Source organism: Macrotis lagotis, chromosome 3 (assembly GCF_037893015.1).
Source record: "Macrotis lagotis isolate mMagLag1 chromosome 3, bilby.v1.9.chrom.fasta, whole genome shotgun sequence".
Classification (NCBI taxonomy): Eukaryota; Metazoa; Chordata; class Mammalia; order Peramelemorphia; family Peramelidae; genus Macrotis; species Macrotis lagotis.
The window spans coordinates 66,177,801-66,249,889 of NC_133660.1; positions in this window are offsets into that span (position 1 = coordinate 66,177,801).

Sequence of the window (72,089 nt, forward strand, 5' to 3'; positions counted from 1 at the left end):
ACTAATTATGAATGCCTAGAATTGTTTGTGATGTGCATTTTTTTGTATATGTGTATAAACATGAATGTATTGGGGCAGCTAGTGGTGCAGTGGATAGAGCACCAGCCCTAGAGTCAGGAGTACCTGAGTTCAAATCTGACCTCAGACACTTAATCATAACCTAGCTGTGTGGCCTTGGGCAAGTCACTGAACCCCATAGACTTGCAAAAGTCTAAATAAAAAACAAAACAAAACAAGAATGTGTTATTGAGGAAGATGTATACATGAGGAAGATAGCTAAGATCTATTTGATGTAACATCACTAACCAGTACATCAAGACAAGAAAAATAAATTGAGAAATAGAGGATAGAAAGTGCAAAGATATAATTTACTTAGTGACCCCAAAAACATCAAAAGCAATTTAATCAAGATAATGTAATAGATTCACTAATATCGCAATACACAATTTAAATCTAATACTTCTGCCACCACTCCCTGTCCTTCCACAAAAGAAAAAAGTAAGTCATACTGCATGTTACCAAGAAAACTCAGAAGGTTGACATAGGAGAGAAATTCCATGCAAGATAACAAAAATATTAATTATATCTGTTTATTATCTTATTACCTTAATTTGCTTATCTAATTACACAAAGTTATTTTACTTGCAGTATTTCATAATAATCATTAGAGAAATAAGGAACCTAATACATTGAGAGCTATTCAAAGTTCACTGATCTGAACCAGTGTCCCAGAGAATACCACAGAAAAACTAATTATCAAAACTTTTGTATCAAATGAAATTGGGGGAAAAAAATGAAAGATCATTGAATAAACTACACATTCCAAATATAGAAATAAATTCAAATGGTAGTCTTATTTTTCAATAAACCCAATTCCCAAATTATTGGGAAATAGATGCTTATGCATAAAAAAACTATATGAAAACAAAAAAAATCATGTGAAAATAGAATGAGTTCACTATGACTAAAGTTGGAGTAACAGAACTTTAGTTCAAATCTCCCACCTTCCACTTTGCCTATATGACTCAGGACAAGTCATTTTTCCCTTCTGGTCCTCAGTTCCATCACTCAGAAAAGAAAAATGTGAAATGAGGATGATGTGTGAACTAGGTATATACTTGTATCACTTTCTGCTCTGTCTCACTGTATATACTCTGTTATCTTATACAATAACACATTCCAAATGTAAAAATATTCTGCATTTTAATATATACCATAATTTGGCAGAGAATGTTTATTTGAAAAATAATGAGCTGTGTTATTCCTTGTCTAAATGTTTAAAATAATTTCTTTCAATTGATCATTTAAAATAAAAGATTAATATTCCCCATCAAAGTTTTTATTAAGTTTTTGATATAGAATGCTATCAATGAATAGAATGATTTAGTAGAATGGTGTTTCAATTTGTGATTAATTTCATGTGATCACAATTTTCTCCAAAATGCTTGTTCCAGTCTGCAATTCCATCTTCAATGTAAAGGAAGGAATTATTTATCTTCAGTCTGACCATTCATAGATTTTATGGGTTTGGTGGGAGTTTCTTAAAAAAATGTTTCACTTTATTTACAACTCTCTAGTAAACAGGCAATTTGTTGTTATTTCCATAATTATTAAAGGTTTATATTTCACTGTTTTGAAAACTGTTTATTTCTGTTGCTTCACAGTTATTTTATAAGGGTCTTTTTTCAGTCTTGTCAATTGAGAAATGACTTGTATAAATTTGACTCAGTTTTTGATAAATTTGAGAACGGTGATTTAACCAGAGAAATTAGCTAAAATTAAAAAAAATCCCTAAATTATAATAATTATTATTGTTGTTATTTGTTTTACACAAGACAATGGGGTTAAGTGACTTGTCCAAGATCATATAGGTAATTTTAATTGTCTGAGGTCAGTGCTGTATTCACTATGCCAACTTTGTTTCCCATTTTTCAATATTCTTTCTAATTTTGAGGGTATTGATTATTAGGCCAAAATCTTTTAAATTTCATGTAATCAAAATGATCAGTTTTAGCTCCATGATTTACTTTATCTCATTTCATCATAAACTCCTTTCTTATTCACAGATAAGGCAGATACATTTTCCCATTTTCCCCTGATTTACTTATCATCTCACTCTTTATGTGTATATCAATTGCCATTTTTACCTCATCTCAGGAAATATTTGATTCTATGCCAAGTTTTTTACCAGACTATTTTTTAGTTTTCCAATCATTGTTTTCAAGTGGTGATTACTAACTTTGAAAGTTTGGATCTTTGGTTATATCACACATTTAGTCATTTACTGCAGTGAACCTAATCCATTCTACTAATACATCACTCCATTTCTTGACCAGTAACAAATATTTTCATGACTACTGGTTTTTAATATAGTTTGAAATTTGTTATTCTTAGGTAAACTTATTTTACATTTTTCCATTGATTGCATTTTTCTAGAAGAACTTAGTATTCTTCTGGTTCTATAAAAAAAATTCTTTGGTACTTTGAATAGAATGGTATTGAATATATGAATAATACCTAAAATTGCCTTATTTATAATGACTCAGCAAGCTTCTAAGCAATGGTCATAGCAGGTAGAAGCCCAAATATTTTACTCTGTTTGCAGTTACTTTAAATCTACATTCTCTATCTCTTGCTTCTGAGTTTTATTGGTAGTATGTAAAAAAAGACTGATGATCTGGATTTATTTTATGACTTGCAATTTTGCTAAAGTTGTTTGTTTTAATCAACTTTTTAAAAATTTTTAGCTGATTGTCTAGGGTTCACTAAATATAGTATATCATCTGAAAAGAGTGAAAGTTTTGTTTTCTCCTTGTCTGTGTCTATTTCTCCAATTTATTTTTCTTCTCTTGTTGCAAAAGTTAGTATTTCTAATACAATTTTTAATAATAGTTTTCATAACAGATGTTCTTGCATCAATTCAGATCTTCTTCACAAAGGTTCATATTTATCCCCATTACAGAAAATGTTTGCTATTGGTTTTTTGGAGATATCATTCATCACTTTAAGAAAGTCTCCTTTTCCTATGCTTTCAAGTATTGTTTTTAAATAAGAAAAGAGATTATATTTTATGAAAAGTAGGTTTTTTTTGCTTTTAAATCATAAGATTTTTGCTGTATTGCAACTGATATGTTGAAGTACACTTACAGTTTTCTTAAAATTAAAAGTCTGCATTTCTAATAAAATTCTACCTAAGTATGATCCTTATATGATATACTGCACTCTCCTACCTATTATATCATTTAAAAATATTTGCACTGATATTAAGGATATCGATTCATAGTTTTCTTTATTTGTTTTTTCTTTACTTAGTTTAGAATTCAAAAGCATTATTGTGTCATAAAAGAAATTTGGTAGAATTTAGCTTTCAAATAATTTTTACCCATTCAAATATTGGGATTATTTATTCATTAAATGTTTGGTTAATTACACTTGTAAATACATCATATATCTTAGGGATTTTTCTTAGGGTGTTCATTGTTATAGTGTTTGATTTCTAATTTTTCTATGATAGGTTTATTTTTATATTCAATTAAGCATTCCAGTATTCATTCATTTTACTTGAATTCTGAGTTGATTGCTTTATAATTATCCAAATAACTACCAACAATCACTTTACTTTTATCTTTAAATTTTTTCCATTTTTCTATTAGCATTTTTGTTTACATTTTTCTTTTTAATCAAATTAACCAGTTTATCTATTTTTTCTTATAAAACCAGAGACCAGTTTTATATATATATATATATATTATATATATATATATATATATATATAATATATATATATATATATAATTTCAATTTTATTGATCTCTCCTTTGAGATTTTGGATTTTCATTTTAGTATTTAAATAGGGATTTTTAATTTTTAATGGGCATTTTAAATTTGCTTCTTTCCTAAGTATTTTAAATTGTTCTCTTTCCTTTTTTCTTCAGTTGTAGATTGTTCAATTTCGTTCTCTATATATGTGCCTATGCATTTTTTGATGTGTGACTATGAATTTCCTCCTCAGTACTATTTTGGATATATCCCGCAGAATTTTGGAATGTTGTCTCATTGTTGTCTTTCTCTTTTATGAAATGAGAGATTTTATTATGATTTGTTATTTAATCAATCATTTCTTAGGATTAGATTATTTATTTTTGAATTAATTTTTAATTTATGCTTTGTTAGCCCCTTATTGACAAAATTATTTTGTTGTATTATGGTCTGAAAATTATGCATTTCGTATCTGCTTCTTTGCATTATATTGTGAAGATTTAATATCATAATAGGTGCACAATATTTTGTGAAGATACTATCTGCTGTTGATTGTGCATCAGAATCTCCATAATTCTTAATTTTTTCTCAATCTACTTTCCAAGGCAGTTGTTTTTCTCAAGATTTTGTATACGTCTAGTTTTTCATTTTTATGACATTTATAATTTTTTGAAATTTGAGGGGAATCATTAGCTTCCCCTTGCACAATTCTATCTTTAAGGAATTATTTTTTTCAGTGTACCTCTTTACATTTGACTAATTCTACTTTTTAATAAGAGTCTCATAAGCAAGTTCATTTGTTCATGATTTTTTGCCTCTCTTAGTTCATTTGTTAATTCTCCACAATTCTCTTGCTCAATTCATTTCTTTTCCCATTTTTTTTCTGCTACCACTCTTATTTGACCTTTTTGAGGGGGGGGGGGTTGTGGGACAATAGTTTTAAGTGATTTGTCCAATGTCACACAGCTATTAAGTATCAAATGTCTAAGGTCAAATTTGAACTCAGGTCCTCCTGAATTCAGGGCCAGTGCTCTGTTCACCATGCCACCTACTTACCTCTATTATTTGATTTTTTAAAAAAATCAGTATTTAATAAAGTTGTATTAAAAGGGGACCTCAACCTCATTCTTTCAGAATAAGTAAACAAGAAAGAAGTAAAGGTAGAGAATAGAATATTAGAAAAGTCAGCTATGACAGATCTCTTGAAATAATTAAATTGAGATATAAAGGAATAAACTTTAATTTCAGTGGTACATGGCACATAGAGAAAAACTGACCATGTGTTAGGATAGGAAAACCTCTTAATCAAATGGAAAAAAGGGAGAAATATTAAATGCAATTTCATGATTCAATAAAAATTACATGGAATAAAGAAAAGATTAATTGGAAGCAATCTAATTCTAAAGAATGAGTAGGTCAAATAAAACCTCATGACAAAAATGATACAACATATCAAAATTTATGGGAGGAAATCAAAGCAGTTCATAGGGGAAATTTTATCTCTCTAATGGCATACGTGAATAAAATAGAGAAAAAGAACAATGAAGAATAAGATATACAACTAAAAAAATCTAAAAATAATACAAACCAAATTAAATACCAAATTTGATAACTGAAATTCAAAGGAGAGACCATAAAAATGAAAGAAAAGTATAAAAATTATAAATAAAAATAGAAGCTGGTGTTATATAAAAAATGGATTATATTTTGATTAATTTGATTTTACAAAAGAAAGAAGACCAAATTACCAGTATCAAAAATGAAAAGGATGAATTCAGCATCAATAAATAGGACATGAAAGAAAAATATAGAGCTATTTTCCTTCACTTTATGCTATCAATTCTGACAATCCAAGGGAAATGGATGAATATTTACAAAGTTACAAACTACCCAGATTAACACAAGAGAAAATAAAATATTTAAATGACCCCATTTCAGATAAGGAAATTGAAAAGCCATAACTGAATTCACTAAGAAAAAATAACTTTAAGGGAGGATGGGTCTACAAGAAAATTCTACCAAACATTTAAAGATCAATTAATTATAATACTATAGCATTATTAATTTAAAAAATAGGCAAAAAAGGAGCCCTACCCAGTTCCTTTTATGACACAAACATTGTGCTGCTATCTAAACCAGAGTTAAAATCAAGAAAGAAAATTATAGATCAAATCACCTAATGAAAAAAAATAAAAATTTTAAATAAAATATTAGAAAAGAGATCACAACAATTTATCACCAGGATAATAAACTAAGAAGAGTGGGATTTATTCCTGGAATGCAGTGTTGGTTCAATATTAGGGAAATTAACAACACGATCAACATATCAATGACAAAACTATTAGATATCATATAATTATCTCAATATCTGGTGAAAAACCTTTTGATGAACTACTGTACTGTATTCCTATTAAAATAAATAGAAAAACATAGGAATAAATTAATTTTTCCTTTTAAATAATAAGTAGTATATCTAAACCTACCAACAAGCATTCTATGTAAAGGAATAAGGTAAAAACATTTCTAAAACTATCAGGAAAGATTGCCCATTATCACCTCTATTATGCAATGTTATACTAGAAAGGTTAGCTTTATGAATAAGAGAAGAAAAAAGAAATTAAAGAAATTAGAATAGGCAATGAGGAAACAAAATTATAACTCTTTGCAGATAATATTATTATAGACTTGCACACCGTGATATCACATCCCTGATGTCATGGTTTTCTTCAAGAATGAAGGAAAAACAGTCTCGATGAGTAATTAATTCAAATAGCAATTGATCCTTTTTTTCCCAGAATGCCTGAGTGCCTTCCCCACCTAGATAGATTATTTTTACTATACAAAAGAAGACCCATGATTCTTTTCTTTCTCACTTGCCTTAATCACTGGGAAACCTTAAGCATATTATCCTCCCAAGGATTTTTTTACCCTCTTTTTTGAAAGCAGTCGTTCTTGATCTCTTTGCTTCATCTCATAAGCATTGCCAGTCGAACGGTGGCCTGGAAACAGAAACCAGAGGAAAAAGTGAGATTTGTGACTGTGCACTGCGCCTCATCATTAAACCCAACTCACTTGCGTGTCTTGGCATTACCTCCAGGATGTCAGGTTGTTCTTTGAGAATGGAAGAACAAAAAGAGCAGTAAGATTGATTGTATACTTAGAGAATCCTAGAGAATCCACAAAACAAGACTACTTGAAACAGTGAACAATTTAATAAAAGTTACAGGATATAAAATAAACCCACAACAATCATCACCATTTCTATATATTTCTAACCAAGTTCAGCAATGAGAAATGGAAAAGAGATTCCATTTAAAGTAACTGCAGATAACTTCAAATATTTGGGAGACTACCTAACAAGATAAACTCAAGCACTAAATTAATATAGTTAAAAACTAATGTTCACACAAAGTCAGATGTGAACAACCAGAAAAATATCAGTTACTCATGGGAAATCTGAAGTAATATAATAAAGACCAAAACTTTTCCTAAATTTATCTACTTAATTCAGTCCCATACCAATCAAACTACCCAAAAATTATTTTATAGAGTTAGAAAAAATAATGACAAAATTGATCTGGAAGCATAAAAAACAAGAATATCTAGAAAATTAAGGAGAAAATAGAAAAGATTGCCTTGTCCTATGCAATGTGAATTTATATTAAAAACAATAATGATGGTGTGGTGGGATGGAGTCAAGAGACAGCATAAGAACAGCCTTTCCTAGAATCTCTCTCCAAAATATTCTAAAAACCTTAAAATTATGGCTCTAACTAAATTTCCAAGAGACAGAATTCACAGAAAGATCCAGTGAGGCGATTCTCCAGCCCAGATAACCTGGAAGATCGTGTGAAAGCTGTGTTCTACAGGGGTGGTGCTGAAGCAAGGCTCCAGTCTTCCAAGAACAAGCCAGTGGACACCTGATCCCCTGGGTTCTGGGAAGTGCCACCTCCCAGCAGCAAAAACAGTTTCCTAACATGTCAGCCCAAGAAACATTAAGAAGAACTTGGGAGTCAACTTGGCCCTCAGTGCAGCTGTGGCCATCAGCATAGCTGCAGCCCTCTGAGCAGCCCAGATCCCAGGAAATGGAAGCAGGCCTGCAGAGCTACCTGGCAGTGAGCTGCTTCCAGAGAGCTCAGTCAACAGAAGGTAAGAGGGTGGGGGGAGGTTGTTGAGGTCTCTCCCTTGTCCCTGGGACAGGGCTCTATTGCTTTGTCCATATCCAGAACCTGATCACAGTCTGGGACCCCCATTGCCATAGAGCAGGGACCTTCCTCACAGGTCCAGGGCAGAGGGGTGTGCTGGTGATCATCCACAGACTAGAGCACAGGTAGGAGAGTAGTCAGAGCCTCTCATAAGACCTTGAAAGAACTGAAATCCTTTTGGGGTGTCCCAATAATATTTAAAAGCTCAGGAAGCATCCCAAAACAAGGCACAGGCTGTGGAAATGAGTAAATGGAAAAAAAGAACCTGACACTAGATAATTAATTTGGTCCCGTTTCAAATATCACAGAATTTCAATCAGGATCACACAGGACTTAGCAGCATTCATCAAGGGCTTAGTAGGGCTTAGAATACAATACCCTAGAAGGCAAAAGAGGTTGAAATGCACCCAATTATCAATTACCCAGAAAAACTGAACATCCTCTTCCATGGGAAAAGATGGACTTTCAATGAAACAGGGAAATTTCCTATGTTCCTGTTGAAATGGCCAGAGCTAAACAGAAAGGTTAGTCTCCAAGTACAGGACTCAAGTTAAGCATAGAGTGGATGAGAAGGGTAAATTATGAGGGATTTATGATGATGAACCGCATGTATTCCTGAATGGGAAGATGTTACAGATAATACTCATGTGAACCTTCTCATTTCTTAGAGCAGTTAGAAAGAGCTTTAATAGTCTAGACACTAGAGAGAGACAAGTTTGAAGATATAGTATAATGTTTTAAAAATGGATTCATTTGGGTGAAAAGGAAATGTACTGGGAGAAAGGAAAGGAGAGGTAAAATATACTAAGATATTTCATATAAAAGAGTAAAGAAATAGCTTCTGCAATGGTATGGAAAAGGGAAAATATGAAGGAGATTGAAGGAGACTTCATTCTCACTGGAAATGGTTCAGAAAGGAAACAACATACATACTTAAGGCATATAAATCTAGAAGAAAAGGGAGAGAAAGTAGATGAGAGAAATGGGATGAGTGAATGGAGGGGGCATGTAGGGGATAGAGTAGAGGGTAAGTCATGTGACAGGATAGTCTGATATAACATATTTTCTTTCTTTTTTTTTTTTTGCTTTTTGCAAGATGGTGGGATTGGATGGCCTGTCCAGGACCACAAGGCTGGGTGGTTGCTGATTTTCTAGGGTGGGATGTATGGTTGGGGTCTCTTGGTTCCAGGACCAGTGCTCTGTCTGCTGTGCCACTCAGCTCTCCTACAGCTCACTTTTGAAGAGGGACAGAGTGAAACAAGAGAGAAAATATAATAATTGCTTGTGGGGAAAATGGATTGAGGGAAATTCAAGCCACAATAGCAACTGTGGAAAAATAAGGAAGTAACTTCTCTGATGAACTTATGATAAAAAAAATTTGATCCACCCCAGAGACAGAGCTGATAGTATCAGAACACAGACTGAAGCACATTACTTTTTCTTTCTTTCATTTTATTTTTCTGTGAGGTTTTTTTTTATTATTTTTTGTGGGGGGAAGAGGGATTATGTTTATTCATAAAGAAGACTATTTTAGTAATGTGTAAATAAATTTTAAAAATTTAAAAAACTGTTACCATAAAAAATAGTGATCAAAATATTTTGGTATTGGCTCAGAAATAAATTTAGGTTTCACCAGACACAGGACTGTATAACTATACTAATCTACTGTTTGTTAAACCTAAAGACTCCTGCTTCTTGGATAAGAACTCACTATTTGACAAAAACTGCTGGGAAAATTGGAAAATGGTATGGCATTAACTAGACATAGACCAATATTTCACACCTTATCTAAAGTTAAAGTCAAAATGGGTACATGATTTAGACAAGAAGGGTGATACCGGGCAGAACCAAGATGGCAGCATGAAGGCAGGAACTCCTGAAACTTGTATCCCACCAAAATCCAAAAGTCATCAAATTATTTTCCTAGCCAAAATCTATAGGGGAAGACCTCACAGGAAGACTGAATGATATAATTTCCCAGTCCAAGATAACTTAGAAGATCTTTGGGACAGATCTTTTCCACTGGGACAGAGTGTTAGAAAAAGCTACAGTACAACCACAACTGGACCAGTCACATGGGTCCATGGCAGAGGGGGAAGATTAATCAATGGAAAGAGCTGGAAGGGGTGGAGAGAGAACTCTGACACACTAGAAGGAGTGCAAAGTGGAGTTCTGGCCTTAGAATATACCTGAGGTGAGAACCTGTAGCAGGAATTACCAGTCACCCAGCACATCCAGAGAAATGAAAAACAACAGAAAAGTAAAAATTCAGACCATAGAAAATTATTTTGGTCCCATGGAAAATTCAGAAGATGACAAAATCATGAAAGATTCAGAAGATGACAAAAAAATCAAAGTTTCTGTATCCAAAACCTCCAAGAGAAATAGAAAATGGGTTCAGGCTATTAATGATCTCAAAAAATACTTTGAAAAACAATTAAGGGATGTAGAGAAAATTTGGGAGGAGAAAAGAGGAAGATGCATGAAAAAAAACATAAAAACAAAGTCAACAACTTGGTGAAAGAAATACCAAAAATACTGAAGTAAATAATATGTTAAAAACCAGTTTTGACTAAATGGAAAAAACAACACAAAAGGCAAATGAGGAGAAGAATGCCTTAATGAGCAGAACTGGCCAAATGGAAAAGAAGATAAAAAAGTTCTCTAAGGAAAATAACTCCTTCAAATGCAGAATGGAATTAAAGGAAGCTGATGATTTTGTGGGAAATCAAGAAGAAACAAAACTGTACCAAAAAAATTAGAAGAAAATGTGAAAAATCTCATTGAAAAAACAATTGACTTTGAAAGCAGATCTAAAAAAAGATATTTCAAAAATTATTGGGCTATATGAAATTCATGACAAGGAAAAGAGCCTAGATTTAATTTTTCAAGAAGTAATACATCAAAATTGCCCCAAGAAGCAGAGGGTAAAATAGAAATTGAGGGAATTCACCAGTCACCTCCTGATAGAGTTCACAAAACAAAAAATTGCAGGAATTTTATAGTCATACTCCTAAACTCCCAAATCCAAGAGAAAATACTAAAAGCTGCCAGAATTAAGCAATTCAACTACCATGGCTCTATAGTCAGGATTACACAGGACCTGGTAATATATACATTAAGGGCTTGTATGGATTGTATTATGATATTACAGAAGGCAAAAAAATCTTGGTTTACAATGAGAATCAACTACCCAGAAAAATTAAACATCCTCATTCAGGGGAAATTATGGACTTTCAATGAAACACAAGACTTTCAGACTTTCCTATTGAAACAACCAGAGCTGAAAATAAAATTTCATCTCCATTTACTGGACTCAGGTGAACCTGAGGACTAATTATGTGGAAATTAATAATGTTTATCTGTTTGTATTTCTGCATGGGAAGAATATGCTGATAACTCATATGCACTTTCTCATTTATAAGAGCAATTAGAAGGAGCATATATAGACAAGGCACAAGAAAGAACTGAATATAATGGTATAATACAGTAAAAAGATGGAATCAATGGGTGATAATAGAAAGTACTGGGAAGAAGAGAAAGGAGATGAAGAAGGAGCTAAGATATTTCACATAAGAGTCAAGAAAAAGCTTTGACAATGGAATGGAATGGCGGAAGTTGAGGGGTAATGATTGAGCCTTCATTCTCATCAGAAATGGCTCAGAGAGAAAACAACATACACACTTAATGGGGTATAGAAATCTATCTTACCCTAGAGAAAAATGACAGGAAATGGATGGGATAAAGGGGGAACAGGGGAAGGGAAGAGAAGGGGGTGATTAGGTGGTAGAAGAGAGTAAAGATCATGGGAGAGGGTACTCAGATACAACATACTTCTGAACAGGGATGGAGGAAAGGAGAGAAGGAATGGAATAGATGAGAGTGGGGAAGAATGGACTGGAGGGAAATTCAACTAGTAATATCAACTGTGAGAAAAACATTGAAGCAACTTCTCTGGTGGTTATGGGTATCAACCAACTCATCCCAAAGACAGTCTTTGGAATCTGAACACAGACTGAAATGCACCTTTTACCCTCTCTATTCTGGAGGTTTCTCATCTTTTTTTGGGGGGGTGTTATGATTACTCTCACAACAAGCTTATTGTAATAATATAAAATAAATAATCAAACTAAAATAATAATAATAATAATAATAATAATAATAATAATAATAATAATAATAATAGACTGAAACCAGGGGAAGCTAGGTGGCAAGGTGGCACAATGGATAGAGCACTTGTCCTGGAATCAGGAAGACCTGACTTCAAATATGTCCTCAGACACTTAATAATTACTTAGTTACGTTAACCTTGGGCAAGTCACTTAACCTCATTGTCTTGCCAAAAAAAATGAGTGATAGGCCTATAAGAACATCAAGGATTCTTGTACCTGTCAGATCTGTGGAGAGAATGAGAATTTAAGATCAAAGAGGAGATAGATTGATAGAGAACTTTATGAAATGCAAAATGATAATTTTGATTGCATTAAATTGAAGCAATCAATACAAGAAAGATTAGAAGGAAAACAGAAAGTTTTTATGCCCAATGTTCTTGATACAGGTCTAATTTCTAAAATATACAGTGAGAATTGAATCAAATTAAAAAAAAATACAAGTCATCTGCACTGACCAAAGGGTATGAACAAGCATTGTCAGATGAAGAAATTAAAGCTCTAAGTTACTATTAATCAGAGAAATGGAAATTTAAACAACTCTAGTACCACCTCAAGCCTATCATATTGGCTAATATGGAAGAAAAGGGAAATGATAAGTGGTGGAGATGTGGAAAAACTGAGATACTAATGCACTGCTGGTAGAGCTATGGACTGAACCAACCATTCTGGAAAACAATTTGTAGTTATTTCCAAAAGGCCCTAAAACTGCATACCCTTTGATCCATTAATACCACTACTAAGTCTGTATCTGAAAGAGATTTTTAAAAAAAGAGCCGAAGTCCCATTTGTACATGAATAGTCAAAATAGTTCTTTATGTAGTGATAAAAATCTGTAAATTGAGGGAATGCCCATCAACCAGGGAATGGTTAAATAAGTTGTGGTATATGAATGTAATGGGATTTTATTGCTGTATAAGAAATGATAAATAGGTAGATTTCATAAAAATCTGAAAAGACTTAGTTGAACTGATGCTGAGTGAAGTGTCTAGTACCAGGAGAACAATGACATCTTAACAGCAATATTGAGCAATGATCAGCTATCATTGACTTAAATCTTTCTCTGAAATACAGTGATCAAAGTCAATTCTAAAAGTCATTTGATGCAAAATGCCATTCATATGCTGAGACAGTAATATAGAATCTGATTACAAATTAAGGTTTACTCTTTTCATCTTTGTACTTTTTTGGGGTTTTTCCTAATTTCCCTTTTTTATTCTGACTGGAAATGTGAAATATTATCATACATATATATAAAACCAATATCAGATTATTTGCTATCCTAGGGTGGGGGGAAATTATCTCTACAAATAATTGAAAAAATGAATAATAAACCAATTATTATTTACATTTTCCAGGAATTCTTTTGGGCTTTTCAGCAATTTATATTTTTTCTTTTAGATTTTGCTTATAGCTATTTTAACTCTCCTACTTTTATCTTTGTTTTTATCTTACTTGTTACCATAGTAACCTTTATTTAAGTTTGTTTCATGTAGTTTGTTCACTTGTTTAGCTTGTTGCTTGATTTTTAACTTAAAGTTGGGCTCTGATTTCTGGGTGATAGTCTGGGATGGGGATGGGAGTGGGAGAACTACGTCAAGTTTCATGCTGTGTTCAAAGCTAGTTCTGAGAATTTTGAATTTTTTAACTCTGCCAAAGTGGTGTGACCTAGGGAATAGTTTAGTCACTGATTCCTTGTGATTACAAAGACACTGCTCCTTAGAAGTAGTCTTCTCTGTCCTGGAACTGGGAACTGGAAGTAGGTACAGGCAATGGGGTTAAAAAACAGTGTCTTCTTCTGCACCAGTGTCAACACAGGGGTACCTTGAAATCTCTTTCTGACCTGTTGCCCAATGCCCTTTCTGGTTCTGGATTAAGAATTCTCAAAGCTGCCATTGCTGCGATCCAAGGCAGCTAGCAGCTGTCTCTCAGTCAGCCCCAAACCTGATGACACAGAGCTTTCCTTCCAACTAAAAACGTTATATTTGTTTGGGAAAATATCTCACTTTCACTTTTGTTGGCTCTCCTATTTCTGAATCAGAGTAGAGGTTTTATTTTAAGTTATTTAGAATGGAATGTAAGAAGGCCTTACTGCTTCCTCTACTCCACCATCATGTTTCTGTTCTGCAAAAGTCTCTAGTCTTTTAAAAGAGTATTCACCTTCTTTATTTTTAGAAAGATATTTATAGCAGCTCTGTTTATGGTGGCAAAGAACTGGAAATTGAGTGAATGTCCATCAATTGGAGAATGGCATAATATACTGTGTTATAGATAGGTGATAGAACACTATTATTCTTTTACAAATCAGGAAGGATGGGAATTCAGGGAAGCCTGGAAGGATTTGCATGGACTGATGGTAAGTGAGATGAGCAGAACCAGATCATTGAACAGCTTAACAGCAACATGGAAGTGATGATCAACCTTAATTTCCCTTCCTCCTAATCAAAGAAGACTGTCCTATTTACCATTCCTCATATACACAACTACATCAACACACTAAATCTACCATTTCCTCACATAATTAAAATGCTGTCACTAATTTCTGTGTTTACTTCAATACTTCTTCAACCTGATGCCTTTCCTAATAGCCCAAATCTCTAAAACTACCAGAAATCCAGTAAACTATATTCTCTAAAATTTATGTTTTATAGTGAATGTTGTCTATTTCAATGGAGTAAAATCCCTTGAATCCAGATATTTTCATATTGTTAGTTTTCTATATCCATTGTTTCCATTTTTAGCCACAAAATTTTATATTAGGGCAAGAGCTTTGTTTAGGGAAAAAATATCATCTTTTGTTCAGCTCTTACATTGATTTATATATTGCTGTTGCAGTATTTAGCCTGAATTGTTGTGGATTCCATGGAATTACATCATACCTATACCCACATAGAAATTCTCAAACAGAATCAAAAGGAAAAAAATAAATTTTTGGATAATTCACCATATTGGATTTTTCTGATTTTCAACCTTTTCTCTCATTTTGATATGTTAATATGCCCATTAGCTTTACCTCCTTCACTTAGCATATACAATTGAATAAGGTCCTTAATATTCAGGGTCTAAATATGTATGCCACTAACCATTCAGAATTCAAAATCCAATGTGAAAAATCAAATAAAAAGACTTCTTCAACTAAAAACAAACTCAAACACATTTTTGAAAGAAACAAACTTCAGCACCTACAGGTTTACAATATTAATCATGTATAGGTTAAATTTATCTCAACAGCAGCAATTTGGGTACCACACCAGGCCACAGCTCATAAATATTTATGAAGAAAAATTCTAGGAAAGTAAAGTCAGCTAGTTTTAAGCTATACACAAAAACAATCCTAAAAATTCTATTCTCTTAGAAAAGACACAAAGCATATTCTCAAAAGACCTTCTTTTCTAGGAGAGATACAAAGTAAGTACAACCAGAGTAAGAAAGTGCTGGGGTCCTCACCTCCCTAAATGGCAGTTATTAAAGACCTAAAAAGGTCTGTGTCTAAAACCTCACACTGACGTTATTTCACAAACAAAACCTAATAGTCTTCAACTGCTGGATTAAGTAAGATAATTAGAAATTGACGGAATGCAGCTTTTTGTTTTGTTTTGCTTCTTTTTTACTACAAACCTAGATAGTAATAAAAATTTCCATTTTAAATGGGAAGAGCTAATAATGAAAGGTTAACAGATTTAAACCCCAAGGAACAAAGACTGAAAATCAACCAGCTTCAATGTCAAAGGCATGGGATTGCGACAAGCAGTTTCCTGATCATAAAGTAGCAAAATACTTACTATGTATATACACTTTTGTCTTTCACTGCCAATTCACTGTCCATTATTCGTTGTTATTTTTCTATTGAAATATAATGTTATTTTTTATTAGAAATGCCATTAAAGGAACTTCTGGCCACGATGATGGAGAGAAGCGAAGAACTGTGCTAAAGTTTTCTAAGAGTTCCCTCAGAACTTTTATGAATCCAACATCTTAACAGAATTTCAGTCTAAAAAAACAAGAAAAATTGGCTAGGAGAACATCTGAAAACAAAGTCTGTGTCAAGGGAGTGTGGGTGGACCAGGAGCAGAAAACAGGGAGTCATCACAGGAACAGTGAGGTGAAGCCTGGGGCCTAACATGAGAACAGCCATGGAAGCTTTGGCTGTGTCAGTGGCAGACAGGGGAACTCCAGTGAGGCTGGAAGGGGAGCTCCATTGCAGAGAGTTGCAGAGTACAGATGTATATTGATCCCCTCAGCTCAGCTAGTCTGGAGCACCAGGGCTATGGGGTCCGTACTATCAGTGGTGTCCTCTTCCAAAAACAAACACAGTAAAAGCCCACCACATCCTCATCCCAGGCTCAGGTGTGAGCAGTAGATCTCTTTCAATAGAATAAGGAGATTAACTATATAGCTTGAGGGTCCAGCCCACAGTGATTAAAGAAACCAGCATCTAGGAGTGCCCCCCACCCCCATACAAAAATAGGATAAAAATGGGTACAGGATTTATATATAAAAGACAACATTATAAGAAAACTAGGCGTTTAAGGAATATTTACCTTTCAGATGTATGGAAAGGGAAGCAGTTTATGACCAAGGAAGAGATGGAGAACATCACTAAAACACACTAGATAATTTTTGCACAAGTAAAACCACTCTAATCAAGACCAAAGGAAATATAGCCAATTGGGAAACATTTTTTTCCAACTAATGTTTCAAATGAAGGACTGAGTTTCAACAAAGAACTGAGTCAAATTTATAAAAAAAAATCCATTCTATTGAGAAATGGTCAAAGGATAAGCAGAGGAAATTTACAGATGAGGAAATCAAAAAGATCCATATTCATATAAAAATTGCTCTAAATCATTACTGATTAGAGAAATGTAAATTAAAGCATCTCTGAGGTATAGCCTTATACCATTCAGATTGACCAATATATCCAGAATGATCACTGTTGGAAGAGACATGGGAAATCTGGGAAACTAATACATTGTTGGTGGAGGTTTGAACTTATCCAACCTTTCTGGAGAGCAATTTGGAATTATGCCCAAAGGGCAACAAAATTGTGCATACCCTTAGATCCAGCAATACTACTACTGGGTCTATGCCCTGAACAGAGCATGAAAAGTAACAGTATCACTTGTATGAAAATATTCATAACAGGGGCAGCTAGGTGGAGTAGTGGATAAAGCATTGGCCTTGGATTCAGGAGTAACTGGGTTCAAATCCAGTCTCAGATACTTAATAATTACTTAGCTGTGTGGCCTTGGCAAGCCACTTAACCCCATTTGCCTTGCAAAAACCTAAAAAAAACAAAAAATATTCATAGCAGCTCTCTCTGTGTTGGCAAAGAATTGGAAATTGAGTAAATGTCCATCAATAGGAGAATGACTGAAAAAATGTGCTGTATGCACATTATATAACATTGTTATTCTATTTGAAACCAGGAGGGATGGGAATTCAGAGAACCCTGGAAAGACTTCTGATGTTGAGGGAGATGAGCAGGACCAGAAGGACACTGTACACCATAACAGCAACATGGGTTTGATGATCAACCTTAATGGACTTGCTCATTTCATCAGGGACAATTTTAGGGTATCTGTGATGGAGAACATCACCTGCATCCAATGAAAGAAGAATTGTGAACTTTAAACAAAGGCCAAAGAATATCACCTTTAATTTTAAAAAATTCCTCTCTTCTCTTTTATTTTTCCTTAAGGATATTATTTTTCTCCCAACACATTCAATTTTGACTAATGTTTAGCATGGGAACAATATAAAAACTATCAGACCACGTTCTGTGGTGGGTAGGGGAAAGGAAGTGAAATTGGGGGGAAATTGTGAAATTAAAAAATTATAAAATTATTTTACAAAAATATAAGAAATTATCTTATTCTTTGTATTTATATTCCCAGAAACTAGCGCTGACTGGAATTTAATGAAAGTTTAGTAAACATTTTTTATTGATTCCTTTAAGGCTTTGTCAAATAGACTCCAATCACAGTCTCCCTAATAAAGATTCATCATTCTTATTACCTACTATTCCTAGGAAGTCATCTTATCTCTTTTTTCCCCTTTTACTACCAAACTCTATTTACTTCCAACACATTTTCACCACTAACTCATTCTTCATTGACTTGTAATATGATATTTGTCTCCACCTTTTTATTCTTGAGGGTTTTTTTGGGGGGGATGCTGGAGATATTTATTAAAGGCACTACTAATGTCTCTACCTTTCTACTAAAACTGCTTTCTCAAAAATCAAAGATTGCATCTTGATCAGATCCAATAACCTTTTCTTAGTCTTCTCCCTCCTTTGCTGAACTGTACATTTATTTGTCACTGTTGACCATTTTCTTCTTCTAGATGCTGTAATGCAATGATTCAAGAATAACACGTGGTTATCATCTTTCAAGTTGCCTCATCTGCCTTCTTAATTTGCTTCTCTTCACTTTTACAGGGCTAATATTTTTCAAAGCTGTGTCCTCTGATCTATTCCTCTCTTTACTCTGTCCTTTTTTTTATTCACTCATCTTAACTTCAATATTGAGAATGAACCCTAAATATTGTTGTTGTTAAAGATCTATAGTCCTGATTCCTCTTGCAAACCCTGAATCAACATTTCACATACATATATACCATTTCTATCTAACTCCCCCCATCTCAAATTCAGCAGTTCTGTAATATAAATGGATATAGATGTAGTTAGAATTTTTCTCCTTGGAACTGAAAAAGTTTAAAGTGAGGACTTTCATAACAAAAGATGTTCATAAACCAAGTTCTCTTCCTGATCATGCAAGAAATAAGTTGACTTTCCTGGGGTGGATGGTGTCTCCCCAGATAACAATCTCCTCAGTAAAAGTTTTACCTACTCCATTGTTATTACTATTTAAAATATCTCCTCACCACTTTCCCAAGTCTATTCCTCTGATTGAGTATTCCCCTAAGGATTTTCTGATTTAGGAGAAAATTACCACATTTCACTCATTCAATCATTCTTTAAATGATTGTTGATTTTGCTTACTTTTCTTCTATATTTGTCATTTGATCAATTCTACCTCTTTAAAACTGGCACATTCCTCTGCTCTTCTGGCTTTCTACTTCTAGCACCATGCTACCATGCTTTAGCCCTTTATTACAACTTACTAGATCTATGGTAGCAGCCTTATTACTGGTATTCCTCTCTTTATTTTGATCTCTTCAATGTACTCTGCTTAATTAATATTCCTGAATATACATTGTCTGATCAGACCCAAGAATGTTATTTTTCTACTCAATGAATACAAACTCTTAAGGTTAGAATTCAAGATATTCCACTCATAATATTTAGGTTTCTCAACTCTAAAATGAATATATGAAAATTTCATCCAAATGTCCCATCAGGTACCTTTAGATTTTACAATGAAAATTTTCACTTCATATCATTTGTGACCCTTCAGGCGACCAGTCTTTCCTTCCTAATACTCTTTTTTTTCTGATTTCTAACCACATTCTCTAGGTTATGTGTCTACAAAGGATAAAATAGGATTCCTTGCTTCTTTCCATAATGTTATAAATGAATGAAGAAAAACCTGCTAAACTGAGAGAAAATTGATCATTTTATTCAAAACCTTTGCAAGATACACCTTACAAGATATGGGTACCTCACCTAGGCATGAGGCACAAATTGGTCTTGGAACCTCAGGTAATTTTTGGTCTTCAGAAACCCTTTCCCCTCCCTTTTGGATGTTCATAGGCTCTCAGAGTTTGAGTTACAATCTAAGAGGTCCACCCATGCCCTAATATGTTCTCCCCACACATCATACAACACATGATTTGCTAATGAGCCCCAATAGTCACAGGGGTTGTGTGGGTTAATATTCAATTGCCTAGTTGCACAAACTCAGTTGCATTAGGTCAGGATCTCTAGGTCACTATTGACTATTTGAAAACCAGTTTGGGTTTTGTTATCCCTGGAATTGGATTAGGAAAACTCTCCCAGTCTTGGGATTGGCTGGGCCATTCCCCCTTTGTAATTGATTTCCTAAGGACTACCTTCCATACCCTGTGAAGACCAACACCCTACATTCCTCACATATAAGCATTAAATTCTTTTGATTTTACTTTTCCTAAGCCTAGAATGCATTCTTCTACTACTCTTCTTAGTCTTTGGAAAGACTACCATAATTAAAGAGCAAGCTAAACTATCACCTTCTCAATGAAGTTTTACCTGATTTACTAGGTGAAAACTTGTCCCTTTTTCAGACTTCTTAACAGCAATTTCCTTTTATAATTTATCTGTTAATATAGTTTCTTGTAGAGTTGTTTATCTCTAAGTAATATGCTTTTTGCTCATTTACAAGCTTCTTAATGACAAAGGCATGCTTAACTATTGCCCTGAACATAAATAGCCCTTGGGAAAAAGTTATCAGAATTTCTCTAACTTTTACTTTCAATTATATATCTAATTACATTCATTTGGGTTTTATCATTGATATTGTTGACATTGTGTTCCTCTCACTACATTCTAGACCTATTAAGGAAAAGAAATTTATTTGTACCAGATTCAATGTATCCTATTATATTTACCACATGATTAATATAAGTGTGGTCAATAAATGTGGTATTCTGTGTAACAAACTTGCACAGCAGATAAAGCAGTGGACCTGGAATCAGGAAGTTTTGAGTTTAGGTATTGCCTGGAGAAGGCACTTAAATTCATTTGATTTCAGTTCCCTCATTTGTAAAATGATAAATAATAATAGATTCTGCCTCTCTGATTTGTAATAATAATAAAATGAGATAATATTTGTAAAACATTTTGTGAACTTTTAACACTATATAAATTCAAGTTATTATTATTGGCTATTATTATAGCATTTTAAAAATGCGGGGGGGGGGCAATTTGAACTCAGGTAATGTGCATTTAATTTTAGTCTCACATATTTGCTACTGTGTGACCCTGAGCAAGACATATAATTTCTTTGGATTTCTTTTTCTTCATTACTGAATTAATTTGCTGTAGTAGGTAATCTCCACAGTCCCTTATACTATTATATATAAATAATTTTGTGAGTAGATGACTTATGAACTCTTTACCAGATAGAAATTTGTGATATATGATAACAATCTATGATGATGGATTTAAGTTGTCTGTAATAATTTTCACTTACACTCATATTGTAAATACTATCTTGATTTATTATAAACAGTATCATAGCTCTCAGCTGCAAAGTATGCTGACCATGTGGCAGGTGTTCTTCAGCAGAGCAAAATAGTTTTCAAATTCTTCACAGATTACCAAATTAAAAAAAAAGAAAAGGAAAGAAAGAAAGAAAGAAAGAAAGAAAGAAAGAAAGAAAGAAAGAAAGAAAGAAAGAAAGAAAAAGAAAAAAAATCAGTGTAGAGATAATTTAAAACTTGGTGACTCTCACATTTATATTAGTGACATAGAGATAAAGATCTAATGTAAATGTATACATGACTGTAGTTTAAATTCATATCTATACTATTTTCTTGCAGATCACTCAACATTTTCCTGTCTCTCTCCTTTTTCTATCCATTTGGGTATATTGAAAATCCCAATGCTATGAAACTTTAAAACCAATTTATTCATGCCATGCAACAAATTTTTCAGAGCAACATGACATTTATTGCTATGCCTCAAATATCATCGAGTAGAAATACAATGCTCATTTTATTGGCTTATATGATTTTTTTCTCTTAGAAATATAAAATTAAATATGAGAAAAAAATCTTATTAGGTTGCCTATACCCTTTCTTTATCTTGTATTATTCCCTAAAGCATATGGTCTTGGCTGCTTTTATTCAGTTTAGTTTTAAATGACTTATGTATGACATATATTATCTACTTTGGGGGTGGTATTTACAATACTTTTAGTACCAAGACACCTCAATCTCCTCTTGTCTGAGGAAATATCCAGTTATACTGATTCATTTCTGGCCACAGGATCCAGATGGTTGTGGAGGAGGAAATGTGGTTGGTGACTTACCATAGAGGTTCCTATCTCAAATTCAATTCATGTGCTTGTCATGGCATCACATCCCTAATGTCATCATCTTCTTAGTCTTTCTAGATAGACTGTATAGTGGAAAATAAATGTTAAGCAATGACAGCCCCCCCCCAAAAAAAAAGTTTAAAATGCCATTGACTTTTGACATTTAGGTACTTTAAAAACTTCTTTTGTTTATAGAAAGATAAATCATTTTTTGGGAGAGTTTCCCACTCTGCAATCAGAAACAATGACATGTTAACAAGGAAAATTTGCCAGATATCAAAATGAACCTTCTGAAGCATTTTTAGGGGTTTATTGCAAGGCAAATGGGGTTAAGTGGCTTGCCCAAGGCCACACAGCTAAGTAATTATTAAGTGCCTGAGGTCAGATTTGAACTCAGGTATTCCTGACTCCAGGACCTGTGCTCTATCCACTGCACCACGTAGCTGCCCCTGAAGCATTTAAAATAACAAACTGGGATCCACAAAAAACTCTTGGGAGATACTAGGCAGCTCAATATTCTATTTCCAGCAGGAAAGCTCCAACAGATGACCCCAAAGTAGCTTATTCCAATAACCAAGCCAGATCCCTGTCTGGTAAGTAAATGTCTCAGACAATTTGCTCAAGCACATTCAACAAGTTTAAATTCAGGTTTCTTACCCAGTTAACTCCCAAAACTTATAGTTAGTCAAAGTGAGTGAATGTTAGCCCAACCCCAACACTTCCATTTTCTCCAGAATACAACATGAACTTTCTAAATCCCATGTGATTGATCTTCCACGTAGAACACATTTCCCATTAAAAGAAGGGGGGGATGGAGATGGAGTAGTATGGGATATAGTAGCCTGATTCTCAAGTCAGAGTTCCTAAATATCAAAGCATTGCTTTTTATTGTTTGCCTTTAAGTACAAGGATCAGTTTCATTAAACAGTGGTATTTCAAAGGCATCTATATATCCTAAATATCTCCATGTTTAATAATCAATGAGAATTATCCCTGAGTTAAGATTAAGTATTTCCATTGTAAACTGTAAACTAACAACAAAGCCCTATTTATTTATTTACTTACTTTTAGTTTTTTTGCAAGGCAATAGGGTTAAGTGGCTTGCCCAAGGGCACATGGCTAGTTAATTATTAAGTGTCTAAGGTCGGATTTGAAGTCAGGTACTCCTGACTCCAAGGCCAGTGCTCTATCCACTGTGCCACCTAGCCACCCCTCAAAGCACTATTTATTAAAAAATAGACTGAAAGTCACATGCCTATTGGTAAAGGGGAAATATTCACTAGATGTGACCCACACTACTAAAATCACAGGTCTGGCAAAAACTCAATTTAACCTTTGAAACTTCAAAGCAACTAAACAGAAACCATGACTAAAATTAAAAAAATATATATGGGCAAGAGAAACTGTCTCTAATGAAGAAAAGGAAGAGTAATTGGAATAAACCATTAAAACTGTTAAGTTTTTAGAAAAAAAAGACCTTTCACAGTATAAATATTATGGACCATACACAGATAGATTCAAAAATAGATATCTTTTTTCTAGACAGAGGTAAAAGATATATCTATTTATCTACCTTCTTAAGACAGTTACAAAAATTAAGAGATAGATAGAGGGTATGTAGCTATAGAATGGCCCCTAGTCAATAAATTGGAGCATTAGGAAATACTTGACTACACTAATGACACGCTTTCCCTGGTATTTTGCCATTTTACTACCATTCAATTTCAATAAGCAGATTAAGGCTTCCTCAAGTTCTAGTTACAATGTCTCCTAACTTGGATGCAAAATGGATGTAATTATGTTTCCCAGAAAAAAATTGCTTTCCATGTGGTTTGAGTGATTTCAAATTTTTTTTTTGCCAGACAATGGGGTTAAGTGTCTTGCCAAAAGTCACATAGCTAGGTAATTATTAAGTGTCTGAGACCTGGATTTGAACTCAAGTATTCCTGACTACAGGGCTGGTGCTCTATCCACTATACCACCTAGCCGCCTGGATTCCAAACTTTCAAACTTGAGAGATTTCAAACATTTTTAATGTTATATATCACCTAATTATCTTTTGTTTTTTCTCTATTTTTATCTCTCCATTCTTCCATTTTTAAAGTACATAATTTTACAGTACATAATCTTTAAGTCCTTGATCCAATATTTGCTATAGATATAGGTTTTGTACCTTTTATATTATTTTTATAAATACATCAATACCTCTTTTAAAATCAATTAGCTAGTAGTTTAGTTAGTAGAATTCCCATTTATGTCAGTGGTAGTATTATATTAAATTAACCTACAAGCAATATTTTTGAACTTACACTTTATGCAATGTATGACATTATCTAGACATGAGGAAAGTGCATGTTCCATACTTTAGTAAAATTCTCTGCTCTGTGAGCTGATGGAAGAAGTGTTTTGAATAGTGAAAAACCATTTAAGATGTAAAACAGTGAAAGGGTTTTAGTTCTATGAACTGATGGGAGTGGGAGGTTTTTATAAACGATGTGCATGATGAGAGATAGAACAGAAGTAAGAAAAGGTTTTGATTCCATTTAGGGTTCTGCAATTCAAGAATCAGAAGGTTCTCCTATTTCTTCGCTATTACTATTAACCAGTAGAGGTTCAATCCCAGTCTGACATTTCAGAAAAACTTACAAAATCTTACATGAACTGAAGTTTATGGAGGTGAAGTAACCATAAGAACAATGCACACAGTAACAGCACCATTTGGTGTTGATCATTTATAATAGATTTAATTATTCTCAGCAATACAGAGATCAAAGACCTGTGATAGAAAATGCCATCCACTTGCAGAAAAAGAGCTATGAAATTTCAATGCACATCAAAGCCTACTATATTCACTTTTTAAAATATGTTTTTTTTTCTTTTCTCATGGTTTCCTCTATTTTGTTCTGATTCTTCTCCCATAGCAGGACTAATATGGAATATGTGCAATATAATGTGCATGCATAAACTTTATCAGATTGCTTGCTTCTTTAAAGAGAGGGAGAGGAGGAAAAGAGAAAACTTTACAACAATAAATGCTGAAAACTCTTTACATAAAATTGTAAAAATAAATTAATAAAAACTATCAATAATAATAATGATAATGATGATGATGATGATGATGATGATGATGATGATAATAATGAAAGCTAAGTTTGGGAGAAGCAGGTGACCATCATCTCTCCAGAAAATGTTGGGTTCATTATTTAATTTAGTATTTGATAGAAATATTTGACTTGTATTACCTCCTAAAATATTTATAACTTTACATTTTATCTTATTTTCTGGAAGACAATAACACCTAAGTTTAATCACCATGAGGTAATACATTCCATTCCACTTTGAAAAGGTTCCCATAATTAGGGGAAAATGTTCTCATATCAGACCTCTACTGCCTCTTTACTGTTCCATGGAGTACTTCTAACCAGGCCATCTGGAATCAAGCAGAACAAAGATCAAATGCTCTAGGGTAGATATAAATTCTTTTCCACATCATTTTCCCTTTTCTATCTGAATTAAAATTTCAATTCATTCTTGACTGACATAATTTCTGAATCCCGAATCAGTATGGTTTTATTTTTTATATCTTTCCCAGTTTACCATATCATAGTTGTGATTGTGCTAATCCATAGAAGTTTTTAACTTCACTTGAGTTTTGTACTGCCAATAAAGTGCTCCTAAATTGCTCATCAAGGCATAGACGTGATTTAAGTTTCTGAAAATTATATTACAAAAATAGAAATATCATTTATCTTAGCAAATAGGAAGGTCTTTGGTTTTAGCACAAGTGATGAAATATGTGGTTGTTTGTTGTTTTTCTGAGAAAAACTTATTTAACTGCAACGATACTTATCCCTGGTAACTAGAATTTTGTCCAAGGTAATACATGAAATATGGAAGGACTCCCCATACTTATGAAGTCATGGATGGACATTGCCTAATTCAAAGTGAGACTTTGGAAAGATCTTAGATTAAAAAGTGCAAAGTCTCTTATAACATCCGGGGCCATCTCCAGTAGTCATAATCTTGCCACTAGACCCAGATGACTCCAAGAGAGAAAGTGAGGCGAGTCACTTTACACAGCCCTCTGTCACTTAAATCAAATTTACTTGCAAGTCAAGGCATCCCCTTACTAATGCCATTGTCCTCTTCAAAAATGAAGAAAAACAACAATAACACAAAGTATATAAATGATAACATTTGTAATCATGTGAATCTAATTATTTTTAAAAATGAAAAAAAAATTAAAGGAGGCCATGTACAATTAATATTTAATGTTATTATTAACATTGTATCCATTTAGGGGAACTCTTTACTAAATGAATCATCTTTAAGTCCCTGGACCGGATTAGAGTCATGAACATTTATCAAGATGAAGACTGGGGTAAGAAAGAATTTTGTGGCAGTGGCACTTGTGTTTTTTATGAAGACATTAATTGAGCTGAGATTTTAAACACTTTTCATGCATTCATCAGTATAGATTAGTAATGAATTAAATAAATAGACATTTCTGCCTATTGTTAGAAAATTAAAAATGCCATTAGATATTGATAATAATTTTCTTTCACAATATCTCCCATATGGAAATACAATTGAGGCGTCTAGGTAGCACAGTGGATAGAGCACTGGCCCTGGAGTCAGGAGTACCTGAGGTCAAATCCAGCCTCAGACACTTAATAATCAATTAGCTGTTTGGCCTTGGGTAAGCTACTTAACCTCATCGCCTTCCAAAAACAACCAAAAAAAAGTAAATAAATACAGTTAACATAATTATATACACATATATAATACATAAATGCATATTATATATATATATATATATATATATATATATATATATATATCTGAGATTATGTGCTATTACTTAATTCTGATTGCCTCACATTCAGAGCCATCGCCAATCACCCTGTATCATATCTGGCCACTGGATACAAATGACTGTGGAGGGGGAGGAGAGACTGGTGACTTGGCATAGCACTCCCTCACTCAAATCCAGTTCTTGTGCTTGTCATGCCATCAACAAACTGATGTTATGGTCTTCTTCAGCATTGAAGGACAAAACTTGCTCTCTTGGGAATGGGTAAGGGAAAGGAGAAGAGGAAAAAAATATGGAACTCAAAATCTTACAAAAGTGAATGTTAAAAATTGTCTTTATATGTAATTTTATAAAATTAAAATAAAAAAGAAATTTCTTTCTGAGTAAAAAGAAAGGTAAAAAAGGTAAAAAAAGGTAAAAATGTAAAAAAGGTAAAAGGTAAAAATAAGAAAGGTAAAATACCACAATTAGGGGACTGAACATATAGACAAGGAGCATTGAAACTATTAGATGGGCTAATAAAAAAGTATAGTCCTTCTTTCAGGAAGGTGAAAATTAACAGAATAATATATTGCTTACTTTATTTAACTTGGGAATTCGGTATCTTCCATTGATATGAGATGCTTCCTTTGTTCAATGAAATCAGAAGAATGTAAATAGAAGCTGTTGGGCCTAATCTTAATAACTCAAGTAAGTGGTGGATATTGAAATTTAAGGGAAAAAAATAAAGTAGTCATTTTAAACACTTGTAAATTATTAAATAAAGTGCTAAATACTTTTACAAAAACATGACTAGAATCTGTTATAAGGAAAGTATTATAAAAATGCAATACACAAGACTTTTTCTAAAAATAATATTTTCTAGTATTATCCTAAATGGAATTCTGATTTGTCATATCTCATACTCTAATTAGTTCAATCAAAGTGCAGTATATTTCTACCAGAAAGATATTCTTGACCAGTGTACAATTAAGTATCATTAATTTGCTACCACAATTATTAAAATAACAACTTAATATAATTAAGATTAAAATACTTTAAAAAATAGTATCAGAAATAAATTTGGGATAATTTTTATACTAAGCAATCAGAAATAATTATTTTAGTTAAAAAATCAGAATCACCATTCAGAAACATCAGAGAATGCAGAGATCATTTAATAACCGACTGTACCTGACTAAGAATATCACTTTAGATTTCCAACAAGTAGCCACTCAACCTTTATTTAAAAACTTCAAATTAAATAGCAATTATTCACTACTTTCTGAGCTGACCCCTTCCATTTTGACATAGATCATATTATGAAATTTGTGTTTTTCTTTTTTCTTTTTTAATACTTATTTATTCTCATTTTGTACAAATAATGTATTTTTATACATTAATAAAATATTCTTGTTTAAGAGTAAAATAATAACCCCTCGCCCCCCAAAATATAGACTCACTTGAGTAATAAAAGGGAGAGAAACAAATTAAAATTAAAATAAAAAACAATAGTAATAATTGTAGGTATGGCCAGGTGGTACAGTGGACGGAGCATCAGCCCTGGAGCCAGGAGCTCGCAAACCCAAATCCAGCCCCCTACACCCAACAATCTCCCAGCTGTGTGACATGCAAGCTAAAGCAACACCACTGCCCTGAAAAAAAAAACAAAAAAAAAAAGGAAAAAAAAATGACCCCAAATAAAATAAAATAGTAATAACAGCAGGGGTATCCAGGTGGCAGACAGAGCACTGGCCCTTGAGCCAGGAGGAGCTGGGTCCAAATCCGGCCTCAGACAACCAATGATCACCCTGCTATGTGGCAACAAGCAGGCCACCCGGCCCTATTTGCCCTGCACCCCCTGCAAAATAATAATGATAAAAAATGTGCTTCAGTCTTTGTTCCAATATCACCAACTCTGTCATGGGTGGGTCACATTTGTTATGATAAGTACATTACAAAAGATACTTCCACATTTTTCCACCCTTGCGATTACTGATATCAACTTCTTCCATTCATACTTCTCCACTACCATGTAGTATATTTGTTCTCTCCTTTCACTCTGACTCTGCTGCAGGGTAGCTGAGTGGCACAGCAAACAGATCCCTGGCCCTGGGGCCAAGAGGCCCCAAGCCTCCATACCACCCGTTAGGCCCAGCACCCACCTAGCACTATGGTCCTGAACAGGCCATCCAATCCCAGACCCTTTCAAGAAGTAAAAATGAAAATGTGTTATATCTGACCACTCTCCCCCCATGGTCCATCCTCTCCTCCACAATTCACATCCCCACACCTTCCCCTGTCCCCCCCCCCAATCTTACTCCAGATGTCTATATCCTATTGAGTATATATGCTGTTTCCTCTCCTAGTCACCTCTGATGAAAGCAAAGATTACCTCATTCCCCGTTGTCTTCCCCCCCTTCCATACCATTGCAATAGCTCACTGTAATAAAGAAAATTCTTATTACCTGAAATATCTTGGCCTATTACAACTCTCCTTTTTCTTTCTCCAATTACATTTTCCTTTTTTCTATTAACTCCACTTGTACACCATATTTTATCTTCAAATTCAGTTTTCTCCTGTGCTTCATCTATTAAAAGCTCCTTCTACCTGCTCTGTTAATTGAGAAGTTTCATATGAGTAATATCAGTGTCATTTTTCTGTATAGTAATACATGCAGTTCATCATCATTAAGTCCCTCATATTTTCACCTTCTCCAATCTCTATGCTTCACCTGAGTACTGTATTTGTAGATCAAACCTTCTGTTCAGCTCTGGCCATTACAACAGGAAAATTTGAAATACCCCTCGTTCATTGAGCATCCATCTTTTTCCCTGGAAGAGGACATTCAGTTTTGCTGGGTAGTTGATTGTCGGTTGCATTCTAAGCTCTTTTGCCTTCCAGTATATTAGCCCTATGAGCTTTTAATGTAGTTGCTGTTAAGTCCTGTGTGTTCCTGATTGTAGCTCCATGGTATTTGAATTATGTACTTCTGGCTGCTTGTAAAATTTTCTCTTTGAATTAGGAGTTCTGGAACATGGCTATAGTATTCCTGGGGGTAGTTTTTTTGGATCTCTTTCTTGGGGAGATAGATAGATTCTCTCCATTTCTATTTTGTCCTCTGCGTGTACGATATCAAGGCAATTTTCCTGTAGTAATTCTTTGAAAATGATGTCAAGGCTCTTTTCCTGATCATGATTTTCAGATATTCCAATAATTTTTAAATTATATTTCCTAAATCTGTTTTCCATATAAGTTGTTTTTTTCAATGAGATGTTACACATTTTCTTCTAATTTTTCATTCTTTTGGCTTTGAAGTATTGATTCCTGATTTCTGGTAAATTCATCAATCTTCCTGAATTCTATTCTTTGCCTGAAGGATTTGTTTTCCTCAGAGAGCTTTCTTATCTCTTTTCCCATCTGGCCAATTCTGCTTTTTAAAGCATTCTTCTCCTCAGTAACTTTTTGAACTGTCTTATCCATTTGACCTAAGCTGGATTTTAGCATGCTATTTTCTTCAGCATTTTTTTGGATTTCCTTGACTAAGCTGCTGACTTCATTTTCATGTTTATCCTGCATTTCTCATTTTTTCCTAGTTTTTCTTCTATCTCCCTCATTTGATTTTCAAAGTCTTTTTTGAGCTCTGTTATAGTCTGAGCCCAATTTCCCTTTTTCCTGGAGTCTTTAGATGCAGGAGCTTGTGATTCCTCATCTTCAGACTGAGTGTTTTGATCCTTCTTGGGGTCACAGGCAAAATATTTCTCATTGGTGTTCCTCTTTTTTCTCTGCTTACTCATTTTTGCAGCCTGAGCCTGGTTTTGTTGCACTTCCTGAGCTTTTGGGACACTCCCACAAGGATCTCAGTGTGTGAGGCTCTGTCCTCCCTTCTGGTCTGTGAATGACCATAAGCAAGCCCCTCAGACACTGAGCTGAGGTGGGGGGGCTTGCTGTTCTATGGCGGGCCTACAGGGTCTGAATGTGATCAAACCCCAATGTCCTGTTCCTGGGACAGAGGACAGAGCTCAGCAGTCTCTCTTCACACTCCTGTCTTGGTTCAGCACATGTCCAGGGGGATCCTGTTTACCACTCTGCCTGCTTCTGGTTCCTGGATGTGGGCTGCCAGGACCAAGCTGCTTGCTGTGTGCCCTGTGGGCTGGGAATCATGTGCTTGCTCTGGCAGAGTTAACCCCATTGTTTACCCAATTTGTGCTCAGTGCTCCGCAGTGCATAAGTCAGGCAATGTCCCCACTGCTGTGAGCTGTGGCTCCCAGTGCCGTGGGGCTGCCTCTGAGAGGCTGCAGTTCTTTTGCTCTGGTGGGCCACCCCTCTGGCGGGCCGCCCCTCCAATCCCGGGGAGCAAAGCCTTTCTGCTCTTTTCCAGGTTACCTTGAGTAGAAGAACTGCTTCACTGGGTCTATCTGTGGGTTCTGTAACTTGAAAATTTAGTTATAGTCCTTATTTTACAAATATTATGAGAGAGTGCCTAAGAGATGATCCTCTCTTGTTGCCATCTTGGCTCCACCCCCAATTTGTGCTTTCTTTGACAATTAGTTGAGAACCTTCTTTAGGGGACAGCTAGGTGATACAGTGGAATCAGGAGGACCTGAGTTCAAATTTGGCCTTAGACTATAATTGTCTAGCTATGTGACCTTGAGCATTGTCTTAAATAAGTAAAATTTAAAATAAAACAAGGGACAAACAACAATATTAAAAAAGAAACTTCTTTTTCAAGATAAATAATCAAAAAATAGACCTTCTGTCTATTGCTTCTATCTTTCTCCTGAGTACAAAGAGAGCACATATTATACATCTTCTTTACGGTTTCCCTATAATTACTAGAGAGATACTATACTATTTCCCTCCCCTTCCAATGTTAAGGCAATTTCAAGTTAAAAATCCTGGCATAACATTAACTAATAGAAGTTCTCCACTATTTTGGTTTTTGTTTTCTAGATTGTCTTATCTTATCAATATCCTTCCTCAAAAGAGCAGCAGAATAGGAAACAATATTCTACATATGTTTTGAAAATAGGAATATATTTTTATCTTATACTTCTGCAACTGACTTTATGAACCCCAATGTAAGGTTATTTATTTTCATTAATTTTAGCGTATTCAACAAAAGATTCCAGCCTATCAATTTCTTTTGTATTTTGTATGTTTATTTGTATCTTATATCTAGTCTCATTTTTTCATCCAAAATTCTACCATTCTTCATGTCTTTGTACAATACACAAATGTGATGAGTATTTTTATGTGATATATTGACAAAATATTTTAAAAGTATAGAGAAAGAGATTCTGATGCATTCCAATGGAGGACTACTGTATTGGTGTTCAATCATTAATAACTACTTTCAGAGTATGGATATTAGTTCAGTTCATTCAATTATACTTTCACCTAGTCCCTTTTCTATCAATCTCTATAAATGACATGAGAGAATTTGTTAAATGCTTGCTAAAATGTCTAGGAAAATTCTAACTACAGCATGCAACTGATGTACCAGGCTTGACACAATCAAAAAGAAAATGAGATTAGAGCCACGATGGCATATCTTCTCTTTGTGTCACCAAAGCTTAATCTAGATGCCATTAAACAACCCACTAATAAAGCAATTTTAAGTTTTTTCTCCTGGTGTTGAAGTAAAACTAACAAGCCTATGATTGGCAACCTCTGTATCCCCATCCCCTTTTCATATTTTGAAAAGAAAGATAGTATCTACCTTTGTCCATGTTTTGCATGTTTTCAAAGATTACTGGTGGTGGGTCCGAAATAACAAAGGACAATTTTCTCCCTAGGATCCATGGATTAAATTCAAGAAGAAACAATTATATTCAGACATTGTAATAGGAAATGAATACAACAAAATATTCACAGTTCAAATACTAAAGAGAAAATACATTTAAACAGACAAATAGAGAAAAAATAATTTGGAGAGAAAAATCATGAATGATGAGAAGGATTAGCAGAAATTATTCATAAGAAGACCCACTTGAGATGAGTCTTGATGAAAATGAAGATTCCAATCAATCTACTAACAATCCTTTATTAAGAAACTTCAGTGTTCTAGGCAAAGAGTAATAAGTATAATGAATAAAAATATCTCCAATCCAAAAGGGCTTAAATTACAATGGCAGAGTCAAGAAGTATATATAAAAGAAATTTGGCATAAACATAAGATAATAAATGAAAGTTGTACCCAAAGGGCAACAAAAATGTGCATACACTTTGACCCAGCAACACCACTACTGAGTCTATACCTTGAAGAGATTATGAAAATGGGTAAAAATATCACTTGTAAAAAATATTCATAGAAGCCCGGTTTGTGGTGGCAAAGAATTGGAAATTGAGTGAATGTCCTTTAACTGGGGAATGGCTTAACAAACTGTAGTATGTGCATGTGATGGAACATTATTGTTCTATTACAAACCAGGAGGGATGGGAATTCAGGGAATCCTGGAAGGATTTGCATGAACTGATGCTGAGTGAGATGAGCAGGACTAGAAGAACATTGTACAGCCTAACAGCAACATGGGGGTGATGATCAACATTAATGGACTTGCTCATTCCATCAATGCAACTATTGGGCACAATTTTGGGGTATCTGAGATGGAGAATACCTTCTGTATTCAGAGAAATAATTGTGGAGTTTGAACAAAGACCAAAGACATATTTAGATTTGAAAAAAAAATTGTCTTATTGTGCAATTTTGCTCTTATATTTTATGTTTCTTCCTTAAGGATTTGATTTCTTTCTCATTACATTCAACTTAGATCAACTTATACCATGGAAGCAATGTAAAGACCAACAGACTGCCTTCTGTGGCAGGGGGGAGGAAGATTAGGGAAAATTGTAAAATTCAAAATAAATAAAATCTTAAAAATAAATTAGGCAACTAGAGTGCAGAACTTAGAGTCAGAAAGATTTCAAACAGTTCAAATCAAGCCTTTGTAAATTATATCATATCTGTTAGATCTAATTGCCTAAAGGGAATAATAATAGCATGTGGCTTGCTGGATTGTTTTTAGGATCAATGAGATAATGCATCTAATGTACTTTTCAAACTTATATGAATTGCATATTATTAAATATTTTTAAAATAAAAATGAAAAATTAATTAGTTAAATAAAAGATAATTTGGCAGGGAATATGTTAACATTTCAAGTGATGAAGAAAGATAATGCAGAAAATGGTGTAACACCAATCTTAAATAAGAAATAGACTCTATGAGGTAGGGCTAAGGAAGAGATATATTCTAAGATGTGGAACATTCAACATAAAGGAAAGAGATGAAACAAAGAATAGGGAAATGTCCACTTTGAATGGATTATAGGATATAGGAGGAGGAGTTATATGTGGTAAGATAGTTTGAAGCCAGATTATACAGGGTTTTTTGCTTTTGTTTTTGTGCATTTGTGTTTTTGAGAGGGGTTATGTGATTATGTATAGGGTTTTAAAAAACTAATTAGGACTTAAATTTTATCCAGCAAGCAATGGTCAGCTTGGACTTAAAATAAAATTATTTTGACAACCAAATTATGATAGCTAAAGTGATGAAATACTTGAGACAGAGAGATCAAAATAAGAAGCTATAACAATACAAAATGATAAACAAATAGCAGCTAAGTGGCATAGTGAATAGAGTGATGGGCCTGAAATCAAAAAGACCTGAGTTTAAATACAGGTTTATACTCTTAGTAAATATTTGACCTTGGGTAAGTCACTTAAACTTATTTGGCTCAGTTTGCTTATCTGTAAACAGAGCTATGGAAGGTTATGATAAATTACTCCAGTATTTCTTCTAATAAAACCTCAAAAGTGATTTTTTAAAAAAGGACATAATAGAAAAATGACTAAAGAACAGCAAAAAAAAAATAGGCAATAAGAGGTGACAGTCTGAACTAAGATGATATTAAGGTGATTAGAATGTTTCATCTTCATTCCTGGAAATCAGACATGAATTCATTGATAAGTCTTAAAATCCTTTAATGCTTTTGCTATTAAAATATATATTGTTTTCATTAATGTAATTTTTCATCAATTCCTAGAACTCTATCCAATTTATCTGTATCTTCATTTCTTCAATAATATTCCATTTCATTCATAAACTATAATTTGTTCAGTCATTTCACAACAGATAAGTACCTCATTAATGTTCATCTTGGGACTACTACAAAGAAGGAGAAAGAGAGAGAGAGAGAGAGAGAGAGAGAGAGAGAGAGAGAGAGAGAGAGAGAAGACCATAAGAGAGAGAGAGACCATAAGAAAGAGAGACCATGAGAGAGAGTATGTGTGGGAGAGAAACAGACTATGAGAGAGAGTCTGCAAGAGAGATACCATAAGAGAAAGAGAGAGACACTGCGAGAGAGAGAGAAGGAGGTGGAAGATGAGGAGGAGGAGGAGAAGGAGGAGGAGGAGGAGGAGAGAGAGGGTGAGTTGTTTTATATGGGTTTTGGACTTTTTTGTAATTTCTTCTTTCTTTGTTCTATTATGAGGGGTGGGGGAGGGTATTATGGAACTAGACATGCACAACTGGTCAAATTGTTCAAAAGGTAGCCAAAGATACTAAATTTTCAATGAATTTTTTAGATGCTGTTCTTGGGTTCTCTAGTTTTTTTTAATTTACTTTTTGTTTGTTTTTTTTTTGCAAGGCAGTGGTGTTAAGTGAGGTAAACATTAAGTTTCTGAGGCTAGATTTGAACTCATGTCTTCCTGACTCTAGGGCTGGTGCTCTATCCACTGAGCTACCTAGCTGCCTCAAGGGTTCTCTAAGTATGCCATCATATCATTTGCAAAGAGTGAATGCTTTGCTTCCTCATGGCCAATTCTGATTCCTTCAATTTCTTTTCCTTCTTTTATTGATATGACTGGCATTTCTAATACTATACTGAATAGTAATGGTACTAATGGGCACTCTTGTTTCACCCCTGATTTTATTGAAAAAGCTCTGAGTTAGATATTTGCATATTATATACAATAATTTTTTATGGTTTGGGACAGATGATATTTATTATTTTAAGGAAAATTCCATTTATTCTTAAACTTTTGAGCATTTTAATAGGAATGGATGTTATAGTCACCAAAGACTTTTTCAGCCTCTTGAAATAACCAGCATAGGTCAAATGGATAAAACAGTTCAAAATGTTATTGAGGAGAAGAATACTTTAAAAAGCAGAACTGGTCAGATGGAAAAAGAGATGAGAAAGCTCTCTGAGGAAAACAAATCCTTCAGGTGTAGAATGGAACTGAGGGAGGCTGCTGATTTATGAGAAATCAAGACACAATAATTCAAAACCAAAAGAAAGAAAAGATAGAAGAAAATGTGAAGCATCTCACTATAAAAACAACTGATCTAGAAAACAGATTCAGGAAAGATAATTTAAAAATTATTGGAATACCTGAAAGTCATGATCAGGAAAAGAGCCTTGACATCATTTTCAAAGAATTACTACAGGAAAATTGCCCCGATATCCTAGAAGCTGAGGGCAAAATAGAAATGGAAAGAATCCACCCATATCCCTGAGAAAGAGATCCAAAAAAAACCCAATCCCCCAGGAATATTATAACCAAATTCCATAATGGCCAATTCAAAGGAAAAATATTACAAGCAGCCGAGAAGAACACAATTCAACTATCATCGAGCTCCAGGCAGTATCACACAGGATTTAGCAGCAACTACATTAAAAGCTTGTAGGGCTTGGAATATAATATTTCAGAAGGCAAAAGAGCTTGGAATGCAACCAAGAATCAACTACTCAGCAAAACTGAATGTCCTCTTCCAGGGAAAAATATGGACTTTCAATTAACCAAGGGGATTTCAAATTTTCCTGTTGGAATGGCCAAAGCTTAACAGAAGGTTTCATCTTCAAATACAAGACTCAGGTGAAGCATAGAGAGTGGAGAAAGGTAAAATATGAGGGACTTAATGCTGATAAACTACATGTATTCCTGTATAGAAAAATGATATTGATAATGCTCATATGAACCATCTCATTTAATAGCGCAGGTAGAAGTAGTTTTTCTAGATGAAGCACAGGAGAAAGCTGAATTTGAAGATATAATATGGTGTAAAATGGAGTCAATGGTTAAAGGGAAATGCAATGGGAGAAAGAAAAAGGAGAGGTGGAATAGGCTAAGATATTTCATATAATAAGTTTTTTTATTACAGTGAGCTATTTTAATGATATGGAAGGGGGGGAAGGCAAGGGGGAATGAGGGAATCTTCCCTCTCATCAGAGGTGGCTCAGAGAGGAAACAGCATGTATATATGCTGTCAATAGGGTATAAACATCTAAAGTAAGGAAGAGAAAAGTGGGATGGGGGAAAGGGGGAGTGATGTAGGAGAGGATAGACCATTGGGGGAGAGTGGTCAGATACAACACATTTTCTTTTTTACTTCTTGCAAAGGGCTGGGTTTGGACGGCCTGTCCAGGACCATAATGCTGGGTGGATGCTGGGCCTAAGGGGTGGTATATGGGCTTGGGGCCTCTTGGCCCCAGGGCTGGGGATGTGTCTGCAGTGCCACTCAGCTACCCTACAGCACATTTAAGAAGGACAGAGGGAAAGGAGAGAGAAAATATAGTATATGGTAGATGGTACATATGAATGGAGGGCATTGTGATCAGCAATGGCAACAGTGGAAAAATATGGAAGTAGCTTTTGTTATGGACTTATCATAAAGTATGTGATCCACCCATGACAGAGCTGGAGGTATTGGAATACAGACTGTAGCACTATTATTATTATTATTATTATTATTATTATTATTATTATTATTATTATCATTATCATTATCATTATCATTATTACTATTTGGGGGTGTTATAGGGCAAATGGGATTGGGTGCCTTGCCTGGGGCTACACAGCTGGGTGATTATTGGGTGTCCGATGTATGAGTCTGGATTTGGACCCAGGTGCTCCTGGCTCCAGGGCCTGTTCTCTGTCTGCTGGATCACCTGGCTTCCCCTACTATTTTTATGAATATTATTATTATTATTATTGTCATTATTATCATTTTTAATTTTTTTATTATTTTTATTTTATTTTGTCTTTTTTTTGTTTTGTCTTTGCAGGACAACTGAGTTGGGATGGCTTGCCCAGGGCCACACAGTTGGACGATTGTTGGGTGTCTGAGGCCTCATTTGGGCTCAGGTGCTCCTGCCTCCAGGGCCGGAACTCCATCCTCTGTGCCATCTGGTTGCACCTATTATTATTATTATTATTATTTTAATTTTTTTCTCTTTCTTTTACTTTATCACTCATACAAGTCTATATTTTGGGGGGAAAGGAGTATTATGTTTTCTCTTAAACAAGAATATTTTAGTAATGTATAAAAAAGTCATTTATACAAAAGTAAGAATAAATAAATAAATTTTTAAAAATAATATAAAAAATGTAGAAAAACATAGGCAAGTTATCAAGATAGAAACTGTGGATTCTAACCATTAATTCATCCAGCCTGATGCTGAATGAATTTTTTCTCCTAATTTGTCCTCCTCCTTCTCTGACTGCTGTTTTTCAGTCTTTTTTGCTGGCCCATTTTCCACCCCATTCCCCCTTGCCATGACTGAATAGAAATGACAGATAAAGCATCTATTATTTGCTTACTATATTCCAGGAACTGTGTCAAATATTGATAGTACAAATACAAATAAGCAAAGAATTCCTCCTCCCCCCACTCACTGTACCATTATCTTCTAAGAAGAGGGGGAAACCAAAATGAATTTACATTTAGAGGAGGAATACAGCAAATGAAGTGATGCTGGACGTGTTGAGAGGGGAGGTATGCTACACCTTGGTTTGGAAATTGTCAAGAATTGATGTGGAGGTTGCAGCTAAATGGCACAGTGGATAGAGCACCAGCCCTGGAGTCAGGAGGGCCTGAGTTCAGGTTTGGCCTCAGACACTTGACAACTATCTGTGTGACCTTCAGCAAGTCACTTAACCCCATTGCCTTGCAAAAACTAAAAAAAAAAGAAGTGATGTGGAAACATTTGCTGTTTAGTCATATCCAGTTCCTCCTGACCCCATTTGAGGTTTTCTTTTTTTCTCTTTTTTTTCTTTTTTGAGAATGATTTTATTTATTTTGAGTTTTACGATTTCCCCCCCATTCTTGCTTCCCTCCCCCCACCCCCACAGAAGTCATTCTGTTAGTCTTTACATTGTTTCCATGTTATATATATATGGATCTCAGTTGAATATGATGAGAGAGAAATCATATCCTTAATGAAGAAAAATAAAGTATGTGATAGTGAATTTAAAAAATGAAATAATCATATAATTTCTCTTGGTTTTGCTATTGATATATACAATTATGTTGAGTGTTTTCCTAATATCGAACCATCCTTGCCTACCTGGTATAAATACTACATATTCATGGTGAATATCTTAGTAATAACTTGCTGTAAGCTCATTTTTAAAGATTTTATTTAATATTTTTGAAATAATATTCATTAAGAAGATTGGTCTATAATATTTTTTTCTCCTTTAGTTCTTCCTAGTTTAGTTATCAGCACCATGTTTTGTCATAAAAGGAGTTTGACAAAACTCCTTCCTCTCCTATTTTTTAAATAGTTTAGGTAGAACAGAAATCAATTGTTTGATAGAAATCATTTGTAAATCCATCTGTATCTTGAGAATTTTTCTTAGGGAGTTTATTGATGGTTTCTTCAATTTCCTTTTCTGAAATGGGGTTATTTAAGCCATTTATTTCCTTTTCTGTTAATCTAGGAAGTTTGTATTTTTGTAAGTAGTCATCTATTTCACTAAGGTTATCCAAGTTATTTGCATACTGTTTGGCAAAGTAGCTCTGAATTACCTCTTTAATTTCATCCTCATTGGTGGTTAGTTAGCTCATCCTTTTCATTTTTGATTCTGGTAATTTTACTGTCTTCTTTCTTTTTTTTTAAAATAAGATTAAAAAGATATGTCTATTTTATTGGCTTTTTCAAAAACCAACTTGGTTTTCTTTATTAAATAAATGACATTCTTGCTTTCAATTTTATTAATCTCACTGTTGATTTTCAGAATTTCTAATTTGATATTTAATTGGGGATTGTTAATTTGTTCTTTTCTAGGCTTTTTATTCACATGTCCAAATCATTGAAATCTTTCTCTATTTTATTCATATAGGCATTTAGAGATAGAAAGTTTCCCCTCAAGATAGCCTTAGCTGTCTCTTATAAATTTTAGCATGATGCTCATTAGTATCATTTTCTTGGATATAATTATTTATTATTTCAATTATTTGCTGTTTGATTCACCCATGATTTAAGATAGTTATTTAGTTTCAAATTAATTTTTGCTTTATCTTTCCATGACCCTTTATTACAAGTAATTTTTATTGCATCATGGTCTGAGAAGTGTGTATTTATTATTTCTGGATTTGTTCATTTTATTATAAGGTTTTGTGCCCTAGTACATGGCCAATTTTAGTATAGGTGTCCTGTAATGCTAAGATAAAAGAATATTCCTTTCTATCCCCATTGAGTTTTTTCCCAAAGTTTTCTAGGTTTCCTCAGATTTCATTGACCTTCTTAACTTCCTTCTTGCTTATTTTGTGGTTAGATTTATCTAGTTCATACATATTAACTTTTCCAAATAATATTACCTTAGCTAGTCTTTATAAAAAATGTTCTTTTTAGGTTTTTGAAAGGCAAATGGGGTTAAGTGGCTTTCCCAAGGCCACACAGCTGGGTAATTATTAAGTGTCTGAGGCCAGATTTTAATTCAGGTACTCCTGACTCCAGGGATGGTGCTCTATCCACTGTGCATAAAATGTGCTTTAAAAGAAGACAGTTTATATTGAACAATATTATGAATCAAAATCTTAATAACACTCTGGGATGATTAAAAATCTATCCTCAGTAGTTTACCAGTCAGATCTATGGAAAGGGAAACAGTTTAAGACTGAGGAAGAAGTAGAGAACATCATTCAAAACAAACTAAATCATTTTGACTATAGTAAATTTACAAGTTTTGCATGGACAAAACCACTGTAGCCAAGCTCAAAAGAAATTTAGCAAATTGGGAAACAATTTTTACAACTAGCATTTCTGACAAAGGACTCATTTATAAAATATACCAAGAAATGTGTCAAATTTTCATTAAAAAAGATATTTCCCAATTGAGAAATGGTCAAAGGATATTCAAAGGCAATTTACATCTGAGGAAACCAAAGCAATCCATAGTCATATGAAAATTTGCTCCAAGTCATTACTTATTAGTGAAATACAAATTAAAATATCTCTGAGATACCATCTCACACCCCTCAGACTGGCCAATATGACCAGAAAGGACAATGATCACTGCTGGAAGGGATGTTGGAAATCTGGGACACTAATACATTGTTGGTGAAGCTGTGAACTTATCCAACATTTATGGAGAGCAATTTGGAACTATGCCCAAAGGGCAACAAAAATGTGAATACCCTTTGCCTCAGCAATACCACTACTGGGTCTATACCCTGAAGAGATTATGAAAAAGGGTAAAAACATCACTTGTACAAAAATATTTATAGCAACCCTGTTTGTGGTGACAAAAAATTGTAAATTAAGTGAATGCTGAGCAAGATGAACAGAACCAGAAAAACATTGTACACCCTAACTGCAACATGGGGGTGATGATCAACCTTGATGGGTTTGCTCAATCTTTCAGTGAAACAACCAGGAACAATTTTTTGGCTATAATAAAAGGAGAATACCATCTGGATCCAGAGATAGAATTATGGACTTTGAACAAAGACCAAAGACTATTAACATCAAATTAGAAAAATTAATCTTATGTTACTATATAATTTTACTATCTCATACTTTATTTTTCTAGCTTAAGGATATGATTTCTCTGTCATCACATTCAACTAAAATCAGTGTATAACATGGAACCAATGTAAAGACTAATAGATTGCCTTCTCTGAGGGGGGAATAAAAAATATTTCTTAATAAAAATCCATCCTTAAAGGATGCTTGCTTAACAGAGTCTTTTGATAGCATAAAACATTAACTGTATAATCTTTGCTCTTTGTAACTTGAAATTCAAAGGGAATAATAAATATTTTGTTGACAATAAAAGTGAAAGAAAAATACTTTAATCAGTCTGATGATGAATTTTTTGCTTTCTTTGTAATAAATCCCCATATAGTTAAAAACTGGGGCAAAAGATACTAAATTGAATAGTTATTCTAGTCAACAAGTGAAGGATTTCTTTATTTTAAGTTGTGTGTGTTTGTGTGTGTGTGTGTGTTGCTGTTTCATTAAAAGATATGAACTGAAATAATGAAATAGTTTGGTAATATCCCAAGAAAATGCTATAAGGCATAGACATTCTAATTGGTAACATCAACATTCTAATTGGTAACATTAAGTTGTTAAGTGAAAGTTTCTTGCACATTTTGAAGAAATGGTATGAAAAACCTGGTTAAAAAATTGTGTAAGATAAGGAAGTGTAATTGGTTTTTATTCATGGAATCAGGTAAACATGCTGGTAAACTGATTTATATAAGTAATCACTGTTACTTACTACTTGTATGACCTTGAATGAGTCACTGTTCTCTCATCTTAGTCCCTGCATTTTTCAGATGAGAAAGTTGAGCTACATTTCATACCAAACCCTTCCAGTTCTCTGTTTATGAAGTCAAAGTATAAGGTCAAAGGCTAGATATTTTTTCATAAGAGATTTAATGAATTGACAAATATAAAATTAGATTATGAATAGCATGATGATTGTAGCTAGTATTTATATAACTTTTGAAGGCTTGAAAAACACTTTACATAACCTAGGATGTGGGGTTGTTATAATGCAATTTTTTAGGGTTTTTTTGCAAGGCAATGGGGTTGAGTGGCTGCCCGAGGCCACACAGCTAAGTAATTATTAAGTGTCTGAGACCAGATTTGAACCCAGGTACTGCTGACTCCAGGGCCAGTGCTTTATCCAGCTATGCCACCTAGCTGCCCTATAATGCAATTTTTAAAGTGAGAAAACTAAAACTGAGAATGTTTCAGTGTCACACCACTAGTAAATATCTGTAGCAGGATTTCAATTTAGGTCTTTCTGATTCCTACTCTGCCAAAGCTATCTAAAGTTTCTGTATAGAACCAGATTGTAAATTGTTTGAACAAATAGGTAGATCTCATGGACTAACATTTGCATCAACTCATTATAGAATCTGGGGGGAAAGATAGTAAATCATTTGATCTGTGCTTAATTTATATTATTTTTAATATAAAAGGATAATATTATCTCATTCAGAGAGCCATAAGAAAATTTGTCTAATAGAAAGCAGTAAATTTTAAATAAAAAGGTTGTGTCATAGACTCCTTTAATCATTAGGTTGTTATGCCCTAGTACATGGTCAATTTTTGTGCAAGTGCCACGTCCTGCAGAAAAAACAAAACATATATTCTTTCTATCCCTATTAATTTTCCTTCATAAGTCAATCATATCCAGGTATTTGACCAATCAATTTATCTCCTCAAATTCCTTCTTGTTTATTTTATGGTTAAATTTGTCTAAATCTTAGAGTAGGAGGTTGAGGTCTCCTACTAGTAGAGTTTTGCTGTCTATATCTTCCTGTTACTCCTTCAACTTTTCCTCTAAGCATTTGGATGCTATCCCATTGGATGCATCCATATTTAGTATTGATATTATTTTGCGGTCTATGGTACCATTTAGGGGGATATAGTTTCCTTCCTTATCTCTTTTAATGATATCTATTTTTGCAGTTGCTTTGTCTGAGATGAGAATTGCTAGCCCTTCTTTTTTCCCTTCTGCTGAAGCAGGAGTGGGAGTGGATTAGAGACTGGGAGAGGTTTTTAAGAACTTGTGTTTTGGTGATTAAATAGAACACTTGGAGACCTTGGTGAGCTTGTCATCTTTTGTCTTACTTGTCTCCTGCCCCTCCAAAGCTCACCTGGGGAAAGATTGAGGGAGTCCAAAAAGGGACTCAACATGAAAGTCTGGAAAAGCGATTCAACATATTGGGACCCAAACAGGGACATAACATATGGGACCTGTAAAAAGACAAGAAGGTGGAGTTATCTGAGTGAAGTCTTGGATGAGGACCAGTAGATACAAGCAAGAATAAATGCCAGGCAACATCCAAAAGACTGAAGAAGTGAACAAGTTTACCATGGGGCTGATGTTAAGGAAGTTGGAACAAGGAGGTGTGGAGGCAAGCCAGGGAAGGTAAAGTGAAAGCACATTTGCTTCCATGACCTGAGGCAGAAGAAATAAAGAAGTATTATCTTTTTTTTTTTTTTTTTTTTTTTTTTTTTTTTTTAGTTTTTGCAAGGTGATGGGGTTAATTGGCTTGCACAAGGCCACACAGGGAAGTAATTATTTTCTCAGGTCATATTTGAACTCAAGTGCTCCTGACTCCAGGGCCAGTGTTCTATCCACTGTGCCACCTAGCTGCCACAAAATAGTATTATCAAAAAAGGCCTAGGATCAGCACCTAGGGAAGAGATTTCAGCAGCACAAAAGGCCATCAAAAAATCAAAGGATCAGGGAGAAAGTTTGATTGATCTAGGTGCTGAGTTTCAGTCATATCCTATTATTGAGGAGCCAGATCCTTTTAATCCAGGAAATCTTAGGCAAACTCATAAACCACTGGATATAAAAGCAGTCAGAGATCTAAAGAAGCAGTGGGGGAATATGGGACTAGATCACCTTTTGTCCAGCTATAATTAGATACTCTTGAATACTCCATATTGACACATAATGATTGGAAAGAGATAGTTAGAGCATGTTTGTCACCTGGACAATCTGTCTTTTGGGTGACAGAGTTTAATAGAACAATGTAGACAGATGGTTTTGAGGCATGCACAAAGTCCAAATGCCATCACATATTATGAACACAAGCACAGGTCAATTTTTCAACAATGCAGATCAACTATATTATGGGTTAGAGACATATAAAAGAATTGCTACCTGTGTAAAGAATGCTTGGGGATGTTTTCCTTCCAAAAATGATAAGAAAGAACCATTTGCACTGAGTAGACAAAGAAATGATGAGGCTTTTGTAAATTTCTTTGCCTGGTTACAGGAGGCAGTAGGAAGAACTTTAGGAAATGTAGCATAAATAGATGTATTAATAAAACAATTAACATGGACTAATGCAAATGTTGATTACAAGAAAGCAATGATTGGCTTAAGAAGAGATGCCAACATTGAGGAAATGATTCAAAGGTGTGACAAAGTAGGGTCTTGGATGTGTCATACATATTTAATGATAGAGGCACTTGCTAATATGAGCATTGGAAATAAAGAGAAATGGACTTGCTGTGGAAAACCTGGACATTTAAAGAAAGATTGTTGGAGTGCCCAAGGAGCTAAACCCAGAAAGGTCAAGGCACATCATCCTAAAACCCCATGCTCAAAGTGTGAAAGGGCAGGACACTGGGCATCAGAAGGTAGACAAGGAAATTTAAATGGAGAAAGGGGGCCTTCCCCCCTGGAACCACTCACAAACAATCATGGGGTATGACAGTTTAGGAACAGCAAGAGATGGAATGGAAAAAAAAAACAGTAAGCATCTTTGGCAGCAAACCAACCAATATCAAACTATTGATGGTCAAAAGTTCTGAGAAATATTGGTGCTTCCATATGCTTCTACTGAAGTCCCTATTCATCTTTTATGACTAATGGATAAGGAGTTTACAATCATTTTGGCTCCACCTAATCCAGACTATACTCACATTATATCTTTAGTAAATCGAGTGGGTAAATTTTCTCTATTGAGCTAATGAATGCTAATGATGATGATAGCTACATAAATGAGAATCAGTGCATAGCTCAGTTATATGTTTGTTCAGATCTGCTATAAATTGGAAGGAAAGCAAGTTGACAAAGGGGTCAAAACAGAGAAACCACAATGAAATTATGTTTACAACTACGATTTCTTCAGAAAAACCTCTTTGTGTTATCCAAGTAGAAGGAATTGCTTTCTTATGCTTGATTGACACTGGGGCAGATGGGATTGTGTTCCCCATACAAAACTGGTCACAAGCTTGGCCTAAGCAGGTTGTTTAAACTAACCTAATAGGCATTGGAGGTAGACAGTAAATAGAAATTTCTTGTCAAATGTTGAAATTGAGAAAAGAAGATAAACCTGGGGCTGTCACTCGTTTCATAGTTGAAGGACTCCCTGCAATATTATGGGGAAGAGATATATTAATTAATTAGGGGTTAGAATTAGCACATATTTTCTGATTGGGGCTGCTGTTGCTTTGGGAAGTGGAGTCTCCAAGGCAGCACTGCAGGGGCCAGTACTACTTCCTAAGCAGGAGTCCATACCAGTGCCATGAATGGGATGAGGAGGATTTGTTTGCTGCTCCTTTTGATCATGGCTGCCGGCCTAATTGTGTTATGACTGTTAAGCATGACCTTGTCATTGATACTGACACAGACCCTGATGCAGAACCCAATTTAGACTTTGACAGAGACCCTGATAGCAACGATGAATACAGCTAGTTACACTTTTCAGCCTATAGTCGGGGGTATGGAGACTGTTGCTCCAGCTGTAGAGGGCTATGAATTGCTTGCTTTCTATGTTTGAGTGCAAAAGTGCCACATGCTGTAGACAGTTTGTTATGGTGATGTCTTCTGTTCACAAGGTGTGCAAATCCTGGTTCTACTGATGTTAACTGCATACGTGATTTCAAATGCTCTCTTTCATTCTCTGCTGTTCCCACCCTGTGCAGAGGGAGGAAAGAGGGAGAAAGGAAACCTTCCTTTTTGGAACTTCAAAAATCAACCTTATGTCTCAGAGGAAATGCAGGTTTCATTACTAGGAAAAGACCCCTCCAAAACCTTATTCTAGAAATAAAGGGACCACCATGCTTTCTTCCTGGTTTGGGGAGGGGGGGAGTTGGAAAATGACTATGTTTTTCAATAGGTTACTGATTGGGAAGCTTCATGGTTTAATTAGTTAAGAGAAAAGGGGGAGAAGACTTTTTTTCTGGTATTGGGAAATTTAGATTTCATCTTTTGAAGGAAGCCTGTGTTTATTGCTAATAGTTTGGTGTGTGTATGTGTGTATTTAATCATCAATAGGACATTTTTACATCTCTCCACTCACCTGGAGAGGTGGGAAAGGTTTCTATATTTTGAGATTTTAGTGCCAGCCAGGGTGTCCAACAATCTCACTTTGATAAGTTTGAAATACAAGAGTTATTTTCTGTGTTGAGAGTGTATTAGTATCTAAACACTCAAAAAGTTAGGTAAAGTTCAATGTTACTCCTTTTAGTTTGGGTTTTGAATTTGATTGTTTTGAAAAGTTTTTGTTGGCAAAAGAAAAAAAAACTTTGTAATCTTTGTAAATGGGGGCTAAAATGTATTTCAAGGAATTTAGGAATATTGATTTTTACCATTGATATTTATTTTTTAAATTTTGTTTACAATTTATGTGGCTTTCATTATCTAATAATTTTGTTTTAAAAGAAGACAAGAAGGGGGATATGTGAGGGACTGTTGTGTGGGAGCACTGTAAACTATCTTCACCTAGTATCCTTGAGCATCTGAAGGTTGTTTTACTAAGTGCCATAAGAGTGGGAGTGGATTAGAGACTGGAAGATGTATTTAAGCACTTGTATTCAGGTGAATAAACAAAGCACTTGGAAATCTTGGAGACCTTATCATACTTGCCTTTCCTGTCTCCCACCCCTCCATCACTCACCTAGGGAAAGATTGAGGGAGTCTAGAAAGGAACTCAACATAAGAGTCTGGCAAAGGGACTCAACAACTAAATCCTGTAATAATGAGTCCAGGCTTTTTTTTTTCTGTTCACTGTTTTCAGGAAGAACAATAATTCTTAGGTTGTCTTCCCTTGATTGATCCTTTAGGTCAGTCATTTTGCTGATGAGGTAGTCTACATTTTCTTCTATTTTTTTTCGATCTTCTCATTTTGTTTTACAGAATCTTATCTCGTGAAGTCATTAGTTTCCAGAGATTGCATTCTATTTTTAAGAGAAGAATTTCCTTCATTTAAATTTTGCAACTCCTTTTCCAATTGATCAATTCTATATTTGAAGGAGTTTTCCATCTGTTCAAGTGTAGTATGTTTTTAAGGTTTTTACAAGGTAAATGGGGTTACGTGGCTTCCCAAGGCCTCACTGCTAGGTAATTATTAAATGTCTGAGACCAGATTTGAACCCAGGTACTCCTGACTCCAGGGCCGGTGCTTTATCCATTTCACCACCTAGCTGCCCCCTCAAGTGTAGTTTTGAGAGAATTATTTTCTTTTTGAATTTGCCCAATTGAGGATCTGAGAGAATTATTCTCATGAGATGGTAATTTTCTCTTGGAAAGTATTAATTTTCTTGAGTTTCTTTCCCCAATTTTTCCAATTGATTTTTAAATTCCTTCCTGATTTCTTCAAGGAAATCTTTCTGGGATGGAAACCAATTCATATTCTCCTAGAAGTTCTAGATCTCTCTGGTTAGGATCTGTGCTTTAAAGTAATTCTCAATGGGACCATCTTTTCCCTGGATATTCTTCATCTCCTTAGAATCTTGTTTGGAAGAAGGGCTGGCTCTCAGAGGTTTGCTTTTGAAAACCCTAGAGGCTTTGCTCACTTGGCTTGGTAACTACATTTGAACAAGCCAGTAGGGGGCACTGATTGCTTTCTCTGGATTGTCTGAGGCTCTCTCCCTAGATCTGGAAGGGGTGAGAAGTGGCACCAGGGTCTGAATTGTCCTTGAACAATAGTCTGGGACCTGGAGGATGAGTTAATCTCCCTTTCAACTGAGGGAGCTCTGTTGCCTGTTGTGGCTTGCTTCCTTGGAGCCCACAGTGGTGACCTCCCTCCCGGAGGGGAGATGAGAATAAGGATTCAAGCCACTACTGCCTTATGCCTCTAGCTCAATTTTATTACTGCTTAGCTATTACATATATACTGTTAGCTATTCCAGGGTAGAACAAAGAATAATGAGGAAATGGGGGTGCAAGCGGTCTGTACACGCAGCATCTTGCATTACAGGATAGGGGTTACATTAGGGAGGAGGTGATAAGACACTGTTGTGTCTAGGGTCCTTGGTCGGTGGAGCGGAATGTCCAGCTCCCAAGGACTCCAGCTCCCAAGGACTCTGGCACACCTTTATCTCTAAGGGCAGCTTGCCAGCTCCTGAGATTGTGCAGGTGGCAGTTTACTTGAATATGATTTGTGTCATGGCTGTTAAAATAGCCTGTGTACCCACAGTTGCCCACACCTGAACCTGAAGGGTTAGAGGGTTACTGTTTGTTCTGGGAAGAGGGCTTCACAAAAAGTATGGAACACGGGGCCCTGAGCCCAGCTGGTTGATATCCAGTCATGATCTGCAACTCTTTGTGCTGAAAGTCACCTTCCATTTGGGACACATCAGACCTCCACTTCCCTAGCCAAAGTTTCAGTGCCTAAAGTTTGTCCTCAGACTTCAGCTCACCTCTGCAGCTAAGGCTGTTCACCTGCCTTCACCCGAGTGCTGCCCCTGCCATGGCTATCTGTTCTCTGCTCCTGGTTCACCCACAGTCCCTTGAGACAGACCTTGAAGTAGATGTTCTTCTAGCTTCTTTTTCTGTTCAATTGAATATCTTTTAAGAGGTTTCTTTCACGTTATTTTTTTGAGGGGAAACCAGGAGACCTTAGCACATTGCCTGTCCTCTCTGCCATCTTGACCAGAAGTCAATAATAGCTATTCTTTCAATTGTCTCATATTCTTGTCAAATTTGAGGAATAGTTACAAATCCTCTGTACTGAGCTTCAGCAGGCATCAATACAATTACAATAAAATTCCCTTCAGTAATGGTGTCTTTGAATTGCCACAGTACACTGAGTATGAGAATAAATCACACTACTGCCATTAGAATAAAAGGGAATTGTAGTCACATGAATGGTAAAAGGGGAGCATTCTACTCCAATGTCTGTACTTGTATTTGGGCATACTGCTGACAGGGCCCTGGGGCAGGGCCCGTTGTCCTGCTTTTCAATCAGCATTCAGAGGCCCAGTGATACCCTTTTCCACATTTCAGATGAGGATTGTTTTGGGATGTACTTTATCCTTCTATTTCCCTTCTCATTCACTTTTCTCTTTTGTCTGCATTGTATTTGTAAGGGTCCCAGGTTGCCACAATTATAATATTTTATTAACTTTCCTCCATAAATTTTATTATGTCCTCCTTTCATATCTATGTGTATAGTATTAATATATATATATATATATATATATATTTATATATAATGTATTAGTCCCTACTGATGCACATTTCTTAATCATTTCCTCAATTGATATAACCTTTTTTACTTCCAGTGAAAGCTCTTTTACAATCATTATTACAGTTTTCTCTAGCCAATTGCATAATCAATATATCTGTAGCAGGACCCTCCCCTAGAGTTCTTAAAATTGCTTGAGTAAGGTGAGATAGAAAGTCAAAAAATGTTTCTTGAAGGCCTTGACTGATTTTTGTAAATGATTGTCTTTTGTCTCCCTTCCATGTTAAAGCAGCCTAAGGTCTAGTGGTACACATAGCTGCCTGTTGATACCCTGCTACATCATAGTATGACAATTGTTCAAATTAAAATTAATTTGGTGTAGTTCATTTCTGACTGCTTGTTGTCTACACTGCTATTGATATTCAGAACACTATAACATATATTCTACCAGTTCCAGGCAAATCCTAGCAATTTATCTCCAATCATGTAGGGATAATATGGAATATGCCACTTGATCTAACGAGGTTTTCACATAATTGGAGACAGAACCATAATGAACAGAAGCCTTTTCAATTTCCCTCAACATTCTCATGTCTAAAGGTTCATAGTGGTGTGCCCTTTGCCATGGGGTATAGGGATCATCTTCTTCAATTACTGTACATAAATGTAATCCTAAATCCTGAAAATCTTTTTTTCAGTAAATCTTGCCTTTTCTAAAGCCCTCACTAAGGGTGGACTCTTTCTTCCTGATACTTCAGGATCTTTGTTTTATAAATTACAGTAAGAGGGGAAGCACTGGCAGGGAGGGGCAGACAGAATGTTATCTCAATCTCCCTCTCTCCTTTCCTTTTCTATCTCCTTTTCTTGATCTTTCTTAAATTCTTTTCTTTCTGCCTTTTCTGTTTCTTTTATTTCTTCTTCTGTGCATTGGACTTGTATCTCTGCATCAAATTTTTATATCTCCTTATAATGAGTAGGATCAACTAAACATAATTTTATAATATTATATAGCTGAAAACAATGAACAGGAAAGTTATCTGATCCTATGGATGTAAAATATTCGGTGAGTTGTTCTACTATTTTCCCATTTCTCCAGGTTTTAATGTGTCCTCTTTAGCAAGCCATGAAGAAGTGATTTCAACCAGATCTAAAAATTAATTTATTTGGTCTTTAGTAATAAGACCTAGTTTCTTCATTAATTTCTGAAGGATCTTTTCATATGTTTCTCTTCTAGACTGTTTTCTTTGTACCTGACCTATATTCCTTTTATTGCTCAGGATGAAAGTAAAAATAACTGAATGGGCTCATCAGAGCATATCTCTTACTGCACCTAGAATACCATGTTAAATCAATCATGAGGTCTTGGTGAAACTAAGAAGGATTCACAACTCCTATCTTGGTTCACTTTTGTGCCCCATGTTTGGGCACCAGTTGTAAGAAGTCAAGCTGTCCAGTTGACCAGAGAAAGTTTTCATACCAAGAAGTTGAACAAAGAGATGGAACTTACTTAAGCTTTCAAAATTTAATCTCTTATTTCAAATTTCTTATAGCCTTTTTATATTCTTTTCCTCATTCCAATCATTCCTCTATGTTATTCTATACCTCCTTGTTCCTTACTCTATACCACACCACTCTTATTAAACAATTCCTCGTATATATGATCCAGGCCCCTTGCAATGAGATATGTAAGATAACTTTATCCCTAAGGTGCAACTTGCCTATAGTTCTCTACCACAGTGAAAAACAATTACATCAATTACAACATTTTTCCAAAAATGCCCAAATTTCAACTTCAGGAATATGCCACACTATAGTTTTCATCTCCTTATATTGCACTTATTTCTCCCACCTTGTACTAATTATTATTCATCTTCTATTCTGTACCATCACTAATATTTTCTTTGTCTTCAACAACTAGTTATAAGACTCTAAATTAATAATACATACAACTTTATATTAAATGTAGGGAGTGATTGGGGGAGGGAAAGTATTCTAAAACGTCCCCAAACTGATTAAACGTTTGTACATACTAATAATTTTAAAAATGCTGTGGCTAAGTCAGGAAAGTGTAACAGGGCAGCTAGGTGATAAAAAAGATAGAGCAGTGAGCTTGATATTAGGAAGTAGGAACTCAACTTCCTGAGTCCAAGTATGGTCTCAAACACTTTACTAGCTTTAGGACCCTGAGTAAGACACTTAACCTTATTTGCCTCAGTTTCTTCATCTATAATCTTTGCCAAGAAATCCCCAAATGGGGTTCTGGAAAGTCAGACACAGCTGAAAATGACTAAATAACAAACAGTCAAGACAATATAAAATAGTAAATTTTTGACAAAAAAGTCTTTGGAAAAATATAGGTAATATGACTTAGTCATCATAATTAGAAAGCTAAAGGAGCTTAGAAAATCCCTCAGAAGAAAGAACAAATTTAATCTCTTTGCCAAATAAAGAGACATTGACAGTTTTGAATGAAAGTTCTGGTAATATAATAAACAAGAGATGAATGGGGGAGGGGAAGATAAATAGTATTCCCTTCAACAACTGAGAGGAAATGGAGTATTAGAAATCTCGAGTGTTAATGATAAATGAGGTAATTAATTGAGAAATCTGTCCCCCATATGTATCACATGTCATTTTTAGAAGTAAATCTTTGCAAAGCAAAAATAGAAAAGGAACTATTGCTCCTGTTTACAGATCATGAATAAACAAATAAACCCATATTAAGTTCTCTCTTTATATAATATACTATGATATTATAATGAGTTCTTCAAGAACCCTTGGTCAGAACCTTCTCAAAGAGATTTATTTTGACTCAAAAGATAGTGCATATTGACTAGATTCTGACATGTAATTGGATCAGACTAGTAAATCTGAAAGTATCTGTTATGTGCCTACTATGTGTCAGGAATTAGAACATGAATCATGAACAGATGTTTGACGTAGGTGATGAGTTATATTTAAAAAAGAGAGAAGGAAAGATGGCTATTTGGGGGAAAGTACATAATGTTCATATCATCTTATCTTTTGTTTCTATCTAACCCCATTTTCTGAACACTAGTGTTTTCTCAGTGTTTCACATCATTAAAAATCCTGAAATAGTTTTTCAAAAATTATTTATAAAATAATAAATATATTAATTGTCATTTTTGTTGTCTAGTTATTTTCACTTGCTTCTGATATTCCAAAATCCCATTTGGAGTTTTCTTGGCAAAGATACTGGAGTCACTTGCCATTTCTGTCTCCAGCTCATTATATAGATGAAGAAACTGAAGAAAATAGAACTAAGTGGCTTACTCAGAGTCATACAACTACAGAAAAGACAAAATTGCAAGTCATTTGCAAGGCAATGAAAAGACATATGATAGGCTTTTGAAGAGTGTGGCTTAAAAACATTGATGTGTGTGAGACTTCAAATGCATTTCAATGATAGTCATGGCCAGTGAAGGTACTGAGCAATCATGTTGTGAGAAATATGCATGAGGAAGCAGAACGATGCCTCTAACAAATAGATGAATCTTTCTAGGAGGATTAATTAGAACTTAATAGAAAATTAATTCATCCATTGAAAATTCATGTATAATAATTGCACAGAATGAGCATAAGGAAACATTGAAATCTACTCTAGTAAAAGAAGTATATTTACCAATGAAATTGTGGCTATATTAAAAGTAAAATTTGTTACTCCCTGCCAAGTCTGCACTCCCCTATATCTTACCACTACTACATGTATCCTCAGAAATCTTCCTAGATCTAAGATTGTATCATTAATTCTCTGCCATTCATTGATTTCTCCAAGTCCAAGGGAACCTATCTGCATCTAAGTTTTTCTTCTTGTTATTGGTATCTCAATTAAATCCTTATTCATTTAAGTTTCCATTTTAATAATGATTTCTGCTTTTTTCTGAGGCTATCACTAATTGAATTGGATATTCCTTCATGAGCATAATGTGTCTCTTGCTTGGTATGTATGCCCTTTTATCAGTCCGAACGAACTACAAAACAAATGCTAGGAAGGATAACACCATGATTCCCACATAGCCTAATACAAACTTGTTTTTGTTTTGTTACATATTTTTTTCTTCTCCTTTTATTTTTACAGAATTTATAGAATAAACATGGAAATTCATTTCCTCTGACATGTGAGTTCCTTTCCTTATTCCTGGCAAGCTTCTTCCTTCTAATCTAAACCAAACCAGCCTCTCTACATCTCTAAGATAATATCACAGAACTCATTCCTGTTGTTCTGTTACCTTTTGTTCTAATTCTTCAGGTTTTTCTTTTTACCCCAAGACATATCTTACCTCTTTTCAATTTCTATTCACTGCCTTTAGTTATGCACTCTGCTCTCTTAAACAGTTAAATCTCTCTTCTACTAACAAATGACTCATGAAACACTTGAAAACAACTTCACCTACTACTGATTATTAACATCATTTGAAATTTCCTGTCCTTTCTCTGACTGTTCCCAGATGTTTCAGGAAAATCTATCATCCTGCTCCTTAACCCCAATCTATATTTATGCTAGTTTCAAAGGTTAATTAATTCTATTTCTTGTGGTCTCACATGTTCTGCTAATCATTTTTTTACCTTATTCCTGAAACATCTATTAAAAACTTTATCAATCTCAATTCTTCCCAGACTTACTCAGCTCAAGGCCTCTCAAATTATACCACACCCCCTTTATACCATAATGCCCACATCAAGGTAAAAACATCCATCTTATTCTGTATAGATCCAAAGATTACCAAACACTCGGTACTGAACAATGAAATTTCTGATTTTAATAGAGCTACCTAATAAAGTTATTTACCCCCTTTGTCTCCCAGTAAATACTACTTATACTTAATCAATTGCAATGGTGATTATCTCAAGAATCAATTTATGCTATCCAAGGAAATCTAGTATTGCCTCCTACTATCCTCAAAGTAGGAGGTTTTTCTTCTTCTGACAAAGTCAAAATCCCCTGTTAATACTCCTACCACCTTCCACATTCAGTTTGATTTAATAAACATTTATTAATAACTTATTACAAAATAAGAATTGCTTTAAGTTTTGGGTTACCACCCACAAAGTTTATAACAGCTCATTCAACTCTTTGGCCTCCAACATACCTAATTTCTTCAAGGATAAAAGCAGCAAAGGGAAAAAAAAATATGGGGAGTTGTGTAGTGTGTCTCTCAGAATTTGCCATGAATTTAATGGCATTCCTGGGAAATCTTGCCTTGTGAGCCAACATTGAGATCAACTGTTACGGTTGAACAAGTCAACTGAGAAGCTTAACCTGTAGGATATGGCATCATCACTCAGTGCCCTACTTAGATAAATGGTACAGGACTCATATCTGGAATTTGAGAAGAAAACTTAGACATCTGTATCCTATTTTAGGCTCATGAATGAGGAAACTGAGGCCTAATGTCCCACAGGGAATAAGCACTAGAGTTGGGATATGAACTTGAATCCTTTAACTGAAGTAGTGATCTTTCCACTGAACCATGCCTCTTAAGTTTTGCATTGACTCCTTTGACATATAAAAGTATTTCAACTACTGCCACTTTCAACAACACCTGGGAAGACAGGGGAGTCAAATACTAGACCATTATACCTGGATTCCTTCAAGCACCTCAGAGCCTAACCACATCCATCAAAACACATATGTACAGTCAATGGTGCAAGTTTTTCAGGGACAGAGATTATCCAGAAATAGTACAACAGCACTTAAAGGTAAAATATGGCATGCTTGACTATCTGAAGGGTTTAGGAATTTGTTCCATAATCTTATCTCTTGTTTCCAGAGTCATCTGAACCTCTCTGATCTCTTCTTTTATCAAGTCATTTTAGTCTTGGATTTCTTAATAAAAGGTGATGTAATGAAAAAGAGAATTTTTTATTAATGCATTTTCTCTTCCTCATTTTTCCAACAGAGGATTTGATTTTTAAATTTTGTTAACTGCCCAGTGGTGGGAAGAGAAGATCATTCACAAGTCAGAACTTTATTTACACAGTTTACTAAACTAAAATGTCTTATAGTTTCAGCCTCTAGTAGACTCAGAGAAAGAATACTGCTATTTTCATCAAGAGACCAGTTTACTTTCAGTAGGTTAGCTAATAGTCGTAATGAGGTCATGGTCATTATATAGGTCCAATAGCCATAAACTCACTATCACACAGAGAATAGCTCTATTCTTTGACTATATTCCCAGAATTATAAACCAAACAACTTGTAAATATAAGGCATTACATACAAAGGTTACAGAAATCATAGTTATTTATCTCCAACCCCAGTTGTGGAATGAGGAAAAAAACAAGAGTTTATGCAAATATACTATTTCTCAGATTTACAACTCAAATTTCCATATATATATATATATATATATATATATATATATATATATATATGTAGATGTAGGTATTTGTATTTATATTTAAATAGATACATAATCATACATATATGTATCCATACACATACCAACCTCACCAAGATTACTATTGTGTTCATGTCCATTTCCTTTGTTTTTCATGCCTAAAGGATGAAAGAGGAAAGATGAGATATCTAGAAAATTAGGGAACTTAAGAGAAGGGAAGAATGTGGTCTAAGTAGAGACAGTCCACCTGTGCCCTCCAGCAGTTTCACTTTGCTAAGACTTTAACTAGATGCAGATGTGGGGAGTGCATGCAGGGAGCTGCCAGAGCAGCAGGTCAGTTGGAGATACAATTTGGAGCCATGGCAAGAAGCATGGTAGAATTGGAAAGGTCTCTGAGTAGAGTTTCTGGATCAAGAAAAAGTGATTTCCAGATGGTGCAGATGCTGAATTTTCTGATTGCTGTTCTTTGACTGGACTATTCTTCAGTTCATGTCTGCATCAATTTTCTCTTTATGGATTTGGTTCTAGCCCAAACAACCTTTCTTTTAGATTCTCAATATGGGTAAACAGCTGTAGGGCATGGGTACACCAGCTCCATCTATGCCACCATGTTCCTCTCTTTCTCATTAGCTATTGACCCTGAAAATTCCACAGCACTCTCTCAATATCTCACATTCTCCCCCTAGCTTTGAGCCCACCTCTGGCCAAAAGCCTTCCAGTACAATTAAATCAGCACATTAGGGATGCTGAGACAGTTATTACATGGACAAGTGATACACGGGATTATTGCTGCCCAGTGTGCCAGCCTAGAAGAGCTACCACAGCTTTTGATCTGGTGTTTTCCTTAGCACTTTTAAAGAACTTTCCATGGAAAGTTTACTGTAACAATAGCTTGGAAACTCTAACCCTTAACAATGAGTTCCTTCTTCCCCAATCTCTTGCAACTCCTCCTCTCATTGAATTTTCTATGTATTGACCTGCCTAGCTTGCTGGTATTTAAAGGTTAGTTCTTGGGTGGGCTGCTCTTCTCTTAGACATAACCTATGGGAAAGGAAAAAAAAAAACATTTGCTATGATGTCCCAAGATGATTTATTTATTTATAGGATTTCAGTGCTGAGGTGAGATGCCTCCAGTGATTAATTCCCCAGGAGTTCTCCCGAATGAGCACATTCCTGAAAAGTTTCATTACAGATTTTAAGCTTAAAACATCTGATCCAACTAAACATTTAGAAAATTAAACTATGATTTAAAAAAAATCATCAGCAAAATTACTCAAAAAATTAGTAATGCCCTATAGAGTTTAATGGGTGTATTTCCCCTCATTTGAAGTGAACACAGTTTAAAACAGATCTGAGTTATTTCCATCAAATACCTCTTTGATTATTTAGCAAGATATGGTCATTTCTTTCTATGCATCAGTAAATGGAAGGCTGCTTTTGTGGGTTTCCTTCAATGAAATGAACCTCAAAATGAGAGGATCACAATTGAAAATACAGGGAGTATATTGTTTACTCCAATTTGTCAATGAAATTCTGTGAGTATATTATGGGAATGATCAAATGAGTGGAGGATTGTAATGGAGGGGGGTAGTAATACCTTCTGTATGAGAAGCCAGATACTGAATAAATTTGACTTAACAAGGTCCCTATTTGCCTGAGACCAAGTTTCTTTAAAATGAGGAGACTACACAAGGGAATCTCTATGTTGTTTCTCACTATGACATCCTGAGTCTTAACAAAAGGGAAAAGCTCACCTAATTCTACTCCCTTCATTTCATAAATGAAAACATAAAATATATCATAAAATATATAATAAATAATGATAATAAAATATAATAACAATATAATAGAGGAAATATTAAGGGACTTGACCATCATCTAATAAAATGAAAAGCACTTATCAGCCTGACAGAGGCATTTGTTAAACTGAATAAGCAATTAAGTTTAAGAAATTGACAATAGCTAAAAATAGGGCATGATCTATATTTTTGTGGATTGCCAAGATTTAATGAAGTGGTAATAACAAGGATAAAATTTGTGTTTTCCATGTCTCTCTTCCTTCCTTCTCTATCTCCCTTCATCCTTTACTTTCTTCCTTCTCTCTCTTCCTTCCTTCCTTCCTATTTTACCTCTACCTCCCTCCCTCTTTGATCCCTTTATTCTTCCTTCTTTCCTTTCTTCCTTTCTTTCTTTCTTCCCTTCTCCCTCCCTCCTTATTCTCTCTTTCTTTCCTTTTTCCTTTTAGCAACTCTCTTATCACACTGATTCATAAAGTTGGCAGTCCAGAAAAAATACCCAGATATTTTCCCAATAAATTTCTGTCTCATACTGCCTATATATATATGTATATATATATATATATATATATATATATATATATATAAACTCACATGAGTTTGATGGCCTTAAATTATGCATAAAATTTTATATTTGTGTATGAAATTTCATTGCACAAAAGGCTCAAAGTCCTTTCCTTTTAAGTTTTTCTGTTTTAATTTGAATATTGATGCTTTCTTCCAATGTGGTAGATAACTCTCCTAGCTTTGGGTTATCATTAAATATGAAATGAATTAAATTTATACCATTTTCCAAGCTATTGATAAAAATGCTAAACAGCACAGATTTAAACTTTGATTACTGAACAGCCCAATAGAAGCATATGTCTAAATTGGCATTGGTTGATTAAATAATTACTCTTTATGTCCACCCATTTAACCAATTACAAACTAACCTAATTGTACAAATGTTTGGCCCACATTTTTCCATCCTTTCTACCAGAAAAGGCATTAATGGCTTCACATTAATTTAGTTGATGAATATTTTATTAGTTTATCATATTCAGTTCTTAACTTGGAATTCATAGGTGATTCCACTCCCCCTCCCAAAAAAAAAACTGGCTAGATTTCATGGGGTTAATAATCTTAGTTGAGGAAACATTAATTTTTTTCACTAAGCTTAAAATGAAAATTTAGATTTACTTTTAATTATGATTGTAAACAACAAAATACTATCCTAATAAAGTGTACATGGACAAACCGGATTCATGATACAAAATGGTAAAGAACGCTTGATTTAAAAGATGTTGCTAAAAAGGTAAGTGTTCACATAGATTCATAAAACATTTGATCTGGGAAGATCCCTTAAATTGACCTTAACCAATCTAATAGTTGACTAATATGTAAACTGATATCAGAGAGAGGAAATGGCCCTCCCATACCAGTTAGGTCTAAATCTAAGTTCTATCTTCTTTCTGCTATAACACACCTTCTTTAACATTCTTTTCTCCTCGGTTCCTCAAAACATTAAGGGATTTCTTCCAGGAGATCAGATGGTGGGTCATAAGATTATAAATCTGGAATTAAAAAGTACCACAGAGGTCATCTAGTCAAATCCTTTAATTTCTAATATTAGAAGCTAAGAATCGGGAAAGTTAAATGACTTACTCAATATCATATCTCTTTGGGGGTAGATGGACACAGGTTTTCTTGATCCTAGAAGTAGTAATCCTTTACTATTCCATGTTGCTTCTTCAATAATCCTGAGGAAAAAAGTCTGAATTCATATTAAGACCATCTGTTACATGAGAGTGTAAAATGAAGATTATTCACAACCAATCTGAACAATTAAACATATCATATATTGAACTTCTTCAGAGGATACAAATATGTATTTCTCATTAGCAACAAGTGATCTTGGTCATACTCTTGTTAACAAAATCCTTCAGGAGGAAATAAAAAACTTAACAAGAAAAGGCATTTAATTTGTCAAGTGCACACAATTCAGTTTGTTTCACCATCAGTATGTCTGAGTTGTCCAAGAATAATAACATTGAAGATTTCTTTCCCTCCCCATTAATTAGGGGGCTGATTATGCTACTCACCTGTGGTGAGCTGTGGACATGAGCACAGCTAACATGATTTCATATAGAGTTTCTAGACATAAAACACTGAACACAGCAGAGACAGCATCTGGTTGTTGCAAATCATATTTTTAAAAGAATTACATTTTTTTCAACCTCTCTGATTCAGCTTCTGGGATGAAATAACAGGCAGGGATACCTTTAAATGAAAATTAAAGTATATGATTAACATGGATAACATGTGGTTATGTTTCTATCTAATAAAAGTACATTGACTTTGTTTTAACAATTTTAAACTGAGAGATGTGAAAATGATGAAAGGAAAGATTGTACTAAAAAGTGAGTGTAGCTGTGTTAAAATTTTGGTTCTCTGAAGAGATGGGGATGAGATAATTGAATCAAAATCAGCAAGGAACCCTTTTTCCACCATATGCAAATATTCTTTCATAGAAATGAGCATCGTGGTTATTCAATAAGACCTTTCTCACTGCAACTTCTTAGAATAAGGAAAAGGAAATATCACTAGTGAGATAAGTATGGATCTGGTTAATCTGGTTTCTTTACTGTTGGTTCAATTTGATTCCTTCTCTGTTTCCTCTACATTCTAATACTAAATTACTTTTCTGAGGATAAATGGATGAAAGCATCAAAGGGGTAATTATGGTACAGAGCTTTCCAGAGAATTGATAATTTTTCCCCATAGTTATATAAAATTAAGTGTTCTTCATGTTTATAACAAAATTTTTTGTCCTAGAACAAGTGACCCAATTCTGACATGAAGAGTTGAATTGACTTTATTGTGATATGATTTTCTTTTCCTTATTCTTTCTTCCTTTCTTCTACCCTTCCCTCAGAAAGCTCTTTTAGAATTGTAATGCCTCCAAAGGTTGTGAATTTTAATACAGCCTCCTTTATTTTCAAAAGTTGTCAGGTTCCAAAATCCTATGGATCTAACACATTAAGTGAAACAGATATATTGAGAAGAAAATGAAGTTGAATTTTAGTAAATCAAATCATATTTTAAATGTACCTAGGGAGCTAGCTATTTAAAGAAACTACTCAGTAGGAGTTTTTCTGAAAACAAACACATATTCATATAATCTAAGCTTTTAGTGTTCTGTTTGTAGAGATATCACCATGTGTTTCTGTCTCTGTGTATCTCTGCATCAATGCTCATGTCTCTTTTAAACAATTTAAGACTATTCTGGTGTGGTTCCATTCTCTTTTGGGAATCTACAGAGTCTTTGGTTTCATTTACTCTTGATTAACTTTCCTTTGTCTTACAATATTATTTTATAGATAACTATGATAATCTATGTCATATGCCCTTCTATTATTAATATTTTTCTTATTGATCTGATTATGGTCAAGTATTTAACTGAGTTTTCTTTCACTGATAGCTTTGGTCACTTTATGCATTTTCCTTATTCTTTCCTCATTTTCTGACTACTTGTCTGTGGTGTCCTTGGGAGCAAAGTCTATAGGCTACTTAAGTCTCCTTCCACAATGAGAAATACTCTTTTTTCTTGGTTTCTGTCTTAAGTGACCTCTTCTGGGACAGAAATTTCTAGAACTGGCTATCAGTCACCCTTCCTCAGGCTTATTGGAGCACATGTAGAAATTGTACACTAGGAGCCTGCCCCCATTCCCTTTGTTTCCCAGTTCAGCATTTGAGGACTGTTACAGAACAAAGTGGTGTTTGCACAGTTTACACAGTTTACCCAGGCAGAAAAATTTTCTAGGGTTTGGTTTAACAATGTGTTGGCCAGGGATCTGTGGGAAGGAGGTGTTCAAGAGGGAAGGAGTCAAGTTCTGTTACAAACCCAGAGGTTGGATTGCACAACATTCTTAGAGCTTGCGAGGGGAGTCATTAAGGAGGTAGTAGTGGCAATGCCTTAGGAGTTAAGGATTAGCCTTCTCTATGACTAGTTAAGTATATATATACCTCTGAGGAACTATTAGTGTCTTAGAGTTTGATGTTAGCTAAAATTACTTGATTCTTTTACTTGAATTTTTATTAGATTTTTAGATGAATTTTTGGGATTCTCTAGGCATACCAAAATGTCATCTGTAAAGAGTGAGAGCTTAGAGTCTTCCTTCCCAATTCTAATTCCTTCAAATTTTTTCTTCTCTTATTGCTGAAGCTAACATTTCTAATATAATATTGAATAGTAGTGGTGATAATGGGCATCCTTGTTTCGCCCTGATCTTACTGCAAATGCCTCTATCCTATCCCATTGCATATAATGCTTGTTGATGGTTTCAGATAGATACTGCTTATTATTCTAAGGAACAATCCATTTATTCCTATGCTCTCTAGTGGGTGCTGTATTTTGTCAAAAGCTTTTTCAGCATTTATTCATATAATCAAATGATTTCTGATAGATTTTCTATTGATATAATTAATTATGCTGGCAATTTTCCAAATATGAACCAACCCTGCATTCCTGGGATAAATCCTACTTGGCCATAAGGTATTATCTCAATGTTAACTTGTTGTAATTGCTTTGTTAATATTTTATTTAAGATTTTTGTGTCCATATTCTTCAGGGAGATAGATCAACAGTTTTCTTTCTCTGTTTTAATATTTCCTCATTCAGGTATCAGCACTATATTGGTGTCATACAAAGAGTTTCTCAGAGTTCTGTCTTCAACTATTTTCCCAGAGAGTTTATATAGAATTAGATCTCACTATTCCTTAAATGTTTGAAAGAATTCACATGTGAATCCTTCTGGCCTTGGAGATTTTTTCCTTAGGAAATTCCATAATAGCTTGTTGAGGTTTCTTTATTGTGTGATAGGGTTATTTAGATTTTTAATTTCCTGTTCATTTGACCTGAGCAACTTATTTTTTATATATACATCTATATCACTTGTATTATCAAATTTATTGGCATAGAGTTGGGCAAAATAATTCTGAATTATTCCTTTAATTTCCTCTTCTTTGATGGTGAGTTCACCTTTTTCATTTATTATGCCAGCAATTTGGTTTTATTCGTTCTTTTTTTAAATCAAATTGACCAGAGGTTTATCAATTTTATTGTATTTTTTTCATAAAACCAACTCTTAGTTTATTTATTAGTTCAATAGTTTTCTTGCTTTCTCTTTTATTAATTTCTCTTTTGATGTTCAGAATTTCTAATTTGTTATTTAATTGGGGATTTTTAATTTTTTTCTCTAGTTTTTGTTGCATATTTGGGTCATTGATTTTCTCTTTCTCTAATTTATTCATAAATGCATTTAAAAAATAAAATATGTCCACTGACATCCTCCTTGAGTGTATCCCATAGGTTTTGGCATGCTTTTTCATCATTATCATTATATTGGATGAAATAATTAATACTTTCTATAATTTGTTGTTTGAACCACTCATTCTTTAAAATAAGGTTATTTAGTTTACAATTAGTTTTGAGTTCATATCTCTGTGGCCCAATATTTTATGTGATTTTTATTGCATTATGATCTGAGAAACATATATTCACTCTTTCCATAATTGATTATTAGAATTTTATGGCCTAGTTTATGGTCAATTATTGTGTAAGTGCCATGTACTGCAGGAAAAAAAAAGTATATTCCTTTCTATCTCCATTCAGTTTCCTCTAGAAGTCTATCATGTCTAGGTTTTCTAATAATCCATTTACCTCCTTAACTTCCTTCTTGTTTATTTTATGGTTAGATTTATCTAAATCTGAGAGTGGGAGATTGAGGTCTCCCATTAGTAGAGTTTTCCTGTCCATGTCTTCCCGTAACTCCTTTAACTCCTCTAAGAATTTGGATGTTAGACCATTGGGGGGGTTACATATTTAGTATTGAAATTACTTTATTGTCTATCTTACTTTTTAGGAGTATATAGTTTCATTCCTTATCTCTTTTAATGATATTTATTTTTGCAACGGCTTTGTCTGAGATAAGGATTGCTACCCCTGTTTTTTTCACTTCAGTTGAAGAAGAATATATTTTGCTCCAGCTGTTTACCTTTATTCCATATGTGTCTCTCTGCTTCAAATGAGTTTCTTGTAAGAATCATATTGCAGGGTTCTGGTTTTTATTCCACTCTGCTATTCACTTAGGTTTTAAGGGAGAGTTGAAGCCATTCACATTCAAAGTTAAAATTACTAAGTCTTTATTACCCTTGATGATCTTTCCTCTCTTTTTATTCGCTCTTTTTTCACGTTATCGATATTCCTCAATATTTTGTTTCTGAATACCACCATCTTCAATGTGTTTGTCCTCCTAAATCCAACCCCTCTCCCCTTCTTTCCCTTTTTCATTTGCCACTTCTTCCTTCCCTTCCTTCTGCTAGTTCCCCTTTTCCTCCCCCCTCTCTTTTTCCCCGTTTAATGTGTGAAAGGTAAGATAAGATGCTTACCTGAACTGAGTGTATGTATGTTAACTTTATGCCAAATCTGATGAGAATAAGATTCAGGTGGGTCTCACTTCCTCCCTTCTTCCCATTTTTTTGCAATAGGTTCTTTGAACACATTAATGTAATGAGATCTACCCCATTCAATTTCCACCATCCTACCCTCTCTTTAATGTCTCCTTTTTTAAGGAGGTATTGTTTGCAAATCATTCTATCTGAGTCACAGAAAAGTCATGAATGTCCATCACTTTTGCCTAAGTATATTCTCTCTAATTGAATCACAATTATCGAGAATTTTGTCTTTCTCCCGCGTAGGGATAGAGCAGTTTCCCCTTATTGGATAGTAGTTTCACCAATAAGTCAGGAGTGTCCTTCACTTCTGGCTAGATATATTGAACCCAATAGAGTTACAATTCTCAAGAGTTATTAAAGTCTTTCTCCCAGATAGTGATATATCCAGTTTCATCTCATCAGATAGCATTTTTTTTCCTTACCTCCCATTTTTACCTTTCTATATATCTCTTGAGTCTCCTGTTTGAAGTCCTTATTTTCTATTAAGCTCTGGTCTTTTCATCAGGAAAAGATGGAAGTCTCCCATTTCATTAAATGTCCTTCTTTTGCCCTGGAAAAGAAGGCACAGTTTTGTTGGATAATGATTTCTTGACTGCATTCCAAGCCCCCTTGAACCTCAGAATATCATATTTCAAGCCCTTACATCCCTTAATGTTGATCCAGCCTGGTCCTGTGTAATCCATACTGTGGCTCCTTGGTATCTAAATTGTTTCTTTCTGCCTGCTTGAAGGATTTTCTCTTTTAAGTGTTAGTTCTGGAATTTGGCCACAAACCTTTGGTGTTTTCATTTTGGGATATCTTTCTGGAAACGGTTGATGTATTCTTTTAATAACTATTTTGCCCTCCAGTCATCAGGGTAGTTTTCCATCACTGAATTCAGTAATATTAATTCCAGACTTTTTAAATCTTCAATCTTTTCAGGAAGACCAATAATTCTTAGGTTGTCTCTCCCCCATTGATTCTTGAGGTCAGTGGTTCTGCTGATAAGGTTTTTACATTTTCTTCAATTTTTTGATCTTTTGGTTTTATTTAACAGATTCTTGTTGTCTCATGAAGTCATTGGTTTCCACAGACTACTTCATTATTGTTTTATCTATTTATTTATTTATTTATCTCTCGATTTATCTATTTATCTATCTATCTATCTATTTATTTATTTATTATTGTCTTTCTTTCTTTTGCTTCTTCTTTTCCAATTGGTCAATTCTATTCTTATAAGAGTTTTCCATTTGACCAACCGAGGTTTTGAGAGAATTATTTTCTTTTTGCGTTTGTCCAGTTGTATTTTCCAAGGATTTGTTTCTTGTTGCAAGTTATTAATCTTCTCTTGGGTTTCTTTTCCCAAATTTTCCAATTGATTTTTAAATACCTTCATGATTTTTTCAGTGAAGTCTTTCTATACTGGAAAAAAATCATATTCACTTTAGAGGTTCTAGATATCTCTGAGTTAAGAACTTTAATTTCTAGGAATTTTTATATGGATTCCCCTTCCGCTGATGTTTTTACATTTTCCTAAGATGTCATGATGGGATAGAGGCTGGCTTGTAGAGGTTTGGTTTTGGGCTCCTTATAGGCTTTACTCACTGGGTTTAGTAACTCCACATGGGCTGGCCAGGAGGAGGTATTGATTCCTTAATCTGAGGAGTCTGTTACCTTGATTTGAGGCCCTTTCCCATTACTTGAACAAATATGAGCTATGCCCTAGGGAGAAGCAATTACTCTCCCTGATCACACCTAAGAGAGCTTGCTACACATGCCTGAGCCTGGGGAGGGGGGTTGGGTAGCATGTAATTGTGTTTGTTCTTGGAAGAGGATTCAGGTAAAATGAAGGTATGGAGTCTGAGGTCCTCCAGATATGAGGAACCCAGAGGAGGCATGTCCAGCCACGTTCCACTGGAACTCACCCTTAAGCCCTGCTGGTAAGCCCTAGACTGTCAGTCTCACAGCCAGAGCCTCCACTCCTCAGTTGGCTGTCAGATAACAGACCCCACAATCAAGGCCTCTGGGGTTGATCTTTGACTAGTTTGGCTTTCACCCTGACTGGCAGGGTCTCTTCTCTCTGTCCTCCACCTCACCCATTATCCCAGAAATCTTGAGGTAGATGTTCTTCTCCTAGCTTCTTTTTCTGGGTTTTGTCAATTGGTTTTATGTTATGAGATTTGTTTCATATTATATATGAGGGAAGATCAGGAGACATTAGTGCAGTGCCTGTCTTCCCTCTGCCATGTTGATGGCACTCAAGTGCCATATTTTAGGTGTTTGCAAGGCAAATGGGTTTAACTAGTTTGCTCAAGGCCACACAGCTAGGTAATTATTAAGTGTCTGAGGCCAGATTTGAACTCAAGTACTCCTGACTCCAGGACTGGTGCTCTATCCACTGCACCATCTAGGTGCCCCTTGAGTGCCTTTTTAACTATAAAGCATCATAAATGCACATTATTACCTAGTACCTAGCAGTAATACAATCTCTTTTCCATGGGACGACCATTTAGATATATGAAGATAACTTTCAAATATACTACTATTCTCTCCCATTTGAGATAACTTTCTATAAATTCAATATTTACTTATAAATGATATTATACTGACTCAATGAATTATAAACCCCTTGTGAAAAGAGAACTTTTCATTTTTTGGTGATTATATTGACCCTACTTCATATTATGTACAAAACATTTATTTAATAATCTTTTATTTCAACTCTCTGTTGCAAATCTCTCCCTCTTCCAATCTTTCTTCCACTCATTCACCAGAGATTTTTTTCTAAAGCATAAGTATGGAATGAAGAGCCAAAATGAAAGTATAGGAAGAAACAATGCAGCCTATTCCCTGAAAATAAGCTAAGAAAGATAGAAGAATAAGTTGCAATTGAGAAATAGAAGAAGAAACTACAATGCCTTCTATATCCAGATAATCATCATATAGCCTAACTGTACAGAGGTGATCTGGACAGAAATTGTAGAATCTAATGTATAGGACCAAAAATTCAGAGCACTGAACTCAAAGCACTGAACATACCAACTTAGAACTAATCACATAATTTAACTTAGGGACCAGACCAATAGCAAGACTATCTGAAGTGGTCTCAACAAACTCTAAGATAGGCCAACAGTTTGAGATTTTCAGTGTTGAGTTTAGATTTAGTAACAATAATAGCCAGTATTAACAACAAAAAGGTGATTCATACAATTATCTAACTTGATTCATAATTTAGTCTCTCTTCTATTGGTAACATTTGCTAAATTAGTAGTACTTGGAACATTAATTGTGTATGATAGCAATCAAAATAATGCACTGGTATGGAAAAAGAAATGCTGCTTACCACAGTTGCCAAAACTCATACATACAGGTAGTCATTATCTGAGTAAAAACCAGGTCTTGTCAATTCTAAGTCTGACCTTCAATGCAAGTGCATAACTACTTCTCCTAGATAAAAATTATGATTTGACATTTTTAGTTTTTTTTCTTTTGATTATGAGGCTAATTTTAACCTCATATTAAGCCTGAACCAGTTGTTTTAATTCATAGCATCATTTAGTGTTGACAGAGAATGAAAGAGAAAGAAAATTCAGACCAAGGGAGATTTGATGACTGGCCCAGAACCACACATTTAGTAGGAGTATAAGACAAAATACAAATAAAATTATTCCTGACTCAAAATATAGCAATTGATTCACTATCCATCTACCTAGACATACTACCTTAAGTCAGATCTCTTGTCATTTTTATTCCTGTGAATGATTTTCACACCAAACCAAAGTACAGAATTTTACATTAATCTCAAGTTGATATCAGAAGGATACTTTTAATCAGTCATTCTGGTGCATGAAAAATCATTTCAAATCTTTATTCTGCTATCCAATATATTAATTTTCTTTCCTAAATAAGCTTTTACTATACCCAAACTTGATAATAGAGTTATCAACTGCAGCAATCACCTTGATAATTATCACAGTATCAGAAGGTATCTCATTTATTGATGATTAGCTGGTGTTCATTAAATAGAAATGAATAAATTCTTTCATGTGACTTCCAAAATCATTGAAACAAGCTCTCCATAAATAATGCCTGAGTGATTTGATATGTAGGGAACTAATTTAGATATTACAAATTATAGGTACAAGATGTACATAACCACATAAGCCAAGATATTTACATTTAGAAAAGTGACCATCAAAATGACATCTGGCTATTTTTTGTTCCCTGATTTTCTTCCAAATCAAATTTTCCCAGAGGATCAGGTTAAAAAACGGTTGTTTCTGTTGTCAGCATTTTTTACATCACTAAACAATTTATGTTCTCTCCTTGTGTTCTCTCTCTCTCTCTCTCTCTCTCTCTCTCTCTCTCTCTTTCTTGCTCTCGCTCTCATCTCCATCTCTCTCTGTCTCTGTCTCTCTCTGCTTCTCTCTGTCTCTGAGTCTTTCTGTGTCTCTTTTTACTTCTACCTCTTTCTCTGCCTCTGACTTTTATTTTGTCTTTTCCTCTCTGCTTCTTTGTTTCTATCTGTCTGCCTCTCTGTCTCTTTCTGGTATTTTCTGTGTCTGTCTCTCTCTGTCTCTCTGGTTATATGTCTATATCTGTCTGCCTGTATCTCTCTCTCTCTCTCTCTCTCTCTCTCTCTCTCTCCCTCTCACTCACCAGCAACACCACTTATCTCAACTACTATCCAGGCTAAAAAAGTTTGTGGTCTCTTTTTTCTTCTGCTGCCAATGCAAATGGCAATGTATCTTTAATACCACTTCTCTTAAAAAAAATCATATGAGTTTCTGATATTGAAATGTTTGAGAGCATCAATACCTTTTATGTCTAGACTATTCTTTTACAGGACTTCCGTACATAGCTGCTGAGGAGGCAAAGACTGTACATAAGCAGGACCTAGTCACATTTCCATACAGCTTGCATCCTGGAAACTAGATAACAATCCAGCAGGGATGGTCCCAATCCCAGACAAAGTCTGAACACTTGGATAAAAGACAAGATTGGGTGAGTAACAAAACACTGCATAGGAAGAACCTGGGCATAAAGGAGGAAACAAACATCTGCATAGGCAATGCCTGAGCTACATGGGAACAACTTGACTAATGAAAAGCCAGGGATCAGACCCCAGCCCCAACACAAAATGTTCTCTATACCCCAGGAGCATAGCTCAAAAAACTAAAATGAGTAAAATACTAAAAGAACACTAATCATAAAAAGATACTCTGCAAGTGATAACAATGACACCTCAGAAGAAGAAAATTACTGACTAATTGCCTACATGGGAAGTCTCAAAGGAGTTTATGAATTGGAGTCAAATCTAAAACCTCATAGCAGAGCTTAAAAAAGGATTTAAAAACCAAAGAAGAGAGGAAAAAGGAAAGTGTAAAAATAAAATTAGAGTCATGCAGAAAAATTATGAAAATTTGACCAAAGAAATCAACTCCTTTAAAAGTAGAAAAAAATCAAGTAAAAAAGAACGTGACTCTTCAATAAATAAAAATGAACAACTGGAAAGGAAATGCAAGAGACTATAACTCCCCAAATTTGAATTAGACAAATAAAAACCAATGAATATATGAGACACCAAGAATCCATTAGACGAAAACAAAATTGAAGACTAGTTTAAGTATTTTTTTAGAAAAAAATATTGATCTAGAAAATAGATACAAGAGAGATAATTTATGAATTATTATTCTTCCAGAAAGTCCAAATTGAGAAGAGACTGGAAAATATCAGAAAATTATAAGAAAAAACTATCCAAATATACTAGATCAAGAAGACAAAATAGTCCTCGATAGAATGCACATGACACCCCACAAAGGGACCCAAACATAAAAGCTCCAACATAGCCAAATTCCAGAATTCTTAAATAAAAAAGAAGATGTGTATTCAGCATATTCTGTCAGGGGAAAAGATGAACATTCAATAAAATAGAACTTTAAAAAATTTCCTGATGAAAAGATCAGAACTGAATGAGAATATGACCTTCAATACAAGATTCAAGTAATACAAAAAAAGAGTAAAAAGAAAGGGGAAAAAGCCCAACTGTTATTCAAGAACATTACATTGAATATTACCTTATAAGGGAAGTTAATACTTGTAACTCTTGAGAATTGTATTTCTCTTAGGATAGTTAAAGAAATGAACATAGTTCAAAAGATTGTACTTAAAGGATATGAGTATGGTTGATTCTTGTCCTTCATGAATAAAGACCAAAATGACATCACTAAGTTTGAGATAAATTACAGTACATCTGACTGTAGCTAATCAGACCAAATGAGCTCACAGTGAACTATCACAAGTCAGGCACAAATTGTCCAGACGAACACTTGAAATGTTTACTCTAAATTTAATATCTTATATTTCCTTTGAGTTAATTTAATTCTGACCTCATATATTTCAGCACTTTCTCTGATGAGGGCATCCTATCTGAGTGGTCCTGTGCCAGTGTCATCCATGCCTTTCAATCAATGCTACAGTGCCTAAGAGAGATCTTCTGGTTGTCCCAATGCTTAGAATGTATGGAGGCTCTATATATAACTAAATCAGAAGTGACTTTACATTATTAGAATCTTAGATTTGTAATACCATAGGGGCAGAGGATGGGAGAGTACTTAGAAGGTTGGACATAAATAAATTAGGAAGTGATTCTATCTTAATTCATATTTTAGTTAAAGATAGTTTAATTATTTTGGTACTAAAGAGAGAGTGGGAGACAATGTACCTGATCCTTTGGTTGAGGAGGGATGTAGGGCTATGGTTGGAGTACAATAGAGACTATGGGGAGCAAAGAGGTGTAGTGAATAGAACACTAACCATGGAGTTTGGAGGATGGGAATTCAAATCCAGCCTCAAACCTAAATGACTTTGGAGGAGAAACTCAGACTAGTGATTTGGCACAGCACCCGCTCACTCAAATCCTATTCATTTGTTTGTCATGGCATCACCTCACTGATGTCATGGTCTTCTTCAAGAAGAACATCATCACTATAGAGATTGAGGGAGAGTGTGTATTTAGAAAGACTTGACTTGAAAGTTTCTTGAGGAGATATGCTTTTTTGATGCAATTGGCTACAATTGGAGAGACTATACCTGTGGGGGGGGGGGGGTCACTGAACAAATTGTTCATGAAGTGATTTGGCTTTGCATGATGCTTTGATACATGATCATAATGTGTCCATGGTGGATACTTGAAAAGGGGGTGAGATACAATGTGATTATAATCTAGTGTGATTCATGACTCTTGAGAAATATATTTCTAATGAGACATAAAAGAGGGTGACTATGAGGAAATGATGCTTATCAATCAATTAATGTATCACTCAATCAGTCTTTAAGAATAATACTTCTATTATGTCAGATAAAA